Here is a 72089-nt window from a genome sequence, read left to right as displayed (position 1 = left end):
TCACAATTTATAGAATAGTATTCTTACCTGGTAAAATGAGATTTTCTGCCATCATAATCAGTGAAGAGATTGCTATTGGAGGCTACAATCAGAAAATCTGTCATCATGGTTCATATTGTGGCAGTTTCTGAATTAATAAAGGAGAAAGCACAAGCACATTCTTTGTTCAAATAAGCCAGAATAATTTATTTTGCAGATATTGTAATAGGGGTCATAGCTGGAGTTTTGGCAGCCTTTTGATTCTTTGTGTAACTAACAACATGCATTTAAACCAGATGGAATCATGACCTAAAGTTTTTCATTGCAACTAGTTTTTTTGGCTTCTGTTGGTTTGTTTTTAGGGTTTTTTAATTAACCCAGTAAATGCTGCAAGAGAAGTAATAAACATCACTGGAACAATTTTGGCTGGTGTTCTGGGTCAGCTGGAAGTAAAGAGTCTGTTTCCATAAAAAGATAAAGACGTCTGGATTTGTTAATGTTCATTAGTGAAGACCTATATGTAGTTTATATTTCATTTAGATCCCTTTCTTTTGGGGATTGAATGGCTAGTAAATATTTTTATCTTCAAAGTCTTGTCAATAAAAAATGGTCTTTTTCCCCTCTCTTTCATGTTATAGACTAATAGGGAATACTTAACAAAACTGAATATTTAACTATAATAGATAATTAGCTATTTGTGGTAGCTAGTAATCAGTTAAAAATGCATCTTGATGTCACTTAACATTAAGTAGAGCAATTTTTCACTAACCAATTAATTTTTCTTTTGATACATGAATATTTTGAGGTGGAAAAAGGAAAAAAAAAAGAAAAACCCACAATCAAAACCTTATGGCCATAAATAAAAACGAAACACAAGATTAACATAACCAATAAAAATAAAAGAAAAACTTCAGCCGTGCAAGCTTCTATTCTAGAATACATTCATTGGTTTCAGATAAATGCTGCTGCTATGACATAAAGTAGCTAAATTCATTCACTGCTGGAGTTTAATACAACTGTAAACTTTTATGTACAAGTATATTGGATACCTACAAATGTCTAGAAATAGTGGCACTTTTACTGGCTTTTAGTTGAGTTATTTTCCTTCAGTTGTTATGTGACATTCTTCATGACATTAATCAGATATTTTCAATTACTCTTTGCATTGCTACTGCTTTTAGTTATTATTTTTAGTCCATACCTCTAGCCTAATTATAGACAAGTGGCAATGGAGACTGAAAACGTATTTGTGGTTGCACAGAATTAAACAAGATAAATACCAAAACTCCTGCTGAAGGATCACACCTGCTGAACATTCTCTTTAACCCTTCTAAAGCATGAAGGATAGCAAAGATATCCAAGGAATGACTGCTTATTAGGTTTGCTGCTATGAAGAAATCGAAGGCAGAGAATTAGAAGCAATCAGATCCAACAATGGATCTTTAGAGGCACAAGTTATATTAAAATAATATATGCATCCTTATGTGTAGGCCGCTATCCTATGTAGGAATATTCAGAATTTATATGAACCAATCTTAAAATTGCTTGCATTATTTGTGTACTTGACTAGATTCTTCTTTCCATGGTGACAATGATTCCTAATAAGCTGACAGAAACCAGAGTAACATAGAAACACAAAAGTAACTAAAAACTACCCATATAAAGGCATTTGAAAGCATGAGCTCATGCATATTTCTGAAGAAATCTATCAGGATTAAAGGATATGACTTCAAGAATATATATTTTAAAGTGTTTGAGATGCCTCCAGGTCTGTGTTTCTAAGTGTTTCAATGTTCCCTTATGTTCCCTTATACCAACTGCTGCCAGTGTCAGTAGCTCCCACTTGCACAGGCTTCTTTCCTCTACAAGGATTCTCTAATACCATCACCATTTTCAGCACTAAATCTACTCATGCTGCAAAGCCTGAAAAATACATAGAAATCAGTATCCTTCTTTAGATATCCTGAAATGTTTTCTTAGGAATCTAAATTTAAGCATGTATTTAAGTGTAGACAGTTGGGTATGCTATCTGATGGACATTCATGTACTTACAACCTCAAAAAAAAAGAGAAAAAAAGTATTACTATTATTATTAGTAGTAGTAGTAGTAGTAGTAGTAGTAGTAGTAGTAGTAGCAGTAGTAGTAGTAGCAGTAGTAGTAGTAGTAGTAGTAGTATTTGCCTAGGCAAGTTTAAAAAAAATACAAGTCTCTTTGGGGCGGCAATGATTAATTCCATACTGGGGTTTATTTAATGCATTATTGCAGTATGTGGGAGATATAGGGCTTTGGTTCCTCCTGTCAGTGTTATCCTTATTCTTTATTCAAACATTATCCTAATGCTAAATATTCAATAAATTCCTCCTCAGATATGCCCCCCTTTTTTACCCTGTTCATAGTAATTTTCTGCATAGTCTGAACAGTGATGAATGTCTTACAAAGGTGAACTGCTCCACCTCTTTCTTCAATAATTCTCCATCTCCAAGATAAATTCAAAATAAACAGTAAAGAGGAAGGACATTGCCTGCATCTGCATGTTAGCGAGATGATCAACCTCATGACCATGCACTAGAATCTTAAGCACTTTTTCCCACAGTCACTTCATATATGGGAAAAAAAGATTTTTCATAAGAATAACTTTTTTGTATTGATGATTGAAGTTTTTTCCCTTTATGCTTTTGAGAAATAGCTCTGGGAGGTTTTGGATTTTTCTATGTTGTATGTAATGAATCAAATTTGATTTGAAATTGTCAGTATTAAAAAATAGAACAATGTGGTAATACCAAAGGAATACCTAAATATAGGAAGTCACTGCATCTGGGAGGTAGTTCTAAATTTTCTATATGCTTATTTGAAATTCTGTCCTACTTTCAATAAAACCAATAGCAAAATTTCCTTATTTCAGCTGCACAGAAACAATAGAACCAGAGGCATTATGATTGTTCACCATAAAGAGGATTAAAACAGAGGTCCTTTTAATCTGACATTCATTTCCCAGTGTGTATTAACAGTAAAAATAAAAGAAAACTCACAGGTAACAAATATAGGCAGCATGATATTTGCAGGAAATTTCTTCCTAGACACAAAACTAAGTTACCTCAGTTCCTGAAACAGGGGTCCATATTCCTTCCAGAGTTTTAAGTTTAAAGTAAACTATGGATGATCTTATTTTCTATGTAAGTTTCCACTATTTTCCACCAATATTATCCTAACTTAATGCTAACTTGAGTTAGAAAATATTAAAGGCTAAAACACATATCTCCTTTTATCAAATTTAAATTTGTCTTTTAATATTTTTACTCAGTCTTTTTATTTTAGGAAAAAGAATTAAATGTTATTTACATCTTCCAACCTAAATATTCATTGTGTTGTATGGCTCAGATTAATACTGTTCAACTTCAAAAAATCAACACAATTACAAAAACCACCAAAATCTTCCTGAATTTTCAATATTGACCTGAGGTCTTAGGCACTGCCTCTTGAGGAAACAAACCCTTTTTTTTTTCCAATTGACTTGTGAAAAAAACCAGCAAAATAGCACCATGGTAGAGTATGCTTATTCTAAATGGACACTAAATATAAAGTCTAAATTTAAAAAAAGAGACCAACTTACCAAAAGTTTATATCTTTGATTCGCCAATAGAAATGTTGCATACATTCTAAGAAAATAAGAAATACATTGATGATAGTATCTATATTACCTCTACCAAAGTAAAGGTCAAACACTCTATTGCATATCTTAACTTTTAAAGTAATGTACAGTATTCAATATTTACGTATCAATTTTTGCACAGCAAATACACCTTTATGACAGGTGACCTTATCCTTGTCTGAAAGAGATACATGTTAGAGCTGTTCATCAAAACGAAATACATTCTTTATAATTCTGTTACTGTTACTAGGATAGAATGACATATCTCTATTTATTGAATATAATTTAATTTTGAAAACTGAAGTTTGAATTTAAAAAAAATACAGCTAAAAATTATGACATAATAGCATTTCCTATTTTAAGGAAAAATTGATAAACAGTATCAAGATAGTTTTCTCAATATCTTGACTTAAAAGTTATTGGCAGTCTGTTCTCCCATGTATTTCTTTTTGTACAGAGGATATTTTCTATCTTTTTGCTTACACATTACATCCTATGAAATAGGCTACTCTGATATATTATTTATATCAGTTCTAACAGTTGTTTTCTAGGGAGAAGGGGCAGCAGGGGAGGATAGAAGTGGAGTGGACTAGATGACCTTTAGAGAACCCTTCCAACACAAATTATTCTATGATTTTCTGTAAATATTAATGGTGGTTTCCGTAAATTATAAAATATTCCAGGAGATGGAACAAATATATACCTGAGAATTTGAGTTACATCTAAATCTCCTCCCTTGTAAATGTCAAAAAATTTACGTCTTTACCAGATGACCAATTTGTATTGACTGTTTTATTCCAAAACATAAAAGTCTGTTGAAGTCCCAGAAAAGAAATCTTCATTCCAATGACATGTTCAAAATTTAGGTGAAGTTAGAAAGTCAGACCTTGACACTGGACTTTACTTAAAGTACAAGAAGGAGAAAAAGGGACCTTAAGCCTCTCCATTTTGACAGTAAAGTATGGCAGCCACATCCTCAGATGACACTGACAGGAGGATGATGAGTATCAAGCCAACAATGCATCCCAGTTGCCCTGGTCTGTGGAAAAATTCCAAAGGCAAATGTTAAATTTATCATAGGATTACAATAAAAGTCAGGTAAGCATGAAAAACTTTTTTCCCCTGTTTTCAGACAAGTATGTATATCTGTTTAAAGGCTTTGGGTTTGTCTGTGCTGTCTAATCCATACTCTTATAAACAGACAGAAAAGACTCTGTGACACCTAAATTACACTGCAAGATAAACTAAGTATTCAGAAGAAGATGCATACAGCTTTGATGAGTATAAATTTATTTTCCTCAATAAAAGATGTTTCCGTATATTAAGATAAATGGTGTTAAAAATTTTTGAGATTCAATACTTTAAGTATTGAATTTTAAATAAGATTATCCCAGGGTAAAGAAAGTAATTTCAGATATTTATTAATCACTGATTCTTTCTCAGAAGTCACAGTCCTCTACAAACTTTCAGCAACCAGCAGATGTCCTCTGGAAAGATAATTAGTGAGGAAAATTCTGGAAGGACCCAACAGACACAGCTTGAGACACATTTTCTATCTGTTGTGAGTACCATGGTTGTGCACATTCCCATGTGCTTTGATGGATGCCTTCTGCAAGCCTGTAGTACCATCTCTCAGGCTGAATTTGCAACAAGTGTTTCCCAAAGCCCAGAAGTTAAATCAGATGATGGAAGGCTCTAGAAACTGGTCCATGGTATATGGCAATATCTTGTAATCAAGAGTAAGGACAAGGAGGGTGTTAGGAATCAAAACTTTTAGTAGTGAGAAGCTACTGGACATACTTAATTTTTGCTGTGAGTGATACAGTTAAGATCACAAAACAAGTATGTTAGAGAGCAATAAAAACTAAAACAGAAGAGCTTTGTTCTGATACTCCCTGTTTAACAGCATGACTTCTGTTCCCCTCAGTAATAAAATCTGAAGTGTTCCGCTTTATATGTGCCATGTTTTACTATACAGCTGTGTGCCATAGAGGGTTTTAATGTGATATCATACCTTTTATGTCTTAAGTATAGTAGCAGACAAGGCAATCTATGTTATCTGTTTTGGCTTCATAGTATAGGGTAATAAAGGAAAAGAATATTTATTTTGGTAGAAAATGTGGTGATGATCTCATTTAAATGACATGTTTCCTATAAGAAATATTCCACAATCAATCAGGTATAACCTAGTGTCTGTAAATAGTTCACCATCAGGGTACCTCAGAAACAAAAAAGTAATGTTAGAGGAATAGAGTCAGAAGACACGTCTGTAAAATTTACTAGATAAGACTTTCATCATTTCAGGAGGAAAAAGTCAGATTAGACACAACTGCACTCAACTTTATGAAAATTCTCCAACTCCAAATTTCTATGGGTTGGTTAAAAAAAATAATCAAGCCAATCCTAAATGAGTCATATAACTTCTAACTTGTTTAGGGAATACTTTTGTTAAAGCTGATTGGTTTTCAAATTTTTCTGCCTATTATTTTCTTTTGCAAGATTGATTTTTAAAAGTCTTTAAAACTAAAGTGTTCATTCTTTTTTTTCTTCCTTACCTCTCTTTCTTAATTCAAAAATGTACAAGGGAAATAATGTTAAATGTTCATAATGGTAAATTTAATTACTACACTATAATATGAACCCCACAGGCAAACACTCCTGAATGCTGGAAGGGCAAGTGTGGATCTGACTAATTTCTGATTCTTGTCTAAAGTATTTAGACTGCACTAGTGCTGCTTTCTAGGTTCATTTCATAATTCTAAATCATCGTTCATTTCTTTCATCTAAACACACATCTACTGGCAGGGCAGGGCTTATTGGCAGCAAACTTTCCTCTCACAGAGGTCAGTCTCTGAAGCTGAAAATGGTGGCTAATGGAGAGGAAAGCTTCAAAGGGAACATCAAGACATTTTGAGAGCAACAGGGGCAAATTTAAGGGAGTTAATTGACACTGCCATAAAAATGGGAAACACCTGAGCAAATACATCACAGATCAAAAGAGAGAGAAATGACCTACAGAAAATCAGACGGAAAGGAAAAAAGAAAGTAAAATGCATTCCAAAACCCAAGAAACTCTGCGTGTAACTTCATTACATTAGTTATAGAGGTGCATTCAAGCTTCAAAAGTCAGATTTTGTATACCTCAGAGTTTAGGATATTAAATCTGCTGGTTTAATTCACACCCTTTTATACTTGAAGATGTAAGGTTACTGAAGAAAAAAATTTACTATACACTTTGATAACCAAAACATTTGCACTGAAAAGCTTTTGTTCTTAATATTCTAAAGATAAAAAGGCATTTTTCTCACCCAGTAGGAAATATATGTAAAGGTTGAATACTTTTTCCCATTATTTTTCCTTCTAAAATATCTAGAGTTTTTTTCTAGCTGTATGTGAGGTATGTCTATGAATGGCAAAGCTAACATTTATGAGACATCCAATTCTTTTACTAGTTGACAGTAAAAAGATGAAATGTTTCTGCTCTTTCTCTTCAATAAAAATGAAACCTTGGGTTTTTTCCTAATTTTTTTAAGGTCTAGAAAACTGAATCTTTAAAAAACTTGGGAGCTTGGAAGAAGAACAGATTTTAGGAAATGATAGCCAGCATACAGAGAGTCATATACTGGAAGTAATCTTGATAGGATGCAATAGGTGTCTATGCAGATATTATCTTTAATTGCATAGGTATGCTCAGTTGTTTTCAGTCACATGTAATTCTCCTACCTTCATCTTCATTTTACCTACTTAATTGCCAGATTTTTCTCACAATGAGCTTATTTTCATAGTTATTGCAAACCACTGACCATTTTTAAAGGACAATAAAAATAAGAGAAATATAATGCTTCAAAGGTGGTTATTCTGAAAATATTATGTCATCCAGCAGTCACTTCCTAAATAATGATTACTGAGGTACCTTCATAATCAGAAATACCTCCATGGTTAAGTACATGACATGATGATTTTTTTGTAGTTAACACAGTGACTATTAAACAGCCCACTTATCTGAGCTTTTTCCATTTTGTGTAATTGCAAAGTTAATTATGATCATCATAACTAACTCTTAGTTACAATGAATGTCAAGTTATAATTTGTGTGGCTTAAAAAGCGTAATGTAGAGCTTTTCATCTAGAGTCATTTTTCTTTCCCACAGGTGAGCAGAAATGAAAATACTTCCTCCTTCCTGGTCCTAAAAACCAATTCATTGTTGCTTCCCAAAGTCCAGGATTTCAGGACAGACTGGATGAAAGTAAGATAAATCAAACTAGTATTTGTGGCATACAGGATTTAAGGTCCTTCTAACTGGCTATTCTGCCTGTGCTGAGCTTCCCAAAGTGTCAGTGTGGCCACAGCTCTCAACTCTCCTACATCAAGTCCAGGAACCACTTACAGATGCATGAGAATGGCGATTTCCTTGTACAAAATGTTATGACCTCCCAAAATGTGGAATTCCCATTACTTGAAACATTTATTAAAAGTGAGAAGAATGGTGTTTTTATTTTTAAAAATATGCAGTTTCAAGTCACATGTCTAAAATATTTTGTAGGGTTTATTCTGAATTGTAGACAGGTAGCTTTGATGAATGTCTATGTTTTGTAGCCAGATGTCTCTAAATTTATGAGACAAAAGATATAGTGAAAGACCGTACCATCTTAGTCACCAGGAGCTCAGTAGGGCTTTTTTCACTGGTTTCAGTAAATGTTGTGAATATGTAATCATAATACCCAGATTCCTGTTGACATGTACAAAGACAACAATTTTAATGAAAAGCAAGAGCAATTAAGCATCCATCTTCAATTATAAAAGGGATTTAAAAAGTGGTCTATTTATAACCTCACATTAAACTTTAAACTAGGGGAGTAAGTATTGATGGTGAAAACATTGGCATTAAAGCACTCCAGGACTTTTATCTAGCTTCTACTGGCTCATAAAAAGACAAGAACTTGTGTTGCTTTTAGTTGCTTATGCCACAGAGAGTTTGAAATTATATAAACCATTATCAGGCAGGGTCTGTGCTTCCAGAGTATCACAGGCATACAGAAATGGATAAACATTCACACAGGAATTAGTTGTTATTAGCTCACAGAAAGAGAGTTGTACACAGCCCCAAAATACAAAACCAAGTGTAACAAATACTTATTACTCAGGAATTAACGATATGTTAACCCAGGAAAATAATAAAAATGACGAAAAGCAACACGAAAAAAAATCCACCCAGTTTTGAAAAGCTGCTTTCTGTTAAACAAAAGTCAGACCAGAGATGTCATCAAAGCTAAAAAACAAGCTCAGTTAACTGAAGACAGTGACAGTGAACTTGATGTGACTAGCCATATACATCTAGTGGCATTCTAACATGTCCCTCTGGAGTGCTCACAAGGCTGTCAGATAGGACACAAGAACTACAAGAGACTACTGCCATTTGGAGCAATATTTGATGGTCAGGAAAAGAACATGCTTACCTTATAGAAAAGATTAGATTTATACACACACACAAGTTTACATAATTTCACTTTAATATAATTTAAAAAGAAAAATTAAATATTCATATTCTTTGAACTCAGAGCAATGAACCAGGTTTTCAGACTACACAGATAGACAAGCCCTGTTTACAGAACAGAAACAGAAATAACACAAAAGTATTTATACTAGATTGGACTCAGACTATTTTTTCATCATTTTTCTGTCTTCAACATCACATGTACTTGTCTTCTACTATGAAAGCAATTAATTTATCTCTAGAGCTGGAATAGTAATATCTAATACTTAGCAAGTGAACAATACAGTGCTTAGAGAAAACTGCAGAGCAACTGCAAAAAATACAGAATAAATGAGTTCCAGATGTTTTTCTGTAGGATGTCACAAGATTGCTGATTAACTTAATCATATCTGTGAATTCCCTCTAATATTACCTACATACAGAATTAAGTCTAGGTTCTTTATTCCTTGTCAGAATCTAGCCACATCTCAGATTCTAGGTAACCAGCCTCAGCTGGTGTGGGACTTCTCCATGCACAACTTCTGTTCAGAACACCTCTCCTTAAAACAAAATAGTAGACATAGAATCAGCACTAATTTAGTGTCTCTCTCATCCTTTGCTGCCCAGCATCAGCCAAGCATGAGTTTCGGACTACAGTATCAGATGAATGTCATCCATTAAATTCACTGGGTTTTGTGAAAGTAAAGAGATGACACTGCTTGCTGCATTATATGCTAAACAGTTTAGGACTAGTTTCATCCAGAAGAGAGGGTCTCAATATCACCAATAATTCTTACTGTTACAAGATCCTACTCAGATAGTTTATTTTAGACTCACATTAATTTTCAGCTTTATGTCATAGTCATCCTGTGATAAGTACAGTATAAAATTTCTTTTTCCTAAGCTTATAACAAAAATTCTTATTAGTTGTCCTTTCCCTGTTAAATTTCAACACATTTTGTTAATTGTAATAATCCAGTTAGCACAACCCAAGCCTTATGGACTACAGTCATGGATTGACCCCAGCCAGCAGCCAGGCCCATACTCAATCACTGCCCCACAAGTAGAATCAGGTAGAGAATCAGACTGAGATGGAGAACTCATGGGTTGAGATAAAGACAATTGAACAGGGAAAGCAGCAGCTACATAGGCAAGCAAAGCAAACCAACAATTTAATTCACTGCTTCCATAGGCAGGCAGGAGTTCAGCCATCTCCAGCAGAGCAGGATCCCGTGACACGTAATGGTGACTTGGGGAGACTACCATTACTCCAAACATGGTCTCCCTTCCTTCTTCCCCCCCCCCTTTATACACTAAGCACGATGCAACATGGTCTGGAACATTCCTTTGGTCAGTTGGGGTCACTTGTCCTGGCTGTGTCTCCTCCCAGCCTCCCCTGCACCCCCAGTCCCCTCGCCAGAGTGGCAGTATGAAAAGCAGAAAAGACCTTGGCTCTGTGCAAGCCCTGCTCAGCAATAACAGAAACATCTCTCTATTATCACCCCTGTGTTCTGTACAAATCCAAAATACAACCCTATACCAGTAAATAATATTAGATCTACAAAATCTAATATTATTTACTGAAGAAAGCAACACAAGAATCTTCAATATCCTTCGGTACCTTTCTCTCCTGACTTCTGCCATGCCTTAGTGTCAGGGTCTTCATTTTAATCTTCAGTCAAGGAAGTTATTTCCCTGCAGCATTGCTTGAGTCCACTCTTAAAAAAAATAATTACTCTTTTTAGCTCATGCATCCCAATAATAAAGTATCCCTAAACTGCTCTCATAGCTTTCATATGGTCTGGCTTCTAATCATTAAAATCTCTTCTGTGCCCCTAGGAAGTCTGCTGAGGTTCCATTTCTGCAGCTGGGTGTAGTCATACTTTTCCTCGTAGTGCTGGTTATTCCATTGACAATTCAACTCTGTAGCATTTTCCCTGCTGTTATGTCCATTTCACCCTCAGCTGTAGCTTAGTGAGATTCATCAATGTGTTCCTGGCAAGCAGCAGAAGCTTGAATTTCCTGAATCAACTCTAGGGTCAGTTTCCAAATGTTTACTAAAAAGCAGGTCTTCCTAATGCAGATTTGACTTTTCTTGATGTGCAGGTGAATTTCTCACCTTGTTTTTTGTTCTTTTACATTATAATCCTATTTTCATATCTTCTGCAGTTCATGCTCCTCGCTCTTTCTTGCTACCATTGATACGTTTTTCTTTTGTATCACTTTTTTTGTTTGTTTGGTGTCTTATTTTACATTTGTTTATTGATAAACTTATTTGTTATTTGTTCCTGATATTTTCTTTCCTCTTTCTTTTTCTTTTAATGCTACCAACCTCAAATCCCAGCAGTTGGCGTGATCACTTCATTCTTCTTCTCAAAATAAATGTGTTCATCTCGGAAATATTTCTTTAAATAAAAATACATATTAGTACTGCCCTTGTGGGGAGAAGATACATACTGCAGTAATAGTTTATAAATGGAAAATAGGTAAAAATAGATAATATAGGTAATAGCATTTAGTCCAACAAAATGATGCTGGAAGACAAAATGAAGACAAATTTAAGTTGAAAGACTTTGTTCCTATTTGCCAAGTATACCTATGTCTCAAAATATTATTTTTGTGGCCACCTGTTACATTCTCGTAGAGTACCTGGTTGTACAGAAATCATTTTTTTAGAGTTGTTTAATAGAACACAATAATTATATTCAACAATAGATATCATCTCCAAAATGACTGAACTCTTAAAATTAAGGTCCTTGGAAATTATGTCTTTATCATTGACAGTTTTGATCAATGAAGAAAATTAAGATTTTTGTACTTTAGTTAAGCAAAACCTGTTCCATGCAACTAATAAATTGCAATGAGCCATTCAGAGTATTTGTTGTTGGGGATTTTTTTAGGGTTTTTTTTAACATTCATTTGTTTTGAATAGCCATATCTTAAAGTTGCTAAAGAATAGCTTGACGCAAATATTCTTCAAATCATGGACAACTGTCGACTGTGCAACAAAGAGGCACATTTGAAAAGGAAATTATAATTATTCCCCTTGTGCAAGCTAGACAGTTGTACTTCTGAAACACCAGGGTTTTAAGTGGGAGCTAAATTAATCTTTATTAATCCTTGTTATCATGATTGCATAATGTCTGGATTTAAATGTCTGATGTACAGCACTCTTTTTCCTGCATCTCTGGTAATCAGAAGTGTGAAAATAAACCTTACACTTTAAAAGAAACACTTCATTTGAAAAAAATAGATATAATCATCTGTACTATTAAAAAAAAGTTTTACTTCACACAAGAATAAATATACAGCATGTCAGAGTTTCAGACTTGCTATTTTATGTTAAAATATGCACTGCTACATGTCAGAGCTGTGAAAATGGGAGGTAAAACAAGAAGGCACTTGGCCAAATAGTTATAGCAAGATTTTTTTTCCATTAAGATTTTTATTTTTGAGAATACTGTTCCTACAATTTAATTACAGCATTTAAAACACTCTCTAAAATGGTCTCTGTGTGCCCTACTGAAACTTCAAACTACTCTAATTAATGATTAGATCAGAGTCAAAAACAAAAACAGGTTTGAGTTTGGGTCTTCTTGGGCTTTTTTACAAGCTTCTAAACTGCAGAAATGAGCCATAATTCAAATAACCACTTTCAAACAACAGATACAGTGTATAAAAACATTTAAAGAACTTTCTACAGACACATCATTAGTTTAGAGTTAGCTTTACATTAAATTTACCATTGTAAATCTAAATTTAAAGAGAAGAGGGGTTCTAACTTTATTGCAAACATGTTCTGCTTAAAGAAGCTTAAAGAGAGTATTCAACTGGAAAAGATTATTTACTTCAGTATGTTAAGAAGTGAGTGAAGTGTTCAGGTTTAAAAAAAATACTGTCAAAAGAATATTTTTCCCAATATATGTTTGGCTCTTAAAATAATATTAAAAGTTAGTTAAAATTATTATATTCTTAAATTCATTTGGTCTTATAAAGTATGAATAAAGAAAATCTATTTCTCTCATTCTAAGAGTGTATGTTTGTGTGTTTGCTTGTTTTGATTTATGGTGTTGTGAGAAGTTAAATCAAACTGTAGTTTCACACTATATGGATGAAATGTATTGTGTAAATAACTGAAGACATATTTCCAGGGAAATATTGACTATTGACTTCTGTTTAAACAATGATGCTGTACAAGATTTTTACTAATTTAAGGGCAATGTGCTGTGAAAAATGTATATTTACTCTTTAAATGATAACACAGACCTTGTGCAAATATCTTTTACAGCCTTTTATGTCTCCAGTGGCTCATCCATGATCCATTACTGTTTAAAGTTTCTCTAATAAGTGGCTGCTTTTTAAGGGTTGACACAATATGTTGGGGAAGAATAACTACATCTACACTGACATACCAGGCTGTTCTTGAGAACAGCTTTCATAAACTATCTTAGATTAGATGCACACTGGCTTCATTTAATTTCTCACTGTTGTACCTCCAATGCACTGCTGAGCAAGGACAGCCTTGACAATGGTATGTCTTCCTTGTCTTCCTTTCAAGTCACTGGAATTTCCTCCAATATTTAAATACTACATGTGGCCTGAGAGATCTTCTCAGCATCAGGTTAATCACTATGGAACATGCAGTGTACCTTGGAGATTTTGTAGACACAAGGCCTTAGAAAGATTTCTTAATTCTCATATTGTACAGTTTTCAAGCATACACCAGGAGTAGGAATCTTCACAAAGATCTTCCAATTGAAAAAAAAATCCAAAAAAACAACCAGAAGTTATGTTTTCTGCTTGCTGAAACAAATGCCAGTTACTTGTCATCATGTTTATTGCAGGAAGCTTATACATATGAGGGGGATTTCATTGGCCTATGAGAAAAATGGAAAGGGAATGGCCTTTTTAGAAGGGCATGTAATGATAGGACAATAAGGAATGGTTTTAAACTGAAGAAGGGCAAGTTTAGAAAGAAAATAGGAAAAAATCATTCACTTTGAGCATGGTGAGACACAGGAACAGGTTGCCAAGAGAAGCTGTTGATGCCCCATCCCTAGAAGCCTTCAAGGCAAGGTTGGATGATGCTTAGAGCAACTTGGTATAGTAAGAAGTATCCTTGTCCATGGCAGGAGGTTGAGCTAGATGGTCTTGAAGGTCCCTTCCAACTTGAATTATTCTATGATTCTGTGGTTGCATGTGATTTCAAACCATATAACAACCCTGATAAACTCAATCCTGAAGTCAATCACTGCAATCAATATACCATTGTCATTCTCCTATTGGTTTTTGTGGTTTGTCCATTTTTACTTAGGAATGCACTTAGGAATGTTTCTTCTTTTTTTCCATGCTGTATATCAATTTCTAACCTCTGAGTTCACTCTTCATAACCCAGTGGACCTAAGTACTTTTAAGAATTGTTTAAGAGGCTAATGATTTGCTCTAAACTCCTAAGAGACAGAGAAGACATATTCTCCTCTGCATGCTTCTAGTTAGCCTCCAGATGAAGTCAAACAAATTTCTTTGAACCATTTCATTTAAATTGCTCTCAGGGGACTAAAAGTACATAGGAAGCCAGATACCCGATTTCAACTGAAAGGAAGTCATCAACAAATTGACATATTTCTTTTCTTGAACCATGATGAAAACCCATTTTAATGCAAAGGCAAAAACAGTAGATTAAACTTAATCCAGAGATGTTTTACACCAGTCTGTTCTGACTTTATTAGGAGATATTAGAGATATCCTACTCCATGGCTGAAAGTGTTAATATGGTGATTACATAGGTTTTCAATTAAGACACCAAAACTGGTAGATGACTGAATATTGTGCATGTGAACCTGGATTAGCATGGTCTGTGTATTCAGAGTAAAGTTTTGATTTACATTTTGCATGCCTCAGGTTCCATCCATGTACCAGGTTTCATACCTGCTAGGGCGAACAATATTTCTGCAAAATATGTTAGAATATTAATGCAGGTTCTCAACTGAATTCCAAGTATGATTAAGTCATAGATGTAGTTATATTTCACTTAAAATAATAAAATCTTTGTTTTTTCAGCTATACTTTGGGCATGAACTGTTCTGTATCACTGATCATTCATATTCCTTTCTTTTGGATTGTCTCCATAATTCTTTAGAAGTCAACATATTACAGCTGCTGAAACTTTGTTAGTAGACTGGAAAACTTACTATTTCTGTATGAAATGGCATAAGACATAGGAACAACTATGTATAACTCTTATTTCATTTTATTTTTACCCAAGAATCTGAAATGTCCATCTCATTTTCATTTTGTGTGGCTATCATTAACATGATTTTATCTGAGAAAATCATACTGCTTGTTTAACACAAAATGGATAATCCTAGATGAAGAAAACAAAGTAAAAGTAAGCAAGGGAAAGTTTGATTAAAATGTCATCACATTTATTTCTCAGATTTTTCCCACTTTCAAGAGGAATCACTGTATTACAAAACTGCAGACTTTAAGCTTTCATCTGTTTTGCTAACTAGCTTTGTTTCATGTGTATATATAATGGTCAGCTAAAATCTTTGCTTAAATATGCATCAGAATATTTCAGGTGTGTGAGATGTGATTCATTATAAGAAATACCAGTTTCTTTTCTAATACTGAAATTTATTCAACCCTACCACCTTAATATGAATTATTATTATTATGAACCTCCAAAGAGAACTCATATTCTAAAACACTCAATTACTTGACCATGAGGAAAGATAAAAGAATTACTATCAGTAAATACCTTCAGAGTTTGCAGAAAAAAAAATTATAAGAAAACTTGGCACTGCACCTTTAAATATTACTTTGTTTAGTAACTTCAAAACACTAATAATTAAAAAAAGCTCCACTGGGTCACTTTGCACCTTTTCCTTGGATAAATTGGACACTCTTACTGCAGCTATGATATCACGTTGCATATTTGGAAACTTGACATATGTCACACTGAGGACAAGAAGATTAAAGCGCTTTCCTTTTCCACTGTTTTCCTGACAATTAATTCTATATTGCCTCAAGACCTAAAATATGCAGCTTGCTTAATAATGCTCTTTGAACTTTGTAATGATTGATCTATTGCAATTAAACTTTGAACTCTGAATATTACCAGGTCATCTTATTGTTGGCAGTAGTAGACCTGTGAGTCCTCCTTAAAATGAAATCCTATGGCTAAGTCACTGATGTAAGAGAGGACAAAAACCATATCATGTAAATGACCAACAATACCCTCCCTTGCAGAGGGGAATTAATACATGGAAAAGAACAGTCACATTGAAATGGAAACATATTTCTAATTCAACACTGAATTGTGTGATTGCCATTATTAAATAGGTCCACTGTTTCAGTATAACATTTCAAAATAAAACAAAATAAACAAAGTGCTGCGCTAGAAACCAGAGTTCTTGGGAGCTTTGAACAGACCATTTTCTTAAAAATGTCAAATTCTGACACCAAAATTTCCTACTCATATCCAAGCTCTTTAGTCAAACTGAGACATAAACCCCTGTGTCTACAGAGGTGTTATTTTTTTAAGTAGCTGGGAGACTCAGATGAGATATGGCAGAGAGAAATTCAAGATTTTCTTCAGCATCAGATAGACCAAGAAAAAACATGTCTTACTTTCTTCTGAATTGTGGGCTGAGTTATTTGTTAAGTAGTGATTTTGAAATATGGAAAAAGGGGTCTGACGTAATTTTTTAATTCTGTGTACTTAGAAGTTAAAATTGTTAATCCAAATTATCTATAAATTATCTATATATGGAAGAAACTACAGTGATTTTACTACTGTGGATTTTCCTAAAATTTTCCCAGAATGTTGTCTCTTTATATGAACCTATTTAAATGTGAGAACAGTCAAATCTATAGAAGACAACAGACTATATGAAAGTCTTGAATGTTAAATAAGTCTCGACCCTGTATAGATGCAAAGAATTAAATACAAATGCATAGATTTAGATAGACAGAGGCATCACAAAGAGGATACAAAACCTGCTTCCAAAATGTTTCTTTCAAATAAGAAAATAAAATGTTCTTCACAGTGCTCATTTATCACAGGATTACATGTAGTTATAACTACAAATCATCTAATTCATGAACAACCACAGTGCTTCTTTTAATTTCCTTCTAACAGGCCATGCCATCTTCTGTTTCCCTTCACATTAGATATGAGAAACAAGACAGTGATAAAATGTCAATTTTTATATTTATTTCCTAGCATTTGAATAAGAATAATGTATCAAAAAAAAAAAAAAACCTTTAAAACCTTACTGCCTGCAGATTTCCACTGAGGCCTAATACTCCACTTATTTTAAAACACCTCAGAAAAGGACAGGAAGATCTTACAAAAAAAGAAAAAATAGTGCTTCTCAACTCTGAAGTATGCTTTCTATTTTCCATTCAGAGAAGATGAAGCATTAGTTTTCACCAAAATGATATAAATATAATTCTCTCTATACAGTTCAAGGCAGAACAGCTTATTTTAGTGACTTATGAAATCCAATGGTTGTTCCTCACTTTCCTTTTGAAAATATGTCTTCACATAAGATAGGTAGAAAGTGTAGAAAATCTTTAATTTTTCTTGTATTTTCTGTTTCATAAATGAATTCTTACATTTTTCTGATTGGCTCTTCTGTGAAAAATTATAACTTGAAAGATTTTGTTGCTGCCATACTTTTTTATCCATCTCTATACTGGCTGCTGTTTTGCTGGGAGTAAGCTCTGGGCTGGGTTCCTCAGGATAGTTTGGATGAGCTGCTTTGAAAATGACTGTCAGATTTTATTTTTCCTTAAAAGCCACAAGCAGAGATATGCAGTTTCGGATTGAAGAACACAATTTTTAAAAAATGGCTCACAATGAGCGAAACCCCTTCCCAAGAAAACTAATGCTTTCTCCTGTATCATGCATTAGGAAACAGGGAAAAATAAATGTAACCCTAGCCACCAAAACCACTTAGAAAAATAAAAACTATATCATAGAAGAAAGCATCATTTCTGAGGAGAGAGAAGCAAATTGCACTCTCTTATGAAATTTTTTCTTTCAAATGACAGTAGAAGAAGAAATCAATTGTGGCGCCATATATTACATGCTTACTCAGTATATAAGTATCATATAGCTTTTTTCTTTAATCACAACAAAAATATTTTATAGACATCTAGTAGTAGCAGTTGATATTTCATTTTACTTATTAATTTTCCGAAAGAGAAATTGGGAATTGACAGTGTTTTTTATTATCCATATAGATTATAAGATTATATATAAGATTATACATATGGAGCTATCTTTGGATTATTTAAAACTTGAAGGAACTTTCAAAATGGATTGTTGTCTTGAATGAGTTCAAGTCACATTAGGAAAAAATAAGAGCAGGTTTATCTTAAAGAGTAGGGTATATCCTCAACTTCTGAAAAGAATTCTCTTTCCTGGAGAATAGCACAGACAAAGAAGAAATTAAAAATCAGCTCTGGACTTCTGGGGTAAAATCTCAGAAACCAGCCTACTCTCAGCCTTGAGTAATGATGTCACTGGAGAAGTATATTCTTGATGAAGAAAATGCACAGCAGAGTGCAACAAGAGCATCTAATTTCCTATACTGTTCTACTTCAACCACAGCAATTTTTCCTACATTTTACCTACATTAGTCAGGAAACATTAAGGAAATCACTTGTTCAGAAAGCTTACCAAACTTACATATAAGCTTTCCAAGACAAACCTTTACTTGAAAAAGTAAGGAACACCTAGAATACCTACAGTGAGAGTTTTAATTATTTAAGATATTTTTAAATCTCCCCAATGTATTTAATGAGTTCCCCTTTTACTATTAAAAGAAAAATCACACTTACTAATTCTTTTTTTCCTATTATTTTCAAGTTATTCCATTGATAATATGTTTTAACAATAATCAAGCACGATTCTTAAAATGAAAATACTCCTTCTAGTACCAAAGCACCATAGTTTCAACGTCTTTGTGGGAATTTTTCTGTGTTTCAATTCCAAACTTATTTAGCTTTTCTTACATATCCAATATTCTTAGTCGTGGCACTCATAATGTTAGCCAGCTAAGACTGGCTAGCACATCACTGCTTGTTCCAAAATAATTTGAGACTGAAAGCTTATTTCATCTTTCTTCCCCTGTGCACTGATTCACCTTCCATCTTTACAAGAGATATGTTATTATCTTGTTCAGTTGACTTTACCACATCAACTCTGACAGGAAGATAAAGTTTCCAGTACCATAGTACATGTCATTTCTCAAGCATATTTTTCTGAAAGGAACATAAATATGATTTACTTCTTAAAACCTCCTGCCATAGTGAAAAGACTTGAACTAAAGTTAAGATATTTTTGTCCAAGCTTGAGGAAAGGCTTTAATTTTCCAAAGTGATTTTAATCAATGGTGAATTATACTGAACAATGACAAACAGACATACAACTACGATACACAGGCTGATAATAAAAATGAGAAGACAGTTTTTGCATAATAAATGTGGTGCAGAATAAAGAAAATCTACACACTAAATGCAGAGTGGACATTATCCCGTCTACACATTTAATATACTCACTTGTCAACTGATGCTCAAGTAATTCAAACCATTATCAAGCTTTGTAAAATCAAACAATTTTTAAAAAAATCCACTACATTACATAAAGTTGTATATCAGCTGGTCTCTCTGTGAGCTACTCTTACTATGTTTCCGCTGTCTTAACACAATTAACCACCCAATTTCATGTGCAGGGCACAGGATAAGACATCTGTGACTGCATTATAGAATGTAATATTCAAAGAAGTATGTTGTCTGCTGAGTTTGAGAGAGGGTTTTAGTGGCCAGTTTTGGTATAAATTTATTTTGAAGATCAAGAAACATATTTTATAGTTAGATAGACATTGGGTTGCTAAGGACGATTTTCCTAGATCAATTTAAAATACCCAGTGCATAGACCTCCCACAAAGACTCTCACATACTTTTTTTTCCTTAAACTATTTTTTTTCCATAAAAATAAAGGAAAACCTTTTCTGATAATGATAAGTGCTGGGCTTTATTTTCAGTTTTCTGTGACCACAGTAGCTTGACGTAAATTGGAACTGACCTCCATATGTTCCAGTGGGATAGCTATGAATTGGAATGTGCAAAGACATACTTTGAAGCCATTTACATTAAAATTGCTATGACTGCATGCTCTGTAACTTGGAGAGAGCTGAGATTTTAGCTCCTTGCTCTTATTTTCAAGGATATGAAAGGGGGAAAGGGTAAGAAGACAGGAAAATCCCATATAGATTACTTCTCTTTTTTTTCGTTTTTCTATAAAACCTAAGTGAAGATTATATTTTCATGTTTGACTGAGTAGTTACCACAAATACCTAAAAATCTGACTGGCATCAAAACACAAATAAAGAAAAAAACCCCACCTTGGTAGTTTAAAAAGGCAAATGGAATATTCAACTGTCACTAAAGACTGAGGGACAGAAATGCTAAATCATAAAACCAAGCTGGTTCTGCCAACAACCTAGCAAAATATGAGAACCCCAGATTTGTGGTAACTTGGACTTGAGATTTCCCTTTGGTAGGTCTGTCTGAGAGCCAGACCTCCCCATCACCATCTGGCTGTATTCCACCTGGATGTTCAATTCAATCCAGCTGTGGTCAACAGGCTATCACATCATCAGACTGTGGAGCCAGATCCCTGAACACCTTCACAGCTCATTTTTACTCAGACTTACAGCACATGTGGGTTCCTTGCTCCTGTCTAGTGGCATAAAGCCTGAAAATGCACAGACATGTTCTAAGAAATTAATGTTTTTCTGGGGTTTTCTGCTTTGAGTTACTATTTCCCTATCTGAAGATATTCTGGCTCACAGAATGAATTAACAGGTCTTAGATGACCTAGGATAGAAATTGTGTTATGAAATTATAGATAACAAAGAGAACAAAAAAAGAATTTGTGATTTTTTTAAAAGAACTATAACAGTATAAAGATTAATTAAAATATACATTTAACATCTGCTCAAAAGCTCACACATTTTTTAACTTCTATTTTTAGTGAAAATTTTGAAAGTTCTGCTATCAGTGCCCAGTTTCTCAGGGTGCTTTGCATATTCCAATGTCTTGTCTTTCCTTGCCTTCACACCTACCCTGACACATGCATCACCTGCTTATCGTCACACACATTCACTTCCAGTTGTTCGCTCAAAATTAGACAAGATGCTGCACCAGGAGAGGTTCATGTTGGACACTAGGAGGAATTTCTTCATTGAAAGGGTTGTAAAGCACTGGAACATACTTCCCAAGGAAGTGGTGGAGTCAACATCCCTAGAAGTGTTCAGGAAACATCTGTATGTGGCATTTAGTGCTATGGTTTAGTTAACAAGGTGCTGTTCAGTCAAAGGTTGGACTGAGGACCTTGGAGGCTTTTTCTAACCTTAATAATTCTGTGAATTTATGCCGAGATAGGAATTAGATAGGAAGCAAACAAGAAGATAGTTCTTACAGAATGCCTTAATGAAACCTGAAGTTGGAATTTTTATACTGTGAATGTTTTCAAAAGAGGATTGTTTTTTCTTATTTGTGGTAAAATAGCAAGACATTAGTATCAAAACTAAAATTATCAGGAATTTTATTAATTTCTTTTCATTATTGTCAGACCTCTAGTTAGGCAAATATTTAATGTCTTGATCATTCCCTGGAGTAGCCCCATACCCCCCAAAGTTTTTGATAATTATCAGCTAGAAGCTTGTGAGCAGTCATAAATCTTTATTTGCAAAAGAAACTTAAAAACTAAATTTTAAAGTTAATGTGTATAGTGATAAAAAGAAGAGTTCTAAAGAGGGTTCAAATTTTTTTGTCCCCCTCAATTAAAAAAACTCATATATGTTCTGAATAGAATGGCTTGAATAACTGCATCATTAATAATGAGCCAAAATAATAATTTTAAAAAGAGCATGAAACCAAAAGAACCTATATTTCTTTTAGGAATCAAACATCTGCAGTGCTTTTGTTTTTCATGTATATATAGTAGAGATTAAAGGAATGTGACTTGGTCCACTCTCCCTCTGGAAGAAATATTGCAACTATAAAGCAAATTCTATGGCAGAAGCACTTAGCTCTACCTAATGTAATGTTTTAAATTTCTGTTGAATTATGTCATCCACCTTCTGCCAAAATGAATAATCCTGAATTAGCAGTTAGAGATGTGACCTCTGTCTCTTCATCGTTAACACATTTCAGGTGTTCTCTGCGTAGTATGTACAATGTAATTGACATTAATACTTTTACTACTACTGTAAGACATTTGATTTTGTTTTACTATAATCAGCAAAATAGTCTCTTTCAAAATGTAAATTCCTCTGGAAACACTGAGCACAGCACTTGCGTAGTATGTACAATGTAATTGACATTAATACTTTTACTACTACTGTAAGACATTTGATTTTGTTTAATATAATCAGCAAAATAGTATCTTTCATAATGTAAATTCTTCTGGAAACACTGAGTTTAATGTGCCTTTCCTAATGAATATTTTACCTTATATTAATATACTCTGCGCAGATATTTGTGGCAATGGAGAGGGAAATGTTCAAATCACATCAAAGCAATGATTCATGCAATATTAGAGTAGAGTGAATGATTGAATTTATATGGAATATTTTACTCTTAACAAATGCTTATTTCATCCTACTAACTAAGAAAGAGCAGATAAGATTCCTAAGTGGCTAAAGATAGATGCTATAAATCTTGCACTTATATTCTCTTGTGAGTGAGTGCTTAGGGTCCCTTAAAGAATCATCATCAAAGGTACTATCAAAAGTAGCTCTAATATTAATTTGTAAAATCATAATAATGTTTTCTAATTTTTAAAAAATAAATATGTTTTAAATCAGGATTGACAACATATTAATATCTTTATCCATTTTTTCTCTCTTAGAAAAGCTCATAACTTAGTGAAGTTCAGTACCAGACAGCCATCTAAATCAGTCAGAATATATTATGGAATTTCAACAGCAGACTACTTCTGATGCTAGTTGGAATATTAAATGAGTAATGTAACAAGTCTGTAGGTTACATTTGCCAAGCTTTTTTTTCCAGATGTCCCAATCCAAAACACAGAGTATCAGACAGACAACAAGCAAGGAGAAAACACTTCTGAAATGCAGAAAATCTGAAGAGCACTCCTGTGCTCTTTCTAAAATATTTCACTACACCAGTTATATTGTTCAGATGTGAGGTGGTACAGCAAATTTGCACTAAAAATATCCAAGTATTTAATAAGAAAATTATTCAAAATGATGTTGACAAGTTGGAAAAGGATTTATTTTTAAATTTGATTGCCTACCAACAGCACAGTGGACCATATTACCAGACAAAAATTTAGAAAGCACCAGGTAAAACACAGAAACAGAGGTCTTCACCTAATATGATCCTTGGTTAATGTGGCTGAACTGTCTGAAAACCTTTGTGGGAAAGGACTAACATTTTGGCTTATCAAAAATCTGTCCACATTCTTACCTCCAGTCTGGTGTCCATTGCCATATATTTCCTTTTGCAACACTCATATGTCTGTTGTTATTTTCTTATTCAATATTTCTGTTGCTTCTTAGTTTAATTCTCCAAACATTCTCCCCCATCTTCCCATACTTGATCACTTATGCCAGATGTTCATTCAGCCTCTATATTACATATTTATTTCAATGTTGGCTCCTTTTTTCTCTTTATTCAAACCTGCTTTTGCTTCTTGGATTCTGCAGATACAGGAGGGTGCAAATAATAAAATTTTCTTCTTCTTTTCAATGTTTGTGTGCTATGTACCTTGAAGCCTCTGAGAACAGTCAAAGAAAACCCAGCTCACCTCACTGCAGAGTTTGGAGATTTTTTAATGCAGAAATTTAAGAAGCCTCCAGCAAACTCATTTTAGATCACCTTTTCATGTGTCCAATATTTTGTATATTTTTATAAGATCAGTAAAACATGCACCCAATGTAAAGATAATAATTGGAAAATGTCAAATTTCCTACTTTCAAGTAGGGAGGTTCTAGAACTTTTCAATAGAAAGGTCACTAATCTTTTTTTTTGTATTGATTTTTCTAATAAGCATAATAAGTTTTTTTTCCCTTTACTCTATGTGGCCAGCAGATTGAGAAAGGGGATTCTGCTCCTCTACTCTGCTCTTGTAGGAGGCCACCTGAAGTGCTGTATCCAGCTCTGGAGTCCTCAGCACAGGACAGACATGGACATGTTGAAGCAAGTCCAGAGGAAGGCCATGAAGATGATCAGAGGGCTGAAACCCCTCTCCTCTGAAGACAGGCTGAGGGAGCTGGGGCTGTCCATCCTGGAGAAGGCTCTAGGAAGATATTATTGCAGCCTTTCAATACTTAATATTTAGCTTATAAGAAAGATGGGGACAGATTTTTAAGCAAGATCTCTTATTAGAGAGCAAGAGGTAGTGGCTTTAAATTAAAAAGTAGAACTTTTTTTTTGCAATGAGGATGGTGAAACACTGGAGCAAGTTGCTCAGAGAGGTTGCAGATACTCCAACTCTGGAAATATTCAAAATCAGATCGAATAGGTCTCTGGGCAACCTGATCTCATTAAAGATGCCCCTGGTCATCCAGGAAGGCTGGACTAGATGACCTTTAAAGGTCCCTTCTAACCCAAATTATTCTATGAATCTATTTTTCAATGTAGAAGAATTTGAGTATTTTCAGCTTTGGCTTTGTTAATAGGTCCTGATACAAGCAGCAACTCTTTTTTAAATAAAAACTCTCATGATGAAAGGCTGTAGAGAATACAAGGCTACTTTTTACCTTTCTTTTTAAGAGTCAATACACATTGCGAATTAAGAAAAAATTACCTACAGATATAGAATTAGCTACTTTGATCTCACACTGATTCAAATTTAAAAAAAAAATCAAGCATAAGTGTCAAAAAACACGTTTATAGTGCAAATCTTCCAGATGATTCTTACAGCAGTTCTGTTCTTTGGTTAATTCCTAATATTTCAGGAAATGCTAATTAAACAATTTTAATCACAAAGCCATGCCATTTCAGATTTTTGAAACACTTATAAGAGACTGCCAATTTTTTTTTTTTCGTTGGACCAATCACCATTATCAAAACTAACACAGGAAATCACTCCATCTTAATTTCAAATATTTAATCAGAATAATGTGTGTCTTGGGGAAAACAGATGCACTCCTATCTGTAGAATGTGTCTTCAAATCCATGAAAAACCAATTAGACTGAAAACAGTACGTGTTGCATACAAAGTAGAAAATGTCCCACAAATTTTACTATTGCAAAACTTATAAATGTCATATGCAGTTATTCAGGTTCCTTCCTCTGTACAACTGTTGTATGGTAGCAATACCCATCACCTGGCATTACACTGACACCAAAATTCAATTTCTTCATATTTGTGAAAAGTATCAATTGCTCCTAAACCATACACTTTCTTTTCCTTATATAAAAATTCTTATTGTCCTCACATTTTATTAATATCCCCAGTATTTTCTCCTAGGTAAAAGATTAATTACTTGGCTGTGATTCATAGGAATGGAGCTGCAACTAAATTACCTATGTGGCATGTCAACCACTTCTTTTGTTATGTCATGACGTATTGCTATTTAAGAGTGGAAATAAAGTATTCATTTTCCAGTAAAATGCCATGGTCACATCTTGGGAATAGCATCAATAACCCAATCAACAGAAGATTATTAATCTGCAACAAATTTTTTCTGTCATCAACAAGCTTCGTCTTTAATGCCTTCTTCACTTCAGTGACCATTAATTATATTTAGGTCATCTAAATTTGTGCAAGCCTTTCACAACAGAAAGTATAATTTTCTGTTTCAAGTGGGTAGGGAAAGGAATAAATCTCCAACTAATTAAAACAAAATATTGACTCTCATTTTTGAAAAAAATTATGCATTTCTATATCACTTTTTTTTGCAATTACACTATAAAGGAGAGGGTCCATGAGAACAAATGCACTTAAAGAAGTTTTCACTCTTGTAATTAAGGAGAATTTAGTCACTTTGCAAATGTCAAAGGAACAAATTATTGTGGATACCAGTTGGGGTGGGTTTGGGGGCTTGATTTTTTTCCCACTACAACAGTGGGAAATGTAAGATTTTGAATTGTGTGTCAATAAACTGCTGGTATTCCTACAACATATTTTAAAAAGCTGAAATATTGAAATCACACATATATCAAACAACTAACAGAATCACTGTATTATTTGATTGACCTTATCTGCAGTCACTGTCGACCCTTTTTATCAATTTAGTAAATCTGAGTATTGAGCTAAATTGACTTTAATACTATTTTCATTACTTAAAATCTTGGGTACTTTTGTATATGATAACATGCTTTTCATCTAACCTTTCCTATCTCTGTATAAATATCTCCCTAAATATATCTTTAATGTCAATAAGTTTGCACTACAAATGGTTTTGCCTCGTAATCATAGAACCTGGTCATCATCCTCTCTTTTATATTAGAAACAATGCATTCCTCCATTTTTTTATGTGACATACTGTTATAGTTCTCCTACAGGAAATACAGTTTTGCTGATTTGAAAATTTCAAATAATACTTTACTTGCAAAACAATGCTTTCTTAAAGTTTTCAATTCTGAGTCTTTTTTTTTTATTTGGTCAAAGTGGTACACTGATTATTAGTGGAGATTGACACTATTTACAAGGCAAATTGTTCTAGGTTTAGTTTAAATTTCAACTTTAATTTTAAATATTAGGGGTTTGTTTAAATGTGGCCTTTTTAAAGAGTCATAAACAGTAGATGTATTCCTTTTTCTAAGTAGAATTAACAACTTGGTCACCAAACAAAAAGTCACTGTAATCTTCCTTCATGGCCCATCTCTCTTCATTGCACTTTTCCACCTTTTTGATCTTCTTGGTTTTGAAAGAATAATTTCAGTCCCTCTGAAACACTTGAATTAGTTACATGTAACAAGTGTTAGAAGAAATTATTCTGCTCTCTTAAGAACAGTTCAAGCATAGAATAATAAAATCATTTGGATTGGAAGAGAACTTTCACATCTGAAGAGCAAAAGAATAAAAATAATAAGTGGAATATCAGGATATTTGGTGATGGTTTAGATTTTTATCATCTAAATACTAAAGGGAAAAGGGATCATATACTGCTTCTGTATTTCAATATTTGCACTTGTAGGCTTTGGCCTTATACTTCTACTAGAATAAGAAGTTTAATGACGGTTGAAAGCCAGGGTTTTTTTTCTCGTGGTCTTTTTCTTTGAAGACTTCAGTAATTAGAGAATGGAATGTCTTTGATGCAACCATGTAGAAATTATCTAAATGTATCTGCAATTCTAAGACAGTAATTGTCCTTTTTGCTAATGCTAAAAGAAGGGTAGAAAAAAAAAATCAACCACATACACTTCGCTGACCTTTTTTTCCTTATCTGAATTCATAAACTGGCCTTTTAAAAATGCATGATAAGGTTTAATTAGCTGGTAGCAAGAGAATATGAGTTTGGGAAAGATTACATGGCTGAATTGAAGGGATGGGAAGAGCATATGTTTTAGCTGTTACAAATTAACTGTACATACCAGGGCTAAGTGTAACACAGTTAGCAACACTTCTACCTAACTAATTTCAACACTAACTCAGCTGGATCACATGACATCTTATTCTTACATAAATAACTGTAGTCTTCATGCAGGGCAGCTATTTAAAGAATTAGCTATAGCTTAAAAAGTGACATTGTATACTCTTAATATTTCACATTTCTAAAATTTTAAAAATATAATCAGCAAAATCTACCAAAGAAAAAAGGTAAAATATGCAAAAACTATTTGGTTAGAATGGATTTATATTATGGAGTAATTTTAATGACCTCTAAAATTCTAAAACTACTTCTGGTTCTACGAGGTGCTTAGACACATTTAAATTTGTGTGTGAAAATAGTTTATCTGACATTTATTCATAAAGCTCTATTGTGTGGAGTGGGCAGCAAGAGGCAAAGTAGCCCAAGATAAACAATCTATCACATTTTCTTTGCAAGAAAGGCAAAAATGCATTACTTCTCTATAGAAATATTTTATGTAGAAATATGTGAACAACTAGCTCTTTAAATCCAAACAAATCCAACTCAGAGTTCAAATCTGTGAGTATCTTCAGAAACTTCACATGCCCTATTTAAAGATAGCATTTTGATTATTTTAAAGTCTGATTTGTCATGTGGTATTACCAGATATTTACTTAGTATTCTTAACTTGTCTTCAGAAATCACTGTTTGGATTGATAAAAATATTATTCTAGTAAAACAGACCGATCAGTCATTTTAATTAAAAAATAATCTTCAGGAAACAGCACAGTGGGTATGTCCCTATGATAAGAGTAAGAGGTGAAGACAAATAACAAGAAAAAATAGTCTCTCTGTACACAAGAACGGATGCTCTAACCAGTGGTTTTTAATATGCAAGGGGGCAAAAAAATAGATTATAACCACATGTACGACTTCAAATACATTTCCAAGCACTTTTCCAGAATTCTACCATGCTTATTTAATTTTTTCCAAGCTTTTTGTGTACTATGATTTTCATATATATTCAGATGTGTGCTGTGGTAGTTATAAACCCAAAGTTTAAGCTTTGCTTCAGGAAGCTTAAAGCCTCTTTTTACCACAAGTATGCTATCATTTGAAAATGTCCTAAGTCTTTATGTGGGATCTGTGGGTGGAGAAATTCAAGATGTAATGATTGGATGTAATTATTGTTCTGTGGAAAGTGCAAGGCCAGTTTAGACAGACTTAAGGCAATTCCTCCCTATTTAGAAAACTTTCCATTAGCGGTTTCTGCCACCAGAAGGTATTAAACTCTGTCACATACTAACAGGCAATACTGAAAACAATACCATTTTCATTTCTGCCAGAAATTAAATGTATAGCATTTTACTGTAAGTGTAGACTTACCATTCTGATACCTGAGTCTGAGGGTTCTGCTGCATTCCAGTATTGCAACTTTCAGTTTGAAAACACAGGATACAGCAGTTATATCAGCAAGCAGTGATCTTGCTTAATAATCAAAGAGAAATTGCATTCAGATACAGTTCAAGCTCAGTCTATAAATTGAAAAACACCTCTGTGGGCAGTGATGCCATACAATGCTTGTAAAACAGATAGAGCTGTTATTACTTGGTCTGAAAAAAATGCAACCTTTAAAAAAATTAAGTATTGACCCTATAGATTTAAGATTTTTTTTCCAGCAAAATACAGTAATTGCTTCAACTATGTCAGAACTTTTTAAATCAAAGAAAGAATACTAATCCAAATTGTAATGGAATTGTTTACATGGTGATAAAATTCAGGGAAAATGTTTTGAAACACTAACCAACAGTTACAACAATAAAATACCATAAAAGAGAGATGCTCTCAGGAAGAAAACAAAAGAGTTGCATTGCTATATATCTGCTAGAAATTTAAAGTTGTAGTAAAATATTTGTATTTAATTTTATCTTTTCTTTTTGACCAATTTTTAAAATATTGAATTCATGTTGTCATACTTTGACTAATAACTCAGTTGCCAGCAGTCTTTGTAATCACAATAACAGCATAGGTTGTTTCACAAAAGAGGGTTCCCCTAGACACTCACTCAACATGGAATCATAATTGATTTTTATGTTTTCTTACCTGAGAAAGAATCATATTATTTTGGGACAAAATCTTTACTAAAAGAAATTTTGCAAAAAAAAAAAAAAATGCACACATAGCACAGGTGAGTGATTGTGATGTTCATGGAGTACTCTTACAAATGTATCCAGGCTGCAGGTATGTATGGATATATTTATGTGGTATGAGGCCATGATTTTTTACACCACTAGCAGAGGAGTTGAAATGGTCCTTTCTTACTGATATATTGTTTAGTATACTGTGTACCGTAACAACATCCAAAGACTTTGATGCTGTTCAGCAATTTTATACTCAAGGAAAAGATTAGAGGGAGGTATTATTAAATGGTTTGGGTGGCAGTTCTTCAGGGAAAGAAAAGGGATGTCTTGACCTCCTCTCTGTCTTTAGTTTGGATAACAGAATCATAGAATGGCCTGGGTTAGAAGGAACCTTTAATATAATGGTCACATTAGTCACCTAATTTCATCCTATATTTTCTATATAGTAAGGTGAGGGCCATAAGTGAATTATGGTAGAGACTGCAGAGAGCTGGAACAGATTTGAGGAGTGTTGCTTTCCTTCACAATTTTTAATATTTAGATGGCAACAATTAAGTGAGGTAAATTCAGTCAAATCAACCTCACAAAGTTATTTGCTCGCTGTCCTGTAGTGGAATGGGAAGAGAACAAGAAAAGTACAAAAATCTATGTGTTGAAATAAAGATAGTTTAATAGGTAAAGCAAAAGCTGTGCACACCACCAAAACAAAAGAAGGAATTAATTCATTTCCCATGGGCAGACAGGTGCTCAGCCATCTCCAGGAAAAATAGGCTCTGTCACATGCAGCTGTTACTTTACTTGGGAAGAGGGACATCCCAACCCTCAACATCCCCTCCCTTATCTATCTTTTCTGCAACTTCTATTACTGGGCATGACACCATATGGTATGGGATAGCCCTTTGGTCAGCTGCTCTGGCTGTGTCCCCTCCCAATTCCTTGTGCACTTCCAGCCTGTTACTGACAGAGCAGTGTGTGAAGCAGAAAAGCCCTGGGTTGTGCAAGCACTGCTCAGCTAAAAAACCCCAATGTGTTGTCAAGACTGCTCTCTTCACAAAAGCAAGACATTGCCTCATGCAAGCTACTATGAAGAAAATTTATCCTGTCCCAGGCAGAGCCAGTACAGAAACACAGATATCAGCTGTGATGGTAAACATAATGAGTTAATGCTGTGACGACTGAAAGCAACAAAGAGCTGTTTGGTCAGGAATTATTGATAAGAAGACAAAAATGAACTCTTTAGTGTAACTGAAAAAAAAAAAAACCCCAAAAAAAAAAACCAAAAAAACAAAAAAACACCAACCCCATTCTAATCTACAACTGTAAAAATCTCCTCTTTCCCTATTCCATATTCTGAATCAAAAATACTGCAGCAGTAAACTGATTGTGAACAAACTTTTTCTTTTTATAAAGGTGACCCTGAAAGCTAGAGATGAGTGCAACTTAATGCAGTATCAGGGCTGTGAATTGAACAATGCCTATAAACAAGAGGCAGGTCTATGATGTGTTGGATGTTCTTTCCACAAACACCAGTCTCTGAAGGATATAAAGCAAAGTCAAAGCTGCCTTAAAGCAGCAGGTGAATGTTTTGCCACCTGAGGGGCTCAGAACCTTTGTGAATCAGATCAATAAAGATTTGATGATTCAGGAGGACACTTTAACCCCTAAAAATACCATTATTTTAGCAGCAATTCTCAAAGGAAAGCTGGGGAAAGAAACAAAAATGTTGTGGTCAGCTGCTGCATAATCAAGTTGTCTACTAAATAAAACTGAGACCTTCTCTTTGTCCTACAGCTCTGTCATATTTTTTTTCCTCAAAACATTCCAAAGAAAATCAATAGCATATCAAGAACACAGTGATACCAGGCAGTTTAATTTCAGAAAGTCTGCAGATCAATAGCTGTAGAGAGGCATACAGTTCTTCAGAATATAAGTGCAGTAACTAATGCTGGGGACTGTGTAGGTGAGCATATGTGTGTGTGTGTCCCAGAGAGAAGCTGAGATTTACATTCATTACTGGGACTTTCTGCAATGTTGTATTTCAGTCACTACCTTTACTGTTCCTTTACGAAAAGGTTTTAGAGCTGGATATTTTTCACTCCTTCACCTTAAATAGTTATTTGATTTAAACAGCTACAAAAACAATTTCAGATTCTCTACATTTTAGATTGAAATCAAATTTACATTGAGGTGATGATTCACAAGTTTTTAATTTAGTCAAATTTGCTGCAGGTTTGTTTACAAGATCTGTGCTTGGAATTGAATTATTCCTAATTGATGATGGATGTATTCAGTTATTTTAAAGTGAAAAATAAGGGTTGTTTTTTAAAAAGCTTTTCTTGGTATAATTTCAAACTCACATAACTTGAACACAAAAGATGTTTCAATGGTCTAATTAAGAAATCTTCTTTATTTACCTTTTGAACCAAACCAATTTTCAATTTCATTTATTAGAAAGAGTTATGTATACAAATATTTAAAAGTGAAAACCAAAAAACTCCTGATACAACAAAAAAACATACACCAAATATTGCATGTCTTCAAAGGAAATTCTGCAAAGCTGCCTCAATCTGAAAAGGCAGTGTAAGTGCAGAGAACAAGAAGTCATAATGCTCTAGATGTCACAGACACCTCACCACCTGGTTAACCTTAAAAAGATAAGGAATCTCTTTGACTTTGAAGAGGCAGCTTATTACTTCGTGGGTAAGCACTTGTCTAGACAGAGTCATAATAACTTTCAAGAAGTACCTGATATCCCTATTATTTGTCTGGAGAAATCACAGTCAGGCTCAAGCATTCTTGGCACCAGGAATAGGTGTGAGCTACAAGCACGGTAGTTTCTGAATAAGTATGTGTAAACTGATTCACTAGGAGAAAATATATTTGGTCACAGGTAGTTTCATGTGACTGCTTCTTCTTCCATTTCCTTTCATTTTCTACAGACAGATCTGCTTACTGTACTACTTGCTGTTAAAAAAAGCATTTCAGTTGTGTAATAAGTATCTCACATGACTTTCCATTCAGAGAGGCAGTCTAACCCCTAAGTCTAACCAGCTAAAAGAAAAACTTCAAAGACATTGGGGCTGTTCTGTCCTCTTCAATGAACTACACTGATTCATACCAACTGAGTGTTTGGATCAAAGTCTCATTTCCTGGAAGGTGCTTCCTCCAGTACCACCACTAAAATTTTCAAATGTCTCAGTCATCCACCTGCAGAAGCATATTTTCCTAAAATCCCACCATGGTTTTCATTGTTAAGAAGGATAATGGGGATAGCAGATGGTGTTTAAGTCCCGCCTCTTAATTTAAAAACCAGTTTTTATAATGGCAAAAAATACCAACCAGAAACAACCAAACAAAAATAATACACTTAATTCAGTTTAGTTCTCACAATTTTATTATTTTTACGTGGGACATACTATTGTAGCTATAACACCAGCCTGATATTGACATGCAAAAAAGAATTTGTGAATTGTTTCCAGTAACAATGAAGTTAGAAATCATAAATTTGTAGTCAATTTTGCATCAACCAATACTTACACTCCATTATGCATCAACTTTGAATTATATATAAAGCTTCAGGTTTGCTGTTCATGCTGCCGCTAATTATACAACCCATTTATGACCATCCACACATTAATCACTGACATGTATAATTCTGTCTTTTTATCAGCTGACTGTAAGGAACTCCCAAAATATACTTTATTAGCTGCTTCAAGACTGACTGACTTGCTCGCTCTGTCACCCCAATAAAACCTGTCAGAAGCCTTTAAAAAAAGTCAATATTTTCTTATATTGAATAATATATGAAAATTGTTAGATGAGTTGAGAGGAAAAGGCTCTGGGCTTTCAGTGCCTTCAGGATGTTGTGAGTATCATTGACATCACATTGACATAATTTTTTAAAATATATATATACATATAATTTTCACAGGATACAGGGTGGGTTCAGGATAAGTCCCTTATTTCCCAGATGCACAGGAAAATAAAGTGTCACGATGTCACGACATTCAACATTAATTCTACTACTCTTCTGAACTCAAAATTCAGCATGTTGGAAAATAAGATAGACAATTAATTTGGGAAGATGAGTGTTTCAGCTGCAGAGGTACATGGAAATATCCTAGATATAGAGAAAAACAAATAAACACAAACAGATAATGAACAGAATGACAGAGAAATTAAAGTTACTGGATGACAAATTGTAAGAAACCCAGTACTAAAGGAAAAAAAAATTAAGACAGATAGAACACACAGAATATACTGAAGGAGTGCAACCCTATCTTTCCTTGACAAATTGATTTCTGCTCTGCCTAAAAAAAGGGAAAGAAGAGGAAGGAATAGAATGAAGCCACTGAGAATTTTGTCACCATGACATGAAGTACTTGGAGTATTTGTTATGTTACCATAATTAACATAAAATGTTTAAAAAATAAAAAAGTTTTAAAAAAGAAGAATCATTCAAAATGGTGCAATTATAAATATATGTTAATCTTTAAACTGAATTATTGACTTATGTCTAGTCTCTGACTTTCAATACCTTTTTTCCATCTCTAAGAACAGGCTGCACCATAGAAAAATCAAATATACATCTGCATCAAAAGGTGTTTTCTTAATTTTATTTCTGAAGTAGCATTGCAGCTAATGTAAACACCAAATTTAAATATTTGAGTATATTGAAAACATACTTTTTAATATGTTTTATAGACATTTGAAAATGATATTTCGATAACAATCTTAGTTCCATATTTTAAAACACACTTCAGTTTTTTAATGATGTATGATAATCTAGGCATAGGAGACTCATTTTGCATAATTGCAGAGTCTAGGAATTAGATTAAAATGCCAGATGATGTAATTACTAATTTCTTTCTAAATGAATTCCATTCTTGTTACTTATATTCTTATTTAACAGCTTGTACTTTTTGCAGTACTGTAAAGTATTGAACAAAGATAAATTACACTATGCCCAGTGTTTCATCTCACACTGCTAATTTGTTAAGTCCATACTTAATAATAAAAAATTCAAAAACTGAACACAACACAGTTGTAAAAGCAAAGAAATAAAACAAACCACTGCCAACATCAGATCAAAGTAAATGAGGAAGTAAATTTAGATACTAGTGAATAGTCCACCCTTCTATTTTGTATAGTAACCACATCAAAAAATATCGTTCATGAGAAGAATGTTATCTGTTTTTCTATACAGGAAACTGAGGCTATATGAGCTGAATACAAATTATGGAAAAACTAAGTGTGTCCAAATGCAGAAAATGAATTATTCCATGTAGTCACTGATATAATATCTTAGCTGTCTGGACTGCAAGCACCACTCTCCTACTACAAGACACTGCATACAGTTTATTACAAAGGGGGAAAGAGTAAGTAACTCGTGTATTGTTGACGCAGAAGGATAAATACTGTGTGATACCTACTTAGCCAAGCCTGTCACAGAATGGGTAAGATTGGAAGAGACCACTAGAGGTCATCTTGTTCAGCCGTCCTGCCTAGGAAGGCTCCATAGAGCACATTACTCAGTGTTGTGTCCAGACAGGTTGTTAAATATCTCAAAACAAGATTCCAGAGTGTCACTGGACATCCTGTTCTAGTGCTCAGTCACCCCTATAGTAAAACCCACACTTCTTCATGTTCAGGTCTCATGTCTAAAAATTCCCTTTTCCCTCACTTTTTCTCCTGCCAATAAATGGTCTCTATTAGCTAAGGCAGACCTCTGCAGACAGATAGCTCTGAGTATTTCTGCACAGCATGTTTGTTTTCCAGTTAGACTGATCTTACGCTCATCTTGCTCAAGGAGCAGCCACATGCAAATCAGATCTCTACAATATAATATGTAAATGCATATTATACAGTGCTCTGCTAGCAATAATAAAGATAGGAATGAGGCAAAGCACCAGCTTGGGACCAGTGAAACCTTAGTGCAGCCAGACAAGAATAATTTGAAGATTAATTCAGACAAATCAGCCATAAAAACCCATTCTTGTTTCTTCTCCAAGCCTGGAGAAGTCATCTACTACAGTTGTGCACCTTTAGCACAAGTCAGCTTACTCAGTGTTTCAGAAAAAAAAAAAAAGAAAAAAAAAGAAAAAAAAAATTAAAATCATAGAATCACAGAAGAATTAAATTTGGGAAAAAACCTCTGAGATCGTCAAGTCTGTGATGTAGGCTGGGACAAAAGTGTTCATCACTAAACCATGTCCCCAGGCACCACCTCTGTGTGCCTTTTGAGCACTTCCACAGGCAGTGATTTCACCACTTCCCTGGGCAGCCTGTTTTAATACTGGTGTGCTATCAGCATTGTTCATAGCAAAAAATCTAAGACAACATACAGGCTGCTGTGAAACTCCATCCCCTCAGACACAACACAATGTTTTTCATTTTTAAAGCACTGAAAAATTTCTGAAAAATACGCTCAATAATTTTGGGGAGCCATTAAAAATAAAGTGCCACTAAATTAAAAGTAAAACAAGAATTATCCTTATTAATAGCCTGTAACATTTGATTCTTTTACTCCTGACAAAACAAACTAGAAAGAGAAACATCAATAATTTTCAACTACATGTCATGCCACACTGCCTTCCTAATCATAACTATCATTTCATAATCTTAGAAATATACAGAGGTTCTTAGAAACTCAGATGAGTGAGGAAAGAGGTAACTGCTAAAGTATTTGTGGCAGCCAAGTCTGGTACGGTGCAGAGAAGAGACAGAGTGGTAGCAAGAACCACTGATTAGAGAAGAACTTTACAGAAGAGCAATAACTTAAAAAAACCCTAACAACAAAACAGAAAAAAACCCAAATCCAACATCAAACTCCAAAATTAACCAGCAATCTCCCCCTGATAACCTAAAACCAACCAACCAAAGGAAAAAAGCCAACAAAAAAGCCAAGCAACCACTTTGTTTTTTTAGTTTGGAGTCAAAGAGAACACTGAGGGAAGACAGCTGAGATAGGAGTAATAGAAGGAAGAAAAAAAACTTCATGAGAAAGAGCAAGGGGTAGAAAGAAGGGAAATGAGACCTCAGCAAACAAAAGGGTATAAGAAAAAGCACCTAAATGGAGGAACATAGCACCAGAAGTGCATACAGAGAAGTAATACAATGGGAACAGATCAGCTCAGAAGAAATTAATCCCTGTCAAACCATGACACAGCTTTAACAAAAAACTAGGAGACTGAATTGAGAGATAGAAACAACATTAAATACAGAGCACAATGTGCTGTTGGACAGAAGACTGGATGTGGTGGGATGAAGGGGAAAACTTGGTGTAAAATATAAGAGTAAAGGTGTTTGGGAATATCAAGTAAAAGAAGCAAGAAATAAAAAAGTGCAAGTAAAGTGGCATTTTCAAGGAGGGAGGAAAACAGAATAAAGAGATAGTTAGGAAAAGCATTTAAAATAATAAAAAGCACCAAAAGGAAGAAGACAGAAATATAAACAGGGTAGGAAATGAACAGTAACACAAAAGTAAGAAAATTGGAGAATATGTGCCTGCACATACAGATTCATATCATCTAATATTTTAAGAATACAGCAAGCCCAAAACTTACTGTGTTTGGCTTAGAAATGAGTGATTTAAGCCTATAGAAATTTAGAGAGTGTTAATGCTCTAGTTATTCCCTTACTGCAGAGATTAATAAGGCTAGGGAAGTTTTTCTGAATTAAACAATTTCCCTGTTGTCTCTAGTGTGTGTTTCAGCAGAGAGCTGTGAGTAGGTAATATTGGCAACCAGTCTCTCTGTTGAGATATGGAAGGGAATTTAAGCTGGAAGTTACTTTTTATGTTCGGTGCTTACATCATGGGAGAGAATATATTGCTATATTTGCTTTGATGTACTTAGCACCCTTCTGAGTCCTGTAAACCAATTAATGATCATATAGTAAAAATCTGTAGGTGAATTCAATTTATGGATGTCTATAAGGCACATATTAAAATCAATCCTTGAATATTTCAAAATCTGTTTAGATTAAGCATCAGATGCTTCCCAGACTCTCAAGTTGCCATTGATTATGTTTAATGCACTAACTTTTAAAAATAAGGAAACATCTTTTAAAAATTGTCTTCACTTCATCCACCCATGAGAACAGAATGAAAATAAATTGAAGAGTGGCAATCCATTGATTTAGATCTTATAGCTTAATTTATTGCAAGAAGAAATAGATAAATGCAGAAGTCTGACACAGACTTTTTTCCCTTTATTTATACCTTTTCCCACTCCCAACTGGTCCCCCACCACCCCTCCAATTATTACAGTGCATAGCTGGTTCAGAGAAGTTATAAGTTTTGCTGGCAATGGATTCTGAAACAGTTGTTGCTAGACTTTTTCCATTACATGTATTACTCAGAGACATTTCCATGACACATTCTTCTGAGTAAACTCCCCTTTTCAACTTATCATTAACTGTTCTTATTTTAATTAAAGGATGAATTTAACTTGTTTTCATAGATATGACTAGGACAACAACAAACACATCAATGTAGACTTTATCACTTAGGGACAAAGTTGTTCAGCATTTATGTATGTTTATGCAAACATTTACTTTGAACAAGCAATAGAACTCAGCAAAAGTTAATGATTAAAACTATTCTAACATAAGAGGAAAAAAATACTTGTAAACTGTGTTTTACCAGGTGGTAATTAAAGTACAAGCTACTATCAATGTGATAAATTACATATTCATATATGTCTTCTGATATGCACAAGACAGAGTAAGTTTTAGAAGCGTTAGTGAAGACTGCCTTTTAGGCTACTGAAAGATGCTAACATTTTATAACTGACTGCCTGGAGTTAATGTTTCACAAAAGGAAAAGAAAAGAGAAAGAAATATGGGGAGACAAAGTGGAGACCAATAGTTAGTCATTGCTCATGATAATTACTGTCATCCATCTTTCAAAAATGCTAGGGGTTTTTTTCTGCTTTCACATTTTGCATTCATTGCTGCATTCCCACAAGCCCCCAAGCAATTCAGGTTTCAAAACTGTACACCTCCAATACTAAGTCATTTGTTTCACTTTGCATAATAACAATTTTTGTTTTAATAGCTTATGATACCTCATTTGTGCATTTTCATTAAAGAATGATATTTGTTTTTTAAATATAATGAAAATATACAGCCAACAATCAGGAGATGAAACTGATGGCAACAAATTAATTATTTGTGAGTGAATTTCTGACATCGTATGCATATGCAGCAATAAGCCATAGGAGCTGAGTGGTGCTAGTTTCACTATTGTTTAAGTAGCTATTCTTCATCTGTGTGGCAAGAGAAGGAGCCACATTGAAGGTCATTATTATAGGCTGGGGAATAACCTTATAATGGCATAGGAAATAGGAAAAACTTCTAATAGGTAAGTTTTTCTTGTGCAGATTCTTCCACTGGCTACCAGCTTATATTCAAATATATAATGTTTACAAAGCACAAAACTATCTCAATAAAGAGAAAAGATGGAACATTTCCTTCCTAAAATAATGTTAGCTATAAAATGCCCTTTGACACATTAGCAACTCCTTCTAGTGAAAAGACCCTCTAGAGTATCAGTCTTTATTTTTCATGTTTTATTAAAAAGAAAAAAAAGCTAACTGGAGATAGGTTTTCTGTTTAAAATTACATAAAAATGAAGTATAGAATCACTTGTATCAGATGTGTAGTTAAAGAACTGGTTGAAGAACACGGAAAAATGTACCTTTGGTAGTCAGCCACTCCCTGAACCATATATTTAACTTTAGCCTTTAAAAAAACCTAATATTTTTAAATAATTACATTATGAAGATGGTAGCTGAGTAAACTGATTTACTGTAGCTGAAAAACCATAAAAACTCACATCTGATTATCAAAGCAGTTAATTTCTCATAAAACATTTTTTTAAAACACAAAGATATACTCCCTCAAGATTCAAAGTAGAACTGTAAACTCTATAAAAGGTGTTCACTGGTGAGAATGTGAGGGATATGGCCCAACCCAGGATACAGGCATGCCCAGATGTGTAAGAAAAAATGGCTTTTCTACAAAGCCCATTAGAAATATAACTGCAAAGTAGGGAGGCTTTTCTTCAAATAATGGAAAGTCAGACAAATTAAATAACTGGGAAAACAATGTTCATTCATGTTGGATTTCTAATTGCTATTGCCAGTACTAAAGGAAAACTTACTGCTTTTATTAACCCTAATCAAAATAATCAGGCAAAATCCTGAGAGTAAACGATCAGCCTGGAGAACAGTGAAAAAAGCTCTTATTAAATGGAGCCATCAAGAAATAATAACCCAGGGCAGAGGTTTCACCTCAGAAGAAGAAAGAAGCGAGGAAGTGTAATAGTAAACAACTCACGCTCAGCAACGACTTTGATGTTAGTAGAAGTTTCCAACACCTGCAGAAAATAGTCTAGGGTTTCTTTTCACTGTGATTCACCCTGCAAATTACACAGTTCAATGTAGGAAAAAAGCTACATATCATCAAGATTCTTTAGATGATTAATTGCTTTTTACTCTCTCTGGTAATATGAAAACAGCATCTTTCTGAGGAAAACACAAAAAAACTAACCAGTGGGTTTTTTAGAAACTATTCACAATTATAATGTCATTGAAAGGTTGCTTGTGCCTGTATTTATTGTAAGTTTGTATTGTTTGCCTGTATACTGAGCTTTCAGCTACAGTTCATGACTATAATTACTTGGTGTATTGGCTCATAAAACATTTTAATAGTATTCCTTCACTAATAACAATGACGATCTAAACAGCAGTGATGGACGAAAGTGTTTAAGGAGGTCACTAAAAGTCTCACTGCTCCTATCAATTCCTAGGTGATTTATGCAACAAACTCACATTAATGCTAACCTGAGTTTTGCATATAAATCCTCTGTTCATCAGTGAGAAAACAGACCCCAAAGTGTTTGATTTAATTAATCTCTTGCCTGTTCCTTTCACTAAGGAAATAATCTAAATAACGCATAGGGATGGGGTATTAGGTATCCTTCTACAGTTACAACATGATTAATTACAATGGCTAAGCCCCTAAACATTAAGATGAATATTAATTTGGAGGCAGAATCTTGAACTGGGAAAGTGCAAAGGACACATATTTTCTAACACAATTTTAATGCCACAGTAGTGAAAGAGAATGACAGAACTTTGGCTGCGACTTCTGGATACCATTTGCATAGATTAAGATCCCACAATTGCATATGTACTTTTTAAAGAAAAATAAATTATTTTAGATCCTTGTCATTCAATATGATGCAGACCTGCATTTTACACGGTTTCTAAAGCCTTACTGTCTACCAGGAAATACTTTGTATGCACACAACACCTATAATTGCAAATCTGCTCATGGAATGAAAAGGGTAAAGGTCTGGATAGCTTTATTACTGGTCTATTAAAATACATAATTACTCAGGGTGTAACTGTCATATGACCATCTGATGCCACAGCTAATGTTTATGCAAATGTTGCCATGGCAATCTGATGCATTAATGTGCATTGATGTAAATTATCATTCATTTTCTTCAGAGAGTAAGGCTTGCGTGAGAGTATGAGAACAATGCTTAAATGATGAAACAACCAATTGTATTTAATTTTCATGACAGTCAGCATCAAAGACTAACCAAACTATGCCTAATGGATAGATTATGGAGTACTTCAGCCAGTTTTGGACATAGTTTGTTTTGTATATGTATGCCCCGTAGAATCATAATTAAAATTTCAAATTGAAGTTTTCATCTCAGGAAAAAAAGAAACCACCAAACCAGACAATTTGCCTTTCAGAGAAAACTGGTAAATGCCATATCAATCAGCCTGCTGGACACTTGTCAAGTGTGTTTGCTGTAGATCTGCTACATGCAGCACTGACCCAGGACAAGTTCCGCAAAAGGTCTGGAAGATGTGCTGCCACAAGTGTCCCAGTCAATATACTCTTTCTCAGGCTTGCCTGTGATCACTGGGCATTCCTGCTGCATGACAGAGCTGCCCCTATCACTTACCTGTAGTGTCTCCTGCTGGAAGGTGACAAGTATGAAAAATACATGGCTCCATTCAGCTCCAGGGCTTGCAGCGACACTTCATAAAATAAAGCAGATGGATGGTTGTTTCTTCAAACCCAGCATATGATAAATCCTGAAATCTCCAAAACCACTATGCCAAGCCCATTGACATCCATTTGTCACCAGAGGCCTGGAAGTATACAATACAGAAGAAAATCTAATAAAGCTATCATATTATCTGTTTTATAGCAACGCATAGAAAGCTGGAAAACTGTTGTGTTTATTTTTCTGCATCTTTTTCTTTGCTATGTTATCTTAAAAAAAAAAAAAGTTCAATATGGAGGAAAATTTAGTGCTTATTTTGAACTGGATGATACTCTTTCAGAGGATGGAGGAGGAGAAAATAAAGTTATAGTGACCAGATTTGTCCCATGTATGTTGCTAAATTTTGCCATTTGGCACCAAACCCACCCAGGATGAAAGAAAAATATAAATGCATAAAATAATAATCCATCTTTCCTCAGCAGTCTAGCACAGATGTTCAGAGAACAAAGTGATTTTCCACAACAAGTCACGCACAAAATATATATGAAATCAAAACTATTGCTGGTAAATGGGCTGTGTGTTTTACAAAACCAATTTTCTTTTGGTCTTTTCCTGTGGTTCCCATTTCACAATATAAAGGGACACTGTCAGTTAATGTTATGCTTTTGTATGCAAATGTCAAGTTTAGAATACCTCATACACTAATTACAAAGTCTACAACTGAAACAATTAAATAAATATATTCTTGCATTTTTTCAGACTTAAGTGTATGCATGTGACAACATAGTACCCAACTTTTAGTTTAAACTGAAAGTTAAAGCTTTCAGTTGGGAAACACATTCTTAAGGAGTTAATGCAAACAGAACATAAAATTTGAAGACCTAAACAGATATGTTTTGTTTTTCACTAAGTCGTTTAAAAAAAAAAAAAAAATCTTGCTCTCTTCCATGCCATTTAGTTTAAAAAAAAATTTAAAAATCTAGAAAGAAAAGTATACCTTAATTTCTGTAGAAAAACAGTCCCTGACTTCTTTTTTATCAAATACACTTTGCTGACATCTTTTTTATTCTCTGGCCTTCTCCACCACAATTACTGGTGATACTCTGTAATTTGAGGAATGTCTGCATGGCAGCAACTGCTTGTTTTAAGACTGTGTTCTGTGAGAATGGACAAAGTACTCACTTTGCAGTCATTGTAGCACCTTCCACAAAACACATTCTTTTGAAATATGTAGTGTATAGAAGGCAGCTGATAAAAAAAGCCCCAACTATTCAAAAAGGTGCAATCCTCAAATCCCACTTGTGTTACCAGTACAGTTTCCTCTTTGTACTCACAAACACAATAAGCTTATCTTGATAATAACCTTCCGTGACAGTCCTGGTCTGTACTGAAACTTCAAGCCTCAAGATGTTTTACACACACCCACATTGTCCTCCCAGATGGACTTAACTCAACTCCTGCTATAAATACATTCTCATTACTCATGCTGGACGTCTTGTTTTGCACCAGATGAAGAACAGAGAATTTTATGCATTTACATAATTTTCCATAATTTCCTTACCTGAAGATTGGAAACAATGAAAATGTTAGGAAAAGGAGTATGAAAAAGAATTTTAATTAAATATGGATTTATGTTTTAAAGTTCTAGCACTCAAGTTTCCTCTGTTACTTAGAATGAAGTAACTGAGAGTTCATCTTCTATGCCAAGATGAAAAACATCAAGTTAGATACCATGTGACCTTTTTAGTGTTATGATCTCTCCACATCTTGCTTTACCAGTCATTTTGTACTCACTGCCACATACTGTTTGGCATTCAGTGACAGATATCCTTAAGCTGGGCTCTTGTTCAATAAATTCAAAAGAATCAACCATGTTTTTTTAATTGGAAAAATAAAATTAAATCAGACTTCTGTTTTATTCAGTTCAAATTGGTGAATTAATGTCATTTACATCATATATTTATATTCACATGTCATATAATCTCATATATTTATAAATTAATAGTAAAATTAAATTGTCTTATTAACATATATATTATTTACTTTGACTTAATATAATATGATCAGCTTTTGGTTTAAATATGATATCCAAAGTTGTGAGCATTGTACTAAAATCTGTTCAGTTTATATGAACCTCTTTTTGAAGTCTTTTAAAAATGTTCTAACTTTTATAAGGAATTCATCAGATTATATTGATTTTTTTCTTGACAACCACTTTTTTTACTACAGAGAATAAAGCCAGATTCCATAAGCAGTAAAAAAACTTTAAACAAAATCAGTCTATTGCCAGTGACACAAAACCAACAACTACATTAATGACAAATACATTCAGAGAAGAAAAAAAAAAGCTAAAAAAAGGAGAGGGAAAGAAAGACAGTGGTATGAATCTAAATGTCTGAATGTCAAAGCAATTGTCAGATTGAAGTTTTCTTGCTGTTCGGTTTTTGTGTTTTCTTTTGTTTGTTTGTTTTTGTTAGCTTTTTCTTTCCATAAAGGAATAAAAACATGCACTTAAGAAAGGTTATGCATTAAGAGTTTTCTTAAATTAATTCAAATTTGTTGTGGGTGTTTTAACAGTGTGTTTATGAATTGGAAGAGGAGACAAATTTCAGTCTCATTTACTTAGTCATTGAAGCAGAAAAACTGCTCATGACAAGAGGCTCCGAAACTGACTGACTAGTGGTCAAAAATGCATATAAGGTAAAGAAACCCATGGAAATTAATTACAGAGTGTGTGACAGATTAACATTCTTCAAATTTATGAGTGGAAATGTGTGTGTAGAATCCAGACATTCTGAAAATATATCTTTTAGAGAAAGATTTAATATCCAAAGATGCAACATGATATAGAAGGTCAGCTGCCAATCTAAAAGAAAACAAACCACATGAATAAAAATGAGTCCTCAAACTGTAGGAGAGATTCTTTATCAAGACTGTGAAACCAAATAAAATATTGATAAGACTTCTGGCTTGCAAATTTATTTGTAAGTCCTTAATAATTGAGGGTGCTTTACAAAATAGGGTCTGCCTGCCAGACCTCCCACTTTGCTGTCATTATCTTGAATGAGCCTTTCTTCATCATGAAAACAAAGGTGGGAAAAGTGATGTAAATGTTATCCATCTTGTGCAGGGTTTGTACAACCTCTTCTCTGTGACTGGTTTCATATAATGACCAATAGACACTTTCTACTGAAATTTTAATTAAAAGCTATAAAAGCAGTCAGCTGTAGGCCATGAATGTGTTGATAACAAAAAAGTGCCATTATAGAGTGGGAAGATCAAGCGCTGTACAAATTTAGTGTGAAACCATGTTAAGTAGATCCATATGCCTGCATTTAATGTAATTCTAAGATCTACATGGTAGCAATAGGAGTACTAAAGTAAAGCAAAATGTGAATTAAAGCCAGGACACACAGTTTAAGTATAATCATGTTAATTCAATGATATATGAAGCATTATTTCTCTTCTAATGTTTGCAAAGAAATCCCACTGAGTGAAAAATACTTTTTCTCTGATTGTGGCTGCAAGTATCCAGGTATCCAAGTTATCATAAAATAAAGTTCACTAAATATATTATACTAGTGAATATGGAATGTATTCAACATAGCATAGATTAGAACTATAATTTTATAGTATAAGTCATTTTGAAGAAAAAAAGTATATTTAGACATATATTGTCAATAAATGAAACTTTTAAATTCATTTATTCCTCATAACATTTACAATAAAATTTAATAAAACTTATGGTGTGGAGCTTTTGTGGTTTCATAATCAACATTTCATATTTGAAATTCAATCTGTTTTGACTGAAAGAATAAATCATCCCTGTGTGATTTAGCTGCTTGTTAAGATCAACACATATTTAGTACCAGCTTCCTAGTACAAAAATATTTAAGTAATTTAAATTTAATTTTGTATTAACTATTCTAATTGCCAGAAATATATATTTTTTTTAAATTCAAGAACCAGCATAAAATCACAATCAAAACAGTATTATTTAGTGAGCCTTAAAAATACTTGAGAAAAAATTTTAACTCAATCCCCTGTAAATAAAAAGAAAACATTCTGTTATTATATTTCATACACAAATCCTTAGGCAATGCTTTTACTTGACTAATCAAATTCATTATTTGAATAGTTAAATTTGCTATTCATCAATTTGTGGATAATGGTCTTATGCAGAATACACTTATGCAGAATATTGCATTTGGATATAAATGTCGATGTCACACATCCATAGAAGACAATTCTCTTTTTATATTAATCTGGAAATATATATTTTTAATTATTTACTAAAAGCTGCTGTAGTTGTAGAAGACACAAAAGACATGTAGAAGTACAATTCCAAATCCATCAACATGGGTTTCAACTGATGTCCATCAGATACACTATGGCTATTTACTGATGACAAAAGTGTGTAGTCATTAAAAAAGGACATTAGGCCATAGAATTGTATTTTGTAGCAGCTTTTTTACTTAAGACAGCCTCCCTGGGAATTTGAACACAAATTATTTCTGCAGTCTGTTCTGATTATTTCATACCTCTGCTCAAAAACACAATCATCAGGGACGTTGTGTATATTGTACATAAAAGCAGACTGAGGAAAGCATTATACGTCTTCACACTTTCATTTCTCTTCCAAAAGGAAATGGTACACTGACCCCTCAGAAATCAAGGCAAATATCTCTGATCTTTCTTGTTTGATTTCTACACAGCAGAAAGTTATTTAACATACCTGAGATTGAAATGCAGAGTAGAAACAACTTTGGCTTTGATAAATAAGGGAAGATATGATTCACACAGCCTTATCTGAATTTCTGGACCAGAAATGTATCTCCAATAAATACTGAAAGCCTTTCTGAGGATATATTCTAAATACTTCACAGGTAATACAACTGCTTTGGAAATCACCGTAGGTACCCTGAAGCAATTATAAAGCTCTTGGCATCATTCCATGCAGTGCAACTTACACTGAAGAGTAATTTTATATTAGAATTACTTTTTACTCCATAAAATTATACCCAAGACAAATGTGATGCAAAGCTATTGCCATTTTAGCTATAACAGGCTCTTACTTCAGCAAAAATCTTGGTGAAGTTCCTCTAGGAGTCTGCTCAAGGTCTGCTAGAAGTGCATACTATTTAACCCTATTCCTATTACTGATTTAAAAAAAAAGGTGTTTACAAGAGTATATAGTTTATGAATTGTTTATGATTTAGGACACACTATAACACTCATCTAAAACCCAATTACTCTTTCCATCCAGTGTTTTCCTGTGATCTTTCTCATGAGTTTTTTTAGCTAGTGTGCCACTCATATTATGTGAAAAATATCATCAGAACAAAATAAAATTTTCAGGAGGAACATAAACTTCAGCATCTGAAGGGAATTATTTTGGGTCCTAAGCCACAATTTTGTGTCAGTACTATGCATAAAAAGATGGTGATACTTTCTGTATAGTCTATATCTCTACATCTGGAGATATAGATAGGAGGTGGGAAATATAGATTGTAGGTGACTTCAAATGGACTCTTGACTGTCACCTTCTATGTGCTAGGTAACCATTATAAATGCCAGTCCTATTAGCTGAATTAAAATATTGCTCCCCTGGTCATTTTGAAACAACGTGCTTTACAATCCTTGCTCAGTTTAACTGAGATATGTGTTAGATTTAACTTTTTCCATCTGGTCAGCCACCACAGTTGTCCCTGTCTTTAAAAATACAAAACAACTAACTATCCTCTACTTTAAGAAGCATGTAATTCTTTTCTTATGTTTATATTATTCCAGACATAGAAGATTCTAGAAAATGCATGTGTTGGACTTCAGAGGTGCAATCAAACAATTCAGCGATGGCAGCATAATGTATATAGGAAGCTGTGCAACCAGCAGATTGACTTTGTGAAATATTTACCACTGCAGGTGATGGAAAATTTCGTACATGCAAAAACATAATAAAAATGAGCAGCCACAGTCTAGCTAAAAAAAGGAAGCTTTCTTTTAAATATCTTTAAAAATCTACTATAACCTCAAGTAGAAAGTTTTCAAGAGTTTCTCAACCAGAAAAATTTCTTGCAGTCATAACAGTGTACAGAGCTGGACACATCAAAATGTATTCTCTGGAATGGTTGACCAAGAGTAGAAAAGAATCAACCAGGCTCAGCTGAATCTATATTCTTGGATATAATTCTAGAAAAAACCCCAAAGTATGTAAATGCCATATGGTGGAGAGTTGAAGATATTTTGTAGTGTCACTTTCCAAAACAGTTAATAGACAAATAGTTTGCTTGATGTTTCTTCCACAAAAGAAACCAAATGGAATACTTCTATTCGAGCTTTAATTTCAGTAAATTAAAGCCTCCAAAAGAATCCGCAGGAATTTGTCAACTCCTAGTTCTTGAAATCCTTCCAGATGGAACTAAGCATTGCACTGATCAGGAAGGTCTTCTGTTCTTCAGTGTTTGCCCTCTTTTTCCTTTGTTTTTATTGGGCACTTTAGACAATAGTCTTTCTGTCTTCTTTATTTCCATACTGACTGTTTATATACATTGATAGGAACCCTTGAGTATACCCTTTTACAGGGCAGCTCTTTCAATCACCTCCTCCAGAGGCTTCAGTTCACTCATCATCTTCAGGACCCTTCACCATCCTTATGGTTCTTCACTGAGCAGTAAGCCTGTATTCTCTTTCACTGGGGAGCTCTGATCTGGACCCAACACCCCAGATATGTCCCACCAGTGCTGAGCAGAGGGGAATGATCACCTCCCTGGACCCAACATGTTTCCTAGTGCAGATCCACACTTCTTCGTGGCAAGGGGACATTCTTTGCTCATGGCTTCCTTGGCCACTGGGACTTCTCATTTTCCATGCTGGTGACCCCCAGCATGGGTTTCCATGGGGTTGTTGCCCCAAGCAGAACTTGTACTTGCTCTTGCTGAAATTCGTGGGATTCCTCTCTTCATTCCTCCAGTGTGAATATAATAAAATTGTCCACAGTATATAGAAAAAATAGGATTATTTCGTAAATATTTGTATTCTATGGAAGGAAAAATGGAAAAATGTATTTTTGGCACCTAATTGCTGTCCTTACTGTTTGCACTATGCACATATGAAAATTCAATAAAAATTTTTTCTTCAATGTGAAATGCTACAATACTGTCTTCTTTCCTCATGAGCAACATTCACCCTGTTTTTTCACTTACTTTTCTGGCAGCTGCCTTGGTTGTATAAAATTTGCACATGCATTAACACCAACTACATGTATTGCTGGTTGAGAGTGTGGATCGCACTCTCAACCAGCAATACATGTAGTTGGTGTTAATGCATAGTGCATAGTACTGACACATAGTACTTTGTCATGAACAAAGCCAATGGTTTTATTTTGAAATCCATAAATTATTTATGTTTAATCAAGTATGAAATAGACTTTTCATATCACATGTTCTTTTTTTTTTTTTAATCAGCAGTTCATTTGGTGGTTTCGGTTGCTGCTTGAGATCTCCAATACATGTGTCCTAAACCAAACAAGAATGAGGTCTTTACAACTCTGCACTGTGTGGAGTACTACCTGTTTCCTTCAGGAATACTTGGGCTATAACAAAAGAAAAAGTTCACATCAGTATAAAATAAGAAGTTTCTAGCTACAGGGTACATTCATTGTCACATGGCAGTCACAGTGTCTGTTATTTAGAGCCACATCTAAAACACATACAGGCATGCAAAGGAGTAATCTAGCCTGTCAGCTTCTCAGGAAGTGTTTGAATAGTAAGACTATAGTTATTCCAAAATTATATTTAACAAAATACTTCTTTCACACATGGAAACAGAGGCCTAGATGTATTGTCTGTCTGCCTATCTATCTATCTATCTATCTATCTATCTATCTATCTATCTATCTATCTATCATCTCTCTAATCATCATCTCTCTTCCTATTTACTATCTATCTGTTGCCACAGGCCCCCAGGTGGGTAATAATTATCTTTGACTCCTGATTGCAGAAGGCTGATCAATTGTTTTATTCTACTATATCATACTATACTATACTATACTATACATATTAAGAAGCTCAAAACCCTCCACAGACAGTCCGATACAGCTTTAACTTAATTGGTCAATCCATCCAAACACCATCCAGTGTCCAATTACAAAATCACCCTTTGGTAAACAAATTTCCATAACACATTCCATGTGTGCACAACAGCAGGTGCAGCAAGTGGAGATGATAATTTTTTCTCATTCTTTTCTCTGATCTTCTTGCAGCCTTCCCCAGGAAAATGCCTGGGGAAGTTGTCGGTTGCTCTCTGTGACCGGAGAGCTGCTGCCACATCTATAATCTATTTTTTAGTCATAGACTGGTGAAACACAAGCATAGGTTGCCCAGAGAGGCTGTGGAGTTTGTACCCTTGGAGGTAGGATGTGACTGGATAAGACCTCAGAGATCACTTTAATCCTACTTTATTCTAGTACTCCTGTATACTGTACTTCTCTCCCTTGTTGTTAGTACCAGACACAGACTGCAGGAAAATTTTAAATGCATCTTAGCAAGTATGAATTCAGCATGTGCAAAAAGGAAATAAATGTATTTCAGAACCATTTTCAAAATCTTCTCCTCATAATTGGAGGCTATGTGAGAACTTAAATAGAATCCTGATCCTCCAGAAAAATATAGAGGTGAACCTTCTTCACTCAGAAAGGCATATGTCATGGGTAATAGCCATACTTGAGCCTATCCCTCACTGAAATCACTGTTCAAGATTTTTAACTTTCAGCGTGAATATTGAGAGGGATGGTATGCAGTGCTGAGAGACTTGAACAGCTATAATGAACCTATAAACTTCCCAAAGGTCATTTATCTGGAATAGTGTAGAGAACTTCTACAAGAAAAACATATCCTTACTAGAAGTGAATAAATGAAAAATAATTCAATGTGTCATTTGATCAAAAGTTATGAATAATTTTAACAGTGGAGAGTTATACTTCTTTTTTTTTGGCAAAATTTGTGGGGAAAAAAAAAAAGTTTTTGAAAACTACAGTCAACCTGCAAAAGTTGTCATTTGTCTTAGTTTTCCAAACAATTTGGTAGCACTGAAATCTCTTGATTAGGTCACTCATCATATAGTATCTGCCACTCACTCTCAAAGCTACAGCACAATTTGAGAGGTTCTCAGATATTGTAATCTGACAACACAAAATATTCACTTGATAATTTCAAATAATATTTTCAAAGCAATTTAATGTATCCATGTATGCCAAGATTTCTTTTAATAAAAACAGTATCTAGAATCAGTTGGGCTTTTTATTTATTTTTTATGGACAAAAATATTTACATAATAAAATTGCACCCACCTGGCAGCATGCTTAAAAAGTAGAGCCATGAATATGGTGTCCTGCGATTTACTGATCACTACTGATTGAACATGGGGATTTTTTATTCAATACACACAGCTAATTTAAATAGACAAACCCACAATTTTTTCCACTAGAATCTTCACTGAAAACTTTTGAGAAATCATAACATGGATACTTTCATTTTTTCGTTCTCTAAAGTATCTTCTTATCAACACTGTGATACTCATAAAGAACAAGAGAAAAAAAATATAGTTCATCTGATTTGTAGATAAACCTTTTCTAATATTTACTGAATTTGCATTTTAGTCAGGAACTATTTTGGGTGAGTTAAAATGGAGAAGCGCATTGTATTGTGAAATAGAAATTCATATGTAACAATCTGGATCATATAGATAATATTTTTTTTTTGCCTTTTAAAATGCTTTATGCATTCCCTAACAACGCTTTCAAGACAAGGTACCCTTTTGGTATGTAAAAGTAAATGTGATAAAATGCAGTGAGAACATACTGCATCTAGCTAAAGCATAGTAGGACCTTTAATATTTATGTTACATTTTTTCCCCCATAGGCACATTCATTCTATAAATGGGTACCAAATCATTCTCATCAAGTAAGAATTGTCACAAAGATGAAGATAGTCCAACATGCATGTTTCCTGTATTTTTCTAGATGTAATCAATTGCAAAGAAATATGAAAATGTTTATTAAACTATAAGCCTGCCTGACACTGAATACGTTTACTTCGATAGATTCAGTATCAGAAAGATTATTGCCAAAAAGTATTTTTAAATTATGATTGTCATGGTAACTACCAGCTGCTGTTGTGCCCGTTCCACCATTGATACTGTGTTATTAAGGATATGCTAGAACTGTAATGCAACAAAGAAAAGGAAAATAATTCCTTGATCACACAGTGATGGTTTTTATAAGCTTTTCAAAACCTGCTGTCTTTTAGAAACACTCACACTATAACACATATAATAAACTATTAATAAAAATATGTGTACACTTGTAATAAAGCTACTGAAGACCATTTCATTTCAGCAACATTAGCTGCTTTGGGTTTTAACAGCCTAAGTATGGCAACTGTTCACAATCTCATTGATAAATATGCACCAAATGACAAATTAATCTGTGCTGGCCCTTCTCAGCTACAACTACAAATGTAATTATGTTTTGGACATTAGTCAGTTTTGTCTGTCTGGGGAAAGGTTGATTCAAGCAGCATATGGATCTGCTATAAAGAGGTATAAACTGCCCTCTATGTGAGGAGAGCGTGAGCTGCATTATGGACTTAACCCAAAAAACTACCTCAAAATCATGAGTATTAGAAAGCAACCTATTTTGTTAAGCTGCCAAATCCATTAAATTGTTTAACCATAGAGAAGACTGTTACTGAAATCCCAGTGGGACTTTTGTTTAGATGGTCTGGGAGCATTTTTTTCAACAACTAGAGTGTACTTCCACAAGTTAAGTTTCCTGATTGTTTTCACTCTGCTTTAGACAGGAAATTGAGAAGCTATAAGATTTTTTTCTTGTGAAATATTCAGATGATTCTATAACTCAAGAAAGTTAACAATACATATGGTAACAGTGATAAGAATGTACAGGACTAGAAAACATGGTCTACCATGTTATTAAATTACCTAATTTGTGAAATTGAATTAACAATGATAGAAATTTAAGAAATAGATTTTAAAAAATCTCAATAAAGAGTTTATTTTTATAGCCAAATGGACATTACGTGCACATTTTAATCTGTCAAAAATATTTGAATTATAGTACCCTATTTAAAGTTGTGAGTTGGCAGTTTTGGAATATTTGTGGTTTTAGTTGAAACCAGGGATTAAATGTTCTCTGAAAACTCAAAGATGCTTTATAGAAGCTCTCAGTCAATCCCTGACATTTTCCATTGTCTTCTAGTTCTGGTATTTTTTCTATTAACTGACTTCCTTGTTCAATTTATGAACCAGATTTCCTCTGCTTTGAAACAGCCTGCCCTGAATTATTACTGTACACAATGGGAGATGTACTCTGGTAACGCTGGTGTAGAAAGGATCTCGACCTTAACTCTTGCAGAATTGAGCTAACTTGTAAACCAGTATGAAGGATGAGCTTGGATTATTTCTTGCAGGCAGCTATCAGTTGTCTATAAAATTATTAGTTGTACATTGGAGGTAAAATTTTTATTCTGAATAGAAACTGAATTTTTATTAAGTTGCAAATAACTTTAATACAGCAAAAATCTCACAGGTAATAGATTAAAAATTTAAAAATTTTAAAACATTAAATGTTTAAAAACATTAAAAAATGTTGCAGAAAGTATCTGAAATCTAAAAAACTGTTGCTTATACAACATATTTCTTTCAAACAGTAAATTAAATTATACAGTGATCATCATGAAGGAATAAAAATTTGAAAAAATAGCAGCAAAAAGGCAAAGGAGACACACCAGGATAAAAGTGTGCAATTTTTTTTAAACCAGATAAATTAACTTTGAGATATGTGCTTGATCCAAGAAACTAATATTAAATTTTCCTACATTTATGAGATATTTGCTGGAAGCAGTTCCAGTCCAGCTGAAAAGCAGAGATCTGGATAAACAAAGATTTATTCCCTTGTAATTATGGAATATGTGCTTGATCCAAGAAACTAATATTAAATTTTCCTACATTTATGAGATTTTTGCTGGAAGCAGTTCCAGTCCAGCTGAGAAGCAGAGATCTGGACAAACAAAAGATTTATTCCCTTGTAATTAATGGGGTTTTTTAAATTGCAGTGAATGCACAAATCATTGCTGTTCAGTTAGGTAGAATATTATAAGACACAAAATTGGTTTCAGTGGCTCCCCTCGAGTGATATCAAAGCCTCCATTTAAAAACCTCAAAATTAGCAAATGGAAAAATAAATGCCATACTACCACTGCAAAGGTAACGAGTTGCTGCAAAAGAAAAGATGCTAAGAATTTAACAACGTATTTCAAAAAAGTAACCAACGTAAAGAATAAAACACAGGAAAAGTTCTATGATTCTGGAAAAGCAGTTGTAATGAGTTGCTGCAAAAGAAAAGATGCTAAGAATTTAACAACGTATTTCAAAAAAGTAATCAACGTAAAGAATAAAACACAGGAAAAAAGTCTATGATTCTAGAAAAGCAGTCAGAGTCCTCAATCTGTTCTTAATTTGAAATATACACTGCAGTTCTACTTCTATGTGCAACTTTATCACTTGTTCTTAATACACTGAAGCTAAAGAGGCAAAATCATTTACATTCAGCAAAACCCAGAAAGTGATATTTGCAATATTCTGCAATGGCTTTACTAAGTAGTAGTCTCATGGACTCTCTAGAATTACAAATAAACCCCAAAAAGCCAAAAAATAAAAAACCAAAACCAACAACAAAACAAAACAAACAAAAAAAAAACCCCACCCAAGGACTCCTAATTAAAAATATAAAATAAAATGCCAATGCACTTTAGCCTTATTCCAGTGTGATTCTTGCATAATGCTTTCTTCTGAAACTTTCATGCTTTCAGAACACCCTGTCTCTAGAGCAAAATACCAAGTAAACATAAATCCACATAGTTCTGTTATCCACTTATCAGCACCATATCTAATTAAGCTTTTTGTAATTTCTGGAAGCTATGTCTATTTCTCTCTTTTTTATTAGATGAAAGACTAATAAAATACAATGAATATGTTGAAAAATTAATTTGGAAACAAACTAAAAATGGAGAAGAAACACTGTTACATAAGGAAAGGAAAAAAGCCACCACATAACAAAATCATTTTGATGTTCCCCTGCATAATATTGCAGCACCAAATGACAGCAAGCTTAAAGGATTGACTCAGGCACTGGTGGAAAAATGCTCTGAAGGACAGCTGAACACATTTCTCTACTTTTGCTACTGAAGACATCTATCCCAAATGACACCTGGGTTATGCCACTTTTCCACAGGCTCTATTGTGGGCCTTGAATGTCACAAAAAGAGCCTTTGACCAGCCTGACTATCAAAGCAAGGTTAGAGCATAAAATGAATCTTGTTGCTTTTTTGCCAGGTGCAATCCTGCTAAGACCTCCCTTTGACTGACCCATGAGAACAGGAAAGGGATAAATGCTTTTATTCTTGGTTCATCACCTTTATCTGCTTCTGATACAACACAAAGTCCCCAAAATCACTAGAAATACATCCTAACCAGTCTGACTGATCCCATCCCTGGCAGACTGCTCATGTGTCCTTTCAAGCTGTTTTTCAAAGCAATAATTTCATGCAAAAGGACCTTCGCTCCCAAAACATCAGTCAAAAAAGCTCTTTGTTCAAACTGGAATCTGAAAATATCTCTGATAAAAAAGAAATTTACTTCCTCTGCATATTTTTTTAACAAAAACATATATACTACCAAAACTGTCTTCTAGAAGTTAATCTAAAATGTTGTGCAATTTTTGTTGACATTTTCCTTCCTATTCAAACTATTTTGTGTCACCAGTAGGCACAAGAATGTCAGAAAAGCTGAAGTTCTTCAGTACAAAACTTCTAGACCATGACCCTACCACTAGGAGTCCATCTGTTCTATTTATAGAAGGAAGGACAGGAAGAACGCTCAAGCTCTGGATGTTATGGTCTTCACCTGTTTCAGTAGCTCACACCCTTGGTTTCCTCACTTTCCCCAAGACAAATGCACAGTCATTTATCAGCATTATCAACTTCCTGCTTTGTTTTCTACTGCTCCTCTGGTAAATTTTAATATGATATATTGTCTCTTGTATTTACGCTGTTGTTAAGATTTCTTTTCTAAGCAGCAATAACTAATTTAGAAATCATCATTATAAGTGTGTTTCCATATGTAGATTGTTTATGTTTTATCAGCCTTAAATTTCATTCAGAATTCTTGCCTTCTCTTTACTAAAAGTACTGTCCAAGTCTTCTGTGACTAGGCTTGTTTTATTCAACCATCTTTGGCAATTTGTAACAGTGCCAAACATTGTTAATTCACTATTCACATCACTTACCTGAACATTCAAATGAGGAAGCTCAGGGATGTAATTTTATCCATCATGATAATGCTTATTTTTAAATGAAATATTTTACAGTAATTTTAGCAGCTTATAATGTCACATAGCACTTGTCAAGCTGACATAACTGCTTTGAGGTCTAAGGTATAATTAGTGAGAAAGCACAGCAAATTTGGGATTGACTTGAGTGAGATTTATCAAACATTTAGTTTTAAACCCAAACTTAGCATGTTGCTGAATAGGCGTGTAAACTGAGATATAAAATTAAAGAATTAAACAAAAAGCCTCCATAAAACCATAAATACACACTTTTTAACCACTGATATTTAACACTGATATTTCTGTGTATTGTTTTCGAATGAAATAAATAAGTGTTCTAATTAGAAATAGCTCATAAACCAGCCCAAAATTATATCTGATTTTCATATTTTTAATACATTTTTTGATTCTTATTGTTGAATATTATTAACTCTGTGGACCAGGAAAAAAAAGGCTTCAGAAGACATCCGTGCAGAATATCACTGTGCAAATATGAAATACAACAAGCCACAAGGTGTACAAGAATGCTTCATTTTATGCACTAAAGGCAATATGTTCTTCATTAATTGTAAAAAGTCACTTTTGTGATTTAAAATACCAAATAATGAAGGAAACTGCTCCTTTCTAGGGATATGAAAAGCACTGTATGGTTTGATGACAAGATTGTCACTGTCAGGTAATAATTCCATTCTCATTGAACAGCTCTGACAATGTAAAATCACTCTCAAAATAAATCCTTTTATACTAAGAAAAAGTAATAATAAAATACATTGGGAATGTTTTTCTGCAGAGTTATTTTCCCACTTCATAAGTAAAAGCAGCTACCAGTAACTGAACAAACTCTAGGTTAAAATTAGCAAAGTTACAAATAAACAATTTTTTTTCCCTAAATTGTCATGGCTCATGCAAAATTCAAAATGAGAACAAAGGCTAAATTATGAATCACCAGATAAAAAATTAATTATAATAATTCTGCATTCCCCACTTATAAGTAGGCAAGTACTTCACAGTCTACACAGACACAATAAACCCTTTCTTCTCTAGATTTCTACAGCCTTGACCACTCTACACATTATGACCCTTGAGAAGTTAAAACTTTAAATGGGGTCACTATGTAGACTTTCCTATTTTGAATTGTCTGACCCTCTTGTGAAGAGGGAAATATTTGTCATTTATTTTGAGGAGATATGGAAATGGAAGCTGAGCATTAAAGTGTTCATAAATTGAATTTTGAGATATTTTACAATGCCATGTGTAAAACATGAAATGGAATTGAATTTGTGTGATATGACTGAAGAAAAAATGTAATGCTTTCCTTGGAGTGATCTGTGTATAGATATATTTAGTTATCAATTGTAGAAAGCATGTCTGGTGGATTAAAAAGGTATATTAACAAAGAAATTAAGAAAGATAGTGAGTGTTATCGTCCCATGTGTGTGTTTCCTGTTGTCACATATTGCTGAGAAATTAATTTGTCTTTTGAATAATCAAAGAAAAGGAAAGATTTTTATATGATACTGTGGTCTTGGACTTCTTCCAGTGCCTCAGACTAAACACACTTAGACATATCCTGCCAGTGAATTTGCTGCCAGTTTAAAAATAATGTGCATAAACGAACAATCAGTCTCAAAGAAAAAGCAAAATAAAGTATTTTTCAATATGACATTCAGCAAATTCCACAATACAGGGACAGGTCTTCACTGAGTTATTCTACTATATGGCATAGAAGCCAAGAACAAAGCTATGAGCCCTCCAACTGCCAAATGTGAGAAATCAGACTGTCGTCTACTTTCCTCAAAAATTGTGTATAGTGGTGAGGAGACGACTGAAAATTTGAGTGAGCCAGATAATATTCTCTCACAGCTTCTGTTAATTATCTTCACTGTTGCTCAGTAAAGTGTACTTAAGCAGACCTGCATGTATTTTTTATGTTTGTTACAAAAGTTTATACCATGGAGAACAATAAACAATCTGGTTCAAGTTTACAATAGATTTTGCTAAATATATGTATCTTATTTAAAACTTAGATCAGTCTACATAGGCTGCTTCACAGGAAATCTTACTCTTTATACATTGGCCAAGGTAATGTGAAAATTTTGAATCGAGCTTTTCCTTAAGAGGTCTTTCCCCTTAAGGAAATTTCATCTCTAAGATAGTTGAAGAAAATTGTTCTGAGATCCATGAGGCAAAATGGAAGGAGAGACCAGCCAGGAGTAGAAATGGCTTCAGGAACACCTAAGAGGCTCTGAAAAAGGAGAACAGAGCTGTATTTCTCACAGAGGAGCATGAACTGGGGCAAGTGGGACGAGAAAAGACAATGGACATGATCTGAAGTGAGTTTTACCACAGTGAGGAAAGTCCGGCAGTGGGACAGATTTGCCTAGAGAGGTTGAGCAGTCTTCATTCCCAGAGTTTCTCATGATATGTCTCAAAAAATCCCTGAGCAGCCTGCTTTGATCTCACAGTTGACCCTCTTTGTACACAAGTTTGAATTAAGGAGATTTCAAAGTCCGTTCATATGTTAATGATCCTGTGATCTTATACTAATGTCAAATACCAAATTTCAACATTTAATATTTTGAAGGTCTCATCCAACATATGTTTCTGCCTATTAGTGATTGATTTTTGTATTTATAAGAAATAGTCGAAATATTTTGTGTAGGTTCACATATATATTCCATATAAAGATAGTTCTAGATATAAAATGCTTGCCTTTTTATTTCAAAAATAAAAGGCATTTTTGTACCATTTGAGCAAAATTCTAATTATTTTTTTTTTATTTCTTCCTAATTTTTGTTACTCAGAATAAGAGCAAGAATTGAAAAATCACAGAAATAACAGCCAGTGGTTAGGAGTTAAAGAAAACCACAATCTCTGCTTTTGTTTCATGAAGTATATATTGTTTCATTCCTCAAATTTTCACAGTTAAATGAAATTTTACTTTAATTTTTAATTCTAAAAAATAATATTTTTCATCATAAATACATTACTTTAAGTAAACATTCCCAAAATCTGTAATCACTACTGTGATCCTAGTTATTCTCTAGAGATATTAAAGCCCCCCAAATCAAACCAAACCAAAAAAAGTATAACCCTGTCCTCTTTTACTTTCCCATCAAATCTGATGGAATTGCAGTGAAAGAAAATAGCCTACACAATAGGTGGTCTAGGAGTTTGTGGGAGTCTTCATATGCATTTTCTTAATAGCATATTGTCTATAGTTTCAAATCTCTGATGAAATATATCTTTCATTGATCATTCTGTACAATTTAGATTTATAATATTTCTGCATATTATAAGAAAAGGCGATGTTGGAGTGGTAATCAAAAATTAACTGAAAGCAAGAGGTTGACTAGTGAAACCAAATGTTCCCCTTCATGCTATCATTTCTCACCCACTCTGTGTTTGACAGTTCTTAAGCCCATTTTACTTGATTTCAACAACAATCACTACCAAATTTTCTGAAGGTCAACTCATTTATCTTGCACTTAGCATTCAGGTTTTCTCTTATTCTCCTTGAGCTGTGAGCAATGTTGGCCTTCCATGTCCAGTAGCAGGCAGGCAGCAATGTATTAATCCTAAAGTCATACACATATGAAGAGAAAACTCTTTCACAAGAAGAATATCCCTCAAAAGAAGTAAAGGACCCATGTTCAGCGGCTTTATCAAATTTGACAAGCAACCTCATTGCAACTAGAGTTGTGTTGCTGAGCTTGCATGTACAAGAAAATCTAGAACATGGAGTTACTAGTATACAATTAAGACAAAGTTAATTGTTTCCCAAAACTCAGAGAATTTAAGGAACAGCTTTGATTTAGTGATGCCTAAGATGTCGTGGATTCTATCCTGAACACTGGTTCTGACTGAGGCATCAATTGTACCATAATTGCATTCTCTATGCCACAGTAATTTCTTTATTAGGACACACTCAAAGTCAGAATGATATGGCAAAGGTGATGGTTTTAAAGTTTTCAAGGTTCTGATCAAGACTCCTGCTGAAATAGTACAGAGAAAAGAAAGTAAACTAGTATATGTCCCATCAAATCGATGCCCAATGAAAAATGTAGGAGCTCAAACTTACATGCCACATAATAAGAAGTACGTATTTTCCTGTTTGTTTTTTTTTCTTTTTGTTTTTAGTTTTGATGTAGGTTTTTTATTTGTAATAAGTACCTTTCAAATATTCTATAGAAAAAAACAAATCCAAGGTCAGTCATGAGCTACTGCTGAATGGGGAGTGACTAGGTATGCTTTTGTTAGGTACCATTATAGAAAGCTAAGAATTATATTGGCTAAAAAGCTACAAAAATGTGGAATTAAATTCTAATATAAAAATCTTCAAAGATAATAAAGAAAAGAAAAATCCAATCTGAAAATGGTTGTTTCAGTGAAATTGTAGTCAAAATTAAAATGGCTGTGTATCATATGCAAAAAAAAAGCCCACAACTAAATAAGTCATCCTTATTTTCTTTAAAAAAAGTGATTTGCTAAATTTCACATTCAAGTAATGTAACATCCTTATTTCAATAGGAAACATAAAAATAAGACCTGTGGTGACTAATCATTTTCAGCAAGGAGAGCTTTTCTTTAAGTAAAAAGTACCCTGTCCTCACTTTGAACAATAATGATGATTACTATAAAGTATTCTGTTTGTCTTCTTTAAATGTTCTTTAAAGTAGTTACTGACCCTTTATAATTTGATTTAATATGAAGGTCCTGTAAAATAATACTGCGATTCTGCTCTTGTGCTCTTAGCTAGACTATTTGTTCTTCTTAGCACTTGAACAATTACTGAATAGGAGATTCTGTCATGCTCAATTGATATAGATTCCATTATTCCAGCAACTGAATTATCATCAAATATTGTGTTGCTAAGCTTTATGGTATGCCATTCTTTCATTAGCATCAGCAGGCTCACTTTAGTTCTTAATACATAACATTTTTTCAAACCCCCAGATGAAATTTTTATCTGGCTAATATGATTTAATATGGATTCTATTAAGAACTGGCAAGAGTTTAAAGAACTCTCTCTCCTGGGACAGTATAATGAGATGTTACTTGGAGATTTGAAAGGATTTACGTTAAAGTATTTTAGGATTTCTTCCAAAAAAAAAGTTTAAAAAATCCATTTATTGCAATTCTTATGATCCTAATAGGTACTAAAATACATGGTATTACCTATTTTGTATTAACTAGAAAACAACTTCCCCAAAAAAACCTAAATTAATTGTCTTTTGGACAAATGTAAATTCATATCTGAAATATAAGAAATATTTTTTCTTGATGTTATGATTAGGAAATATACTTCTACAATAAAAAAATCTTTAGATGAGAAAGCATCAGAAAAAATTCAAAAGCTTTGAGCTATTCAGCATTTTATTTAATAGATCTAGATAAATATTTAAGCATATCCAAATACTTGTTTCTCCTTTAGAGTTTTAGGTGTGTCATAAGTGGCATGTAACAGATTCATTTCCATCATGATCAGATGGAATTTCCCTATATAAGGGGAAAAAATCCCCACCAAAACCATGTGGAGGGTGGAGAGGTGGAGAGAGAGAAAGAGGGGAAAAAAGAGAGAGAGATTACAGTGAGATATGCTTTATTTGACATATTCTCCCTATGGAACAATTAATTTGGGGGATTTAATGGAGTTTTTCACTAACTGATAGAGCTGTGTAATGTTTCTCCATTCTTCTATTAAAATATTCTAATTAAATCAGTCATCCTAGTCCCATCTGTTATATACTGCTCTCATGTGGGGTGGCTGCTGGATTCTCTCCAGGGCAGCCACTGTATTTAGCTCTCTTCATGGCTGGTTGGATGTCAGACACAGCAGAATCTTGTTCTCAGTTAGAAATTACTGCTAAAATATATTTTGCTGTTACATCACACATGAAAGAAACCCCAGGACAATATGCCCATTAGTAAAAACTGTAGGCTGACAAGAAAAACTGAATCATATCTCCCTGTTATTTTCTGTGCTGCTGGAATGCTTTTTAGTTCTTTTGAGACAAGGAAGGACAAATACATCTTGGAGAAAAAAAAAGGTGCCTAATTAGCTGTCAAAGTATACTTTGAGCATTATTGTCTTCCACGTCAAAGAAGGCACTCCTTTACAATAATTGTTGTAGAAACTGTTTATCAAAGGAATGTTAACTGAGTAGATGTCAGGTTATCTGTGGGGCAACTGAAATCAAAGACACTCACAAATCTTCACAAGTGCATCTCAGAGCTGGGTGTCACCAGACCAGTTGCTTACAACGCTTTACACAAAAACCTGGTTCCACTGAAGCCACTGAAATTATATTGACTTCAGCACAGCCAGGATTTCTGCCTCTGATGATAATCTATATGCATCTGTCAACTAACTCAAACTAAATATGGTTCCTTCACTCCCTAGAATAAATGAGCTTTATATTTTTCAAGGTCAAATTTGTTTAAATTTGTTCAGCTCTGAATACTTTGTCACAGGAAGGAGGTACCACCACTTTAGCTAACCATATAATTGTGGTGAAAGACATATGTTCAAGTGGAAAGATTTATCATGTTTATACATTGGGTTGATAGTTTATAGTCTGTGTCTGTAAAATTTGCAATAAATATCTAGAGTCACCTTTAAAACCAGCCAAGCATCAGCTGATTCACTTAAACAGTTATGTTTCTCAGGCTTCCATAAATTTTCTTTAAAACTTCCACACAACTTTCTGTATCTATCTGCGAATAGAATATAAATACTTGTCAAAGGGTGAAACATAACAACTCTGAATTCCTTTAAAAGAGTCATGAGGTAAGAAAGTATTTTGCAGATTTACACAGGTAGTGTACAAGATATAAATACTTGTCAAAGGGTGAAACATAACAACTCCGAATTCCTTTACAGGAGTCATGAGGTAAGAAAAGTATTTTGCAGATTTGCACAGGTAATGTACAACCCTACAGAGTCTAGTGAAGCTTAATGGATAGCAAAAGAATTACAAACAGACTTCAGTAAAGACCATGGACAGTATTTGTGAAAAGTAATGACAAATGAAGCGTTCACCACACCCAAGTACTTGCAGATAATTCTTGACTAATAGTTCCTATTGAAATAATACAACTTTTCTCCTCTTCAATGTGGTCTATTAAAGTCCTAGAGATTTCTGTGCCAGCAGAAGTCAGATTTACTACTAAAAAATAGGGCATACATAGTGTGCAGATGGTCCTCACATCTACATATACACTGTAAAGGAGTGAGAGATTTGATTCCCTGAACCAGATTTATGTCATTCTCATTTTTAAAAACCAAAAGCATAATAAACTTTCATCAAAAAAATGCAGCAGCTAATAAATTGAGCATTCCTTCCTTCAATTTAAAGACCAACTTATCCAATCAGAATGCAATGTACTGAAATTATAATTAAGTTATAAATTAAAATATTATGAATGTGGAAGTATACAATTAAGATAGTTTTGAAATTATTGGGGAAAAAAACACCTCAAATTTATAAAAAACACAGAAAGCAAGGAAAACAAATATACAGAAATTTCCTTCTGAGTTGAAAGCTCATTTGACGAGCATATCTTTACTCATAAATATCTGTATATATTCACATTCTAAATTACATATGAAATATCTGTAGCTACACATGTGAAGCCTAGAAGTTTTATGAAATATAACATCAGGATTGAATACCTCCAGTACTTTCCTAACTCAAAAACATGTTTATTTATCATATATATCTCTTAAAATGATATTTATTTATGGAAAACTTTTACTCTTTCTTCAGTAAGAAATCTGTCCCAAAACGTAAACTTATTAAAACTGATCTCCTCCAATTATTCTATTCAAGTTTTAGAAAATATAAATTTTAGTTAAAATACAAGAATTTTAAAACCATCTCATAACAAATCTTTCTGGAAAATAGTATAGATCAATTTTTAATATATATTTTAATTAATCTTGGATCAAAGTGGAAGGTGTCCCTGGCTATGGCAGAGGTTTTTGAACGAGAAGATTTTTAAGGGCCCTTCCAAACGAAACCAAATTCCATATTTCTCTGAGTATTCTGTTTTGTTATTGAATTTGAATGCTGGCTTCATTCTCTCATCTTTATGAACTCCTGTATTTGCTGTTCTTTTGTCAACTGTGATTGTTATTATTACTGCATAAATAATGGTTAATATGTAAGTCTACTTTTATTTTTGCTGATTATTTGGTTTTGATTTGTTTATAGGTTCAGTGGTTTCTGTTAGAGATCAAAAGTTTTTGCCTTTTGTCAGCCAGATGATTCAGTTTCCATGTTGAGTGGGAGGGCCACCTTCCAAAGACCAGCTGGATTAAAAAAGAACAAGAAGCAGAGTACAAAACCACATTTTTGATACAAAGCACTCAGAAATATCAAGGTAACCACAAAAAGCATGAGGTGAAGCAGTAGAATAGAAAAGACAGCCAAACATGTAATATGAATTTTGATATTTAATATTATTTTGGTAAGACACAAGATGAGTATGACTTTACCACATGCACATGTAGTCAGCCCTCCTAACAGACTGCAAAGACTGTTTCCCCCAGTAATCACTGAAAAATACAGTAAGATAAAGGTTATTTCATGATTCAAAAGGGTTCCATTACTTAAGTGACTTTTCATAGTATAAAAATGGGTGATGGAAAATGTCTAATAAATCACTGATTCATTTTACTGCTATTGAAGAATTGATCAATAATTTAGATATTCCTACCATGTACACTTAATTTGAATGCGTTCATGAGTTATGACTGATAATTTATTCCTTGGGGAAATAGAGCTTATCCTCAGTTTATTTTACCTAATATTTAGCTTTGTCTAATTATTTTTCTTATTTTGAATAATTTGCTTTTACTTCCCTCTACATCTATAAATAACTTTTCTCTTTTGGTATCAGAAGGCCATTTCCAACAGGGGGTTGTTTTTGTTTTGGTTTTTTTTTAACCTGTGTTTTCATTATGAAATATTTATCTTCTTTTTCCAGAGTAAAATTTCTTGACTTCCAGAAAATCCTGATCAGGTTCAAAACTCTCCTGTTCAGACAGTAGAGCTGATTTCTACACTGCTCCATGTATTATCATGCACTATTATGAGACTGCAACATATCTGTAAACGACAACAAAACTGAAAAGATGGATTTTCATGATATAGAAGCAAATCACTCTAACCCACAATTTACTTTGGTGTTAAACATGCATATAAGATATTTTATTATTGTTTGTTTATTTGTTTTATTCAAATGTCATATAAAAATATGGGTACAGTATATTCGAAAAGACATTTTAGATTTTCCCACCTATGGGGAACAATTTCACTGTAGAAGGAAAAACACTTTTAAAATAGGAGCTAGTTCTCACTTCTAGTCCTAGAGGACTAGAGATAATGAACTTTAATGTTGTGACATTTTTATGTACTGAAAAAGTATCTCTAATTTTAACAGATTTTTATAGTGCTCTTTGAAAGTCCTTTTCTATGAAGTTCAAAGCATTGCTATAAAGGTAAAGCATTTAGTATGATATGCCAAAGTAAAAAAAATCCAAATAAATCGCTGAGTATTCTAAAGCATTAGGTTTTATTTTTTCCTAGTCCCCATTTTATGAAACATTGCAAACTGTAAGAATGTGAGTATTGTGTCTTGTTTTCTTCAGCTCTTGCATAGAGCTAGGTGTTGATTTTCCATTATCAGCTAAAAAATGTCCTTTGAAAAGGGATTTTTCTCCTTCTCTTTCACAACATCCCCAAAATGGCTTTTCCAGAAAGCATTTTTGAATCCAATCTAAGCAGGCAAAGGAAGAGAATGAAGAGCAGTCCTCCAAGTCAAACCCAGTGGAGCTTTTTGGGCTCCTTTTGCTGGTGAAGGGAGCAGGCTTGACGATGAATACTGAACATAAGCCATGGTTTTGCAATAGGCAGTTAGAGAAAGCCAAACCAAAATGCTTCTAACTTAACTGTCATAAAGAAAGATCTCATTTACAGACACTGTCTCATGCTGGAGGCTTTCTGGGGCTTCCACCGGTCTTTACTGACAAGCAAATGAGTGCAAGCAATCAGGTTCTCAAGAGGTAACTAAAATTTAGGTGCATATTATACTCAAAAATTAGATAGCCTTTGCCATGCATTTTTAGACCCTATCACACTGTCATACACCATACATAGTACAATTTTAGAAAGGAACATGCTTTCTTCCAAAAAGAATTTAAGTATAAAACAATTAAAATCACAATAAAATTGCTTACACAAACCACAAAAATATTTCCATGACTAATACACAAAATATTGCTGCTACTTTTGCCACTTTTAAGCAATTTCCACTGCTTTTCAGATTCATAGGGATGTTTTCCAGATATTAATACCTATTGGAGCATGCATTTTTCTCAACAACTAAGATCTTTGGGGTGATTTAATTTGCATTGGTAAGAACTTTTTCTGAGAGTGAAGTGGCACACATCTCCTTGTCTTTTCTCCTCTTGCCCATATAAAATGAGTCTAACCCTGGCTTTGGCTGAGCAACAACTCTGAGCTAAAATCTAAAGGACAGGCAGCAAGTTAATGTAAGTAATGACTGATATTGACACATAGCATCTGCATAACACATGAGAACAATGGAGCAGTTCAAAAGCCTGTTGACAACTCATGTTGAGTTCATTATCTAGCACAAAATAGTCAGGCAAGTATATAGGACTTTAGTTTGCAGAGAGAAAGTGGGAAGATTTTATTTATTTATTTATGAAAGAACAAGTAGAGCAGTCGGATCAGATAGGTCAATTAGTTGCAGGGATTAAAATGTTCTTGCAATTAAATTTTAGGGGAATGAGAAGTCTTGTATCAAGCGCAGAAACCAGTCCATATCTGCATAGCAGTCATTAGTTATATTTATAGTTATATTGAATAAATCTTGATTATTTTAAACTAAATTAAATTTATGAAAAGTACCAACCTATAAAAATATATACTGTGTATTACAAAAAATAAATAAGGCTATCTTTCAATTATTATAAGTAATATTGACTGAGGATTTCTTGACTAGAAAACTGTCTTTTGTGCCTGAAATGTTTTTGTTGAGTTTTTTTGGGGTTTTTGGTTTGTTTTTTTGTTTTTGTTTTTGTTTGTTGTTTTTGTTTTGTTTTGTTTTGTTTTTTTGTCCAGACAAAGTGAATAAAAGTTGCAGCGCAGCTCTTTAGAGCCTGTGAGAAAAAGTGACAGAAAGATGTGCAAGAAGCAGAGACAGAGGTGTTCAGAAATGAAAAGGGAGAACATCACCCTAGTCTTTCCTGAGGTTGGATCAATCATTTATTATGAACATAAAATTTTATTTGCGCTTTCAGAATAAAGAGCTTACCTACTTGTATTCTGCTTATTAGTAAAACATTTTTCTAAAAAGTACAAAACCCAGACATCAAATCTAAAAAAAAAAGGAAAGCATATATTTGCAAATTTTTGTAATTTCTTATTACGTAAATCAAATTAGAGGGCACTTCTAATTAGTGTCATAGACTTTGTAAAGAATTTACTACACCCTTAAGTGTACTTTCTTATTTCTACTTGTTTATATACTTCCTTCTCAGTATTTTCCTCCCTTCCTTCAGGAGCAAATTCCAAGTGAAATATAAGGTAAGTCACGCTTTGCCCTGATTTAACATTAACAATTTAAGTAAACGCACTCTAAGTAAATGTTGAAATTATATTTTTAAAAATGTAATGGAAAAAAACTTAAGGTGCTCTGTGACTTTTTACAGAATTCTTGTATAGAATATATTTTCTGTAAAAAAAAATCTAATTAGTTTGCAATACAGTCATCTAAAATACAATTAATACATAGTAAAGTCCACAATATCACCACTTCTAAGAGAAGTAATATTACAATGCCAGGTATCACTAAAATGTCTGAGAAAATAGGTGTGAATCCTGAAACTTTCAAACTCAACATCTAAACTGCTCAGTTTGAAAATGTATAATTCAGTAGGCATTGGACTATGTCTTCAGACCACTTCTTTTAATAAATGAGAATGTTGCATTAAAATGTCATTTAGAGACAGTTGGAAAGTCTTTCAACATTTCTAAACTTTTTTAACAAGTCCCAATCTAGAAATATCATGTTCTGTGCAAGTACCTCAGAAGGAAAGAAGGGGCATGGAGGAGGAATGACAGGGGCAAAGAAAGAATGAAAGACAGGAAGGCAACTCAGGCATAAAAATTTATTTCTGCAATCAACACTGGAAGTATGGAATGAGATTTCTGGTTATAGACTCATTTCATTCAGATGAAAGACAAAAATACTTCATTGTTTCATGCCATGCCAAAATGGGGTATTGTCTAACTTTGAAAATCTCCCAACTTAGTTCCTTGTATTTATAATAATGATTAATAATCTTTCCAAATCCCATTTTAGTCCTAAATATAGGCAGCTAAATGTATGACTGTTCATTCCCACAATAATGCTTTGACTGTTTAGACTGGAACACAGTCTAAAATAGATGCCAGAAGAGAAGAGAAGAGAAGAGAAGAGAAGAGAAGAGAAGAGAAGAGAAGAGAAGAGAAGAGAAGAGAAGAGAGAACATAGGTCAAATTTGTTCTAATTTGAAATGAGTTCTTGTATGAAGACTAATATGATGCAAAGCTTTCTAATATTTTTCCAAGATACAGTTGTCTGCTAACTTACATTTTTTTTAACCTAAAGAAAATTAAAAACTCTAGGACTTCTAAAACATCTCCCCATGAAAATTGGGATTCAGAAAGCAAATCACATAATCCAAGCAGAATTTCAAAGAAAGTGGAATGTGGAAAGAGCATAAAATATTGAATGAGAGATATGAATCACTAGGAGACCCTCATCTTAAACATGGTGTTAATATAAGAATTAACAGGACACCTATTTAATTGTGTGTAGCTTTCACACGTGAAAACACTGACACTAGAAAAATATTTGTAACATCTTTCCAATATGGACAGATACAAAAGTGTCTAAGAAATGGACCAAAAAAACCTGCAGCCAATTTTTCTCTTTATGGGGAAATGCTAGCTCTGCATGTTGTAAAAATATCACACAAATGTTTCTAGATGCTACACATCATTATTGGTTGCTGGTTCCCAGAGTTCATGGACATCTAATATACTAAAAAGTAAACACTTTCCTGGCATAAGAATAAAAAACTGTAATAGTTTACAAATCAATCAAACAAGCAAACAAACAAAACCCTACATTTTTTAGTGAAATAAAGTATTTCTGTTGTCCACACCTCCTTCATGATTTCTTTGTCCCAGTCTTTCCTTGAGTCTTCTGGGAGTTGATGTACAATTTCAAGAAGGGTTTTAAGATTAAATTTCTTTCTGTGTTAATCCTCTAAGCTTTTCCCTTTGGAATCCTAACTTCAATGACAGACTGTTCATTCACAGTATCCAAACTCTATTTGTTTTAGTAATGAGGCACTAATGCAGCAGAGTTGCTCCATTCTGAGATGTTTAGAGATTGGTTTCATTTTCAGAGGGGCAGATCCATCTCGTAAAGGAATGCCAAAGTACTATTTACGTGAGAGAGAGAGAGAGAGAGAGAGAGAGAAATTACATTTTACAGCTCTATGACTGTGAACAAGCCATGCAGAATATTTTCACTGAGCTTAACAATCAACAGTAGACCGTAGAATAAAACAGTAAATACAGCACAACTGGAACTATCTTGTGATTTCTTTACTATAGTATCTAAATTACAAATACTATGATGAATACAGCAGGATCTTTCAAATAAGAACTTCCATTTACAGTTTTGCAACTTTCTATGGAAGAAGTATTTATCTTCAAAAAGTATATTATATGTATTATATGTTTTATTTTACGGTGGCACTTAGCATCAAAAGTAATTTTCTTTCTTCAAATTATCTCAAAAATTAAGTATAGCACTGTACTATTTCAATACAAATTCTCTATCTGTGAACTTAATCGTGTTGGGAATTCTGCAGGGATGGTAGAGACTGTTCAAATATTTTATAGGAAGAAGGATTTTGTTTCTGGATGATATTGAGCCCAAAATATTTTGTGAACTAATCTGAAATAGGATATTTAATTAGATTCCACATAGTAGCAGTCAATTTACTGTTATTATTTCTCTCTCTCTCTCTTTTTTTTTTTTTTTTTTTTTTTTTTTTTTTTTTTTTTTTTTTTTGTGGTTGCACCCCAGCCAGCAATCAAGCTCCACACAGCTGCTCACTCATTTCCCCACCAGCATGATTGAGGAGAGTTGAAAGGGTAAAAGCTAAAAACCTCAAGGGTTGAGATAGGGACAGTTTAATAGGGAGAGCAAAAACCTCACACAATCAAAGAAAAACCAGGAATGACTTTACTGCTTCCCATGGGCAGGCAGGAGTTCGGCCTTCTCCAGCAGAGCAGGGTCCCATCACGTGTAATGGTGACTTGGGGAGACAACCACTATCACTCCAAATGTCCCCCATTCCTCCTTCTTGCCCCCTCTTTATACACTGAGCACGATGCCACATGGTCTGGAATATCCTTTTGGTCAGTTGGGGTTACCTGTCCTGGCTGTGTCTCCTCCCAACCTCCCATGCACCCCCAACTTCCTCACCAGTGCAGCACAAGCAGAAAAGGCCTTGTCTGTTTAAACCCTGCTCAGCAATAACAAAACTATCTCTATATTTTCCACCCTGTGCTCAAATCCAAAACACACAGTTCCACACCAGCCACTGTGAGGAAACTTACTCTACTCCAGCCAAAATCAGCATAGTTTGTTACTTCTTTTAAATGAAAATTCTGCTATCAAGATGTCCATTCTATCAGTTTAAAAAATAGCTATGATTATATATGTAGACCATTAAAATTAAATTCTTCAGAGGGTGAAAAATTTTCTTTTAGTTGTAATTTGTCTAAATTAATTTTTACTTTATTCTTAATCATGGCATATCCAGAGACTGGCCCCCGAAAAAAATAACTATTTTGCTTCTGCCTTTCGTGAAGGACAAGAAAAATGTCTGCTCTCTATTTTTGCAAGGTAGTATCGCAAATTTTTAAGTTTCAAAAGTTTTTTTCTGAGGGTAATTTTCTTTGACTCATACATTTTTTTCTGTATCCCTGTCTTTGTGCAAGATTTTTAAAAAGTAGTAAAAGTTCCATATGCTAAACATTACACACATTAAAATAATAAGTATATATTTACAACTGCACATGCTAATTGTAGTCTGCAGTACCTATTTTTCAACGTGTCAGACATTCTTCCTGACTCACAAAATTTTCTATTTCTTGTCTTCACCTCTTTATCAAGGCAAGCAAGAGATCAAAGACAGCACATCCAGTTTTTATGACAAGACTTAAATTTTAATTCCTATTAAAAATATAATACTCTTTCTCTAATCTGTTAATACTGTGTGTGGAAACTGAAAGATATCATCTTCTGGAAAAAAAAAAGAAGAAAATAATGTTGGTTTTTCTTCTTTGCCATCTGAGATTAATTTCACTAAACTAATGAGACTTTCAGAAAGATCCCTATTAAGTAAAGCTGATTTTAGGAGACCTGTTTATGAATATTTAGGAACCAAAACCATCACATGAAACCTTGGAAAGTGACTCTACACAAATATCGTCTGACAGTGACCTAATTAGAGTCATTTGCATACTAATGAGACTTTGAAAGAGATAAGCAATAGCATGCTTGTAATAGATAATTAATTTGTGTTTCAAAATAAGCTATGGTTATTTAACCACAATTCATATGACACATTGAATTAGAGGAGTTGAGCAAGTTATTTTATAACAATAAACAACTGTTACAGCTTTTCAGTTTTATTTAAACTCCAATTCAAGAAATTTCCTTCATGGCAAAAAGGTAATGCTGCT

The sequence above is a fragment of the Passer montanus genome, unplaced genomic scaffold, assembly GCF_014805655.1.
Source record: "Passer montanus isolate IOZ18808 unplaced genomic scaffold, ASM1480565v1 scaffold56, whole genome shotgun sequence".
Taxonomy (NCBI): Eukaryota; Metazoa; Chordata; class Aves; order Passeriformes; family Passeridae; genus Passer; species Passer montanus.
Note: the sequence above shows the minus strand (reverse complement) of the source record.